The sequence below is a fragment of the Henckelia pumila genome, chromosome 4 (genome assembly GCF_033568475.1).
Source record: "Henckelia pumila isolate YLH828 chromosome 4, ASM3356847v2, whole genome shotgun sequence".
Lineage (NCBI taxonomy): Eukaryota > Viridiplantae > Streptophyta > Magnoliopsida > Lamiales > Gesneriaceae > Henckelia > Henckelia pumila.
Window position 1 is genome coordinate 192,076,650 of NC_133123.1, and position 72,089 is coordinate 192,148,738.

General features: G+C 38.7%; 3 protein-coding genes and 1 non-coding gene across 4 annotated transcripts; 3 read left to right on the forward strand and 1 right to left on the reverse strand.

The window, feature by feature from the left end:
• Positions 1-14,879: 14,879 nt before the first annotated feature.
• Positions 14,880-21,517, forward strand: LOC140862005 (probable sphingolipid transporter spinster homolog 2). The gene is made up of 16 exons (XM_073265009.1): positions 14,880-15,224; positions 15,677-15,808; positions 16,911-17,012; positions 17,316-17,420; positions 17,522-17,597; positions 17,985-18,059; positions 18,255-18,354; positions 18,431-18,487; positions 18,917-18,956; positions 19,104-19,180; positions 19,316-19,392; positions 19,583-19,696; positions 20,039-20,158; positions 20,393-20,521; positions 21,026-21,104; positions 21,342-21,517. Exons 1-16 carry the CDS (start codon positions 15,055-15,057, stop codon positions 21,455-21,457), a joined length of 1,569 nt encoding a protein of 522 aa, XP_073121110.1. The 5' UTR covers positions 14,880-15,054; the 3' UTR covers positions 21,458-21,517.
• A 1,822-nt stretch (positions 21,518-23,339) lies between these two features.
• Positions 23,340-24,340, forward strand: LOC140862494 (uncharacterized). Its single transcript, XM_073265524.1, has 2 exons — positions 23,340-23,722; positions 23,848-24,340. The coding sequence occupies exons 1-2, from the start codon at positions 23,340-23,342 to the stop codon at positions 24,338-24,340; spliced, it is 876 nt and encodes a 291-aa protein (XP_073121625.1).
• A 2,069-nt stretch (positions 24,341-26,409) lies between these two features.
• LOC140870106 (small nucleolar RNA R71) lies at positions 26,410-26,516 on the reverse strand. Its single transcript, XR_012147086.1, has one exon. It is a non-coding gene; the product is annotated as a small nucleolar RNA R71 (small nucleolar RNA).
• A 928-nt stretch (positions 26,517-27,444) lies between these two features.
• On the forward strand, positions 27,445-55,457 carry LOC140862495 (uncharacterized). The gene is made up of 4 exons (XM_073265525.1): positions 27,445-27,589; positions 27,651-27,784; positions 54,426-55,073; positions 55,206-55,457. Exons 1-4 carry the CDS (start codon positions 27,445-27,447, stop codon positions 55,455-55,457), a joined length of 1,179 nt encoding a protein of 392 aa, XP_073121626.1.
• Positions 55,458-72,089: the final 16,632 nt, after the last annotated feature.

The window sequence follows — 72,089 nt, forward strand, 5'->3', positions numbered from 1 at the left end:
TCTCCTTTTAAGGGGAAACCTGAGCGTAGTCAAAATCTGTTGGATTTGATCCATACAGATGTTTGTGGTCCATTTAGAATTGGTACTCAATTTGGCCACACCTATTTCATTACCTTTACTGATGATTATTCAAGGTATGGGTATTTATATTTAATGAAATATAAGTCTGAAGCATTTGAAAAGTTCAAAGAATTCAAGGCTGAAGTAGAAAACAAGCTAGGTAAAAGTATTAAAGCACTTCGATCGGATCGAGGTGGAGAATACTTAAGTACCGAGTTTTTGGACTATCTGAAAGAGAATGGGATTCTCTCTCAGTGGACTCCTCCTATGACACCTCAGCTAAATGGTGTATCGGAGCGTCGTAATCGAACTTTTTTGGACATGGTTCGATCCATGATGAGCTTCACTGAGCTTCCACCTTCGTTTTGGGGCTACGCGCTTGAAACGGCGGTGTTGTTGTTGAACAACGTCCACACCAAAGCAGTGGATAAAACACCATACGAGTTATGGAATGGCAAAGCTCCTAAGTATTCGTACTTGAGGATTTGGGGATGTCTTGCTTACGTGAAGCAGACAGTGGGAGATAAGTTGGATAGTCGATCCACCTTATGTTATTTTGTAGGGTATCCGAAGAATTCAATCGGATATTATTTCTATCATCCTGCTGAAACAAAGGTGTTTGTTTCAAGGAATGCCACCTTCTTGGAGAAGGAGTTCTTATTGGATAAGAAAGGCGAGATGATGGAACTCGAAGAAATTCGAGAAGAACCCGAAATACAAAATAATGATCCTACACCTCAGGAACCAATGATGGACACGCCTATACCTAGATGATCCGAGAGGACTTCTAGACCTCCTATTCGATATGGTCTTCTTCTTGAAGGGGATCAAGATGAACCCGATATTGGATGTGATCCAAGAAACTTCAAGGAAGCAATTTCTGATGCGGATTCAAATTTATGGCTTGAAGCTATGCAGTCGGAAATAGATTCGATGCATACAAACCAAGTTTGGTCTTTAGTAGATCCTCCCGATGGAATTGTTCCAATAGGGTGTAAATGGATCTACAAGAGAAAGCTTGGGCCTGATGGTAAGGTATTGACCTACAAGGCACGATTGGTGGCGAAAGGTTACACTCAAAGACAAGGAGTTGACTATGATGAAACCTTTTCACCAGTTGCAATGTTCAAGTCCATAAGAATCCTTATTTCCATAGCTGCTTGGTATGACTATGAGATATGGCAAATGGATGTGAAGACTGCATTTCTTAATGGAAACATTAAGGAAGAGATCTATATGACGCAGCCTGAGGGATACACATCCATGGGAAGCGAGCATAAGGTATGCAAGCTTCAGAGATCAATCTATGGTCTCAAACAAGCATCAAGAAGTTGGAACCAGAAATTTGATGAAACAATAAAGGATTTTGGTTTCATCAAGAACCCGGAGGAACCATGCGTGTACAAGAAAGTAGTTAAGGATGCTTTGACATTCTTAGTACTTTATGTTGATGACATCCTACTCATTGGGAATGATGTAGGGATGTTGCAGTCAACAAAGATATGGTTATCAGGTAGATTCTCGATGAAGGATTTGGGTGAGGCATCCTATATTCTAGGGATACAGATCTATAGAGATAGATCTAAGAGAATGATAGGACTCACTCAAGCATCCTACATCGACACCATATTGAAAAGGTTTTCAATGGATGGGTCCAAGAGAGGACATCTACCTATGTGTCATGGAGTTTCTCTATCCAAGTCTATGTGTCCCAAGACTGATGAAGAGATAGAGAAAATAACACATGTACCATATGCGTCAGCCATTGGTAGTATCATGTATGGGATGATATCTACCAGACCGGATGTAGCATTTGCTCTGAGTGTCACGAGCAGATATCAAGCTAATCCCGGTCAAATGCATTGGAAAGCCGTGAAGGACATTCTTAAGTACTTACGAAGGACTAAGAATATGTTCATGGTATATGGAGGAAGAGAACTGAAATTGGAAGGCTATACCGACTCTAGCTTCCAAAGTGACGTGGATGACTCGAAGTCAACCTCTGGATTTGTGTTCATACTCAATGGCGGTGCTGTCTCTTGGAAGAGTTCCAAGCAGGACACCACAGCGGATTCCACCACTGAGGCAGAATACATTGCAGCATCAGCTGCTGCTAAAGAGGCCGTTTGGATGAGGAATTTCGTCCAAGAGTTGGGTGTTATTCCTGAAGTTGTTGGTCCAGTCCCGGTGTACTGTGACAACACGGGTGCCATTGCTCAGGCAAAGGAACCAAGGTCTCATCAAAGATCCAAACACGTACTGAGGAAATACCACATCATCCGGGAGATCGTGGAAAGAGGAGACATCACTGTCGAGAGAGTGGCCTCTGCAGACAATATCGCTGATCCACTTACTAAGCCCTTGCCAAGACCATTATTTGACAAACATCGCGAAGCAATGGGTCTACGTAGTATGACTAGTTGGCTTTAGGGCAAGTGGGAGATTGAAAGAGTGGGTGCCCGGTGAGCCAACTTGTGGCTAAGGGCTTTGATGACTCTTTGTATAAACAATCTTTTGTTTAATATAATTTACACTTTTATAATGGCAATGACTTTATCTTTCTTCATATTTTTATATTGTGATATACTATTGTTGTTTTGATAAAGACCTTGAATATACTATAGTGTATGTAAGATGTGGTAGTGCATGGGGATGACTATCATGAAACACATCTTATAGTCACTGTATATTCTAAACAGTTCCTAGTCGATTGAGCCGTCCGTTAATAAGGATAAGGATCGCTCGAGATTAAGACTAGCATTTGCGATGCCGAGTACCATGTTTCATTGGTATGGAACATAGAGATGTTCAAAGCATGCAAATTGATATTCATACGATGAATGATCAAACTACCCTATCCGGACTTTCCAAGTGGTTATCACTTATTGAGTGGATAAAGTCCGCGGTTTTGGTTGTACACCATTAGTCCTTACTACTTGAAACATCATTGAGACTCTATATGCTAGTACTGTACTTTGACTCGTTTACCGACTCTATTGGGGTCATCAGGTGTCGGGATTGGGTACAGTTACAACACATATAGGAGTCGATGCTTTGTTGTCAAGGATTCACCACATACTTGTGAGTGTGGATATCCTATGCAATCTGAGGAGATATTAGTGTGACGAATCTCTGGCCAGAGTACATGATGTGTTTTAAGAAATGGTTTCTTAGTAGCACATGCGATGTCACTATTTGATCTTCAAGATGTATTGCATAGTTATCGAATCTCGAACGACTCTCGATTTACCAATGGTTGTTGATTCGATCGGGATATATGGATGAAGGGACCGTACTGTACGCTAACCAAAATCTATTGGTTCTTGCAGGCACTATCAATGATACCTAGGGAATCATGGGGCGATGTTGCTAGGCGCTCTTACCATGATTCGATGGGCAAGTTGGAAATTGTTGTTCTGAGTCACAAGGAGTTGTGAGCCCACGGCTAGCTGTATCCCAGAACCATTGAGGGTCACACAGAGTAATGGATTTTTAATCCCCGTTGAGATAGTTAAATTTAAAGAGTTAAATTTAATGAACAAAGAAGTGGGACTTCTTATTTAAGAGTAGAGGAGTAAGATTTCCTAAAATGACATAGGGATGGGCATTTTTGGAAATCACTGAATTCGGATTTAGAAAATTTATCTTGACTCTAAAGATGCAGAAATGGTTTCTGTGCACATTGGTGAAATTGGTTTATCAATCTGAGTCACGATGAATTTTATATTAGTTTCTGAACATGCGGGCTTTGCTTGTCAGGCTTGAACTTATGACTAATGGGCCCTAAGCTGTTAGTAGCCCACATTATAAATAAGTTATTGCAGTACAGAAATTACACAACAGAGGCTCACAATTTTCGAAAAACCCTAGCTGTGTTTTTAAAAAGTGGCCGCCCCCTTTCTCCCCTCTCTGCTCGAAAACCCAGCCTGTGAATTTTGAATTTGCAGTCTGGTTTAACGGATCAAATTCGTTAATTCTCTTCGTAGAAACTTCTGATAGATTTTCTAGTGCAATCTATCAGAGGGATTCGAATTCTGTTCGTGGACCTGATTGAAGAATTGTTTGTCCATCAGTTCCTGGGATATACAACAAGAGCAGAGTAATCTGTTGGTGTCCATAATCTCGTTTCGAGATTGGAGGTAAAAATTTAATTGTGATTTAATTTTTACACGCACAATTTAATCGTAAAGTTTTGATACCCATTATGGAATCGTTCCATATAAAAAAATTTTAAACTTCCGCTGCACCGGGTATCAATTCTGATTGATCTGATCACCGTTTTCCAACAATTTGCGCCACTCACGCCACGCTATACTCGTTCAGATTCACCGCAAGTTTGTAAGTTTTCAAGCTATTTTAATTGTTTTGAGGTTTTGATGATTTGTTTATTGAGGTAAAGGTATAATATGTTTGTTCAGTAAAGTTATGTGCTTTTGAAATAAGATATCATGTGCGTTGGTCATGGTGGTATGTTGGATTGTTTGAGAAAGATGTCAGAAATAGGAATCTCTCGCAGGAATAATGAAGGGTTAACCGCAATACAGGGGAGCAGTTTCTAGAGGGCATGGCCCAGCTATTTCAGCAGTTGTCAGTGTTTCCCGAGGAGTCAGAGGTAGGCTACAGAGTGTCTGCCCCATCAGGGGAAGAGCTTCTTACTAATCGGGTGTTCTGAGGGATTATTCTAGAGTTGCAGGGTAATGCACTGACGGCTGATCTGATAGTGCTACCGATGCCAGACTTTGATATTATTTTGGGGATTGACTAGTTGAGCAGATATGGAGTAGTGATCGATTTCAGGAGAAGACTGGTGACAGTTAGACTACCTCAGGGAGGCCAGTTGACGTTTCAGGTAGTGCAGGGAGACACACAGATTCGATCAGTGGCTTCTCATACGAGAGCAAGTGAATGTTTCAAGGATTGCAATTGCTGGACATGTGGAGCTAGAGGCCATATATCTACAAACTGTCCAGAAAACGAGAGAAAATGAGTTAAACTCTTTGAAGAAACACCAGATATGGATGATGCGGTCTTCTTTCAAGATCTAGTCCAAGTATATCAATTTGAGGATATCCCCTCAGATGAAAGTATATACGAAGAAGAGATATTGTTTAACCAAGATGAATCTGAAGATGAATCAGAATCAGAATCAGAATCAGAATAAAGAAGAAGTGTTTCGACACGAAACACATGAGAGTTTGGCTGGATTTTTTAGTCAAACCACGATATCTCATAATATGGTCCAAAGGATTATGAGAGAAAATCCAACATTACAAAAGTACCAAGGATTTTCGGCAGGACAAGTAGAAAGAGTCTTAGGCAACCTAGGGCTTAGAAAAAGAAGACATCATTTGATTTACAAAGTATCCAGAAGGGAAATGACAATCCCTATTGAGTTAATAAGTAATCAAATAGAGATGCAGTTAATTCCTTTTGAAGAAGTAAGAGAGGAATTGCAGAAGCTGAAAAGTGAGGTAGCAAGAACGATGTCTTGGATTCATATTGGAGCAATCCAAATAATGATCAAGACAACTTTTAAAAAAGGAATAGATTCACCCATAGATATCGTAGTATGTGATAAAAGAATGGGGAATATCCAAGATGCTGTTCTGGGTACGATCTCAGGAAATCTATGTGCAGGAAAAATTGTAGGAGTTATTTATCCAAGAATAGCCTAAAATTTAGCTGACAGAGACTTTAGTCGAGCCTTGACGTTGCATCAAAACTTCAAGGAAAAAAGATTAATGAAGGAAGGTAATAGACCATATTCTATTACTTATCAAATTTCATATGCTCTTTCTAATACTCATCATTTTGAATTATTTATTTGAAATGAGTTTATTGAAATTCCAAAAATCTTTGGGAAAGTTGCTCAAGTAATATACCAGGAAAGAATCGAGTTTCCTTTAATTCAAGAAACAGACATTCAAATACAAGATAAACCGGTTCTATACAGAGATCTTAAAATAGAACCCCAATGGTTATCTTTCCAAGGTGACCGAATGACAAGTCGAAGGTGGGAAAAATCTCCTATTCAGGAAATTCCACCAGAAGAAAAGGAGTTTTCGATAATAGGAAAACTTAGATCTCCAGAAAGATGGAAAGAAATCAAAATAGTATTCGAAATTACAAGTCACAGAAACCAATTTCCTTGTAACTTGATTTACTATTTTGAGCAGCAGGTAACAGGAACTTACCAAGAATTAATAAATATTGGAGAATTGGAAGTTCAAATCTGTGGAATTCCAGGAAAAGAATTGGATCAGCTCATTTTTGGCCTAGAGTTTCTGGAGGACCATAAACCATGGAAACGCCTTGAAAAAGGAATAGAGTTTATGGCAAAAGAAAATACTTGGAGGATTCAATAAGAATTCTACGAGATGGAAAACAAAGACAATTGGATAAGGGACAATCCCTTAATCAGATTCGAAAACTCTGTTCACAAACAGAGGAAGAAGCAATTGTTGAAATTAGTAAGTCATGAACATGATTTACTAGAACGCATTGAGAAAGTAGAAAGGAGTAACCATACTATACCTTCTGAAGCCTTAGGAAAACTAAAGGTGAATAGTCTTAATCGGATTACTGAGGTACAACATAGTCTGTTAAAAATGGCGGGGCAATTTAGTAATTCCTTTAAAAATGACAACAAGTCCTTTCTCCATATACATTCCGATTGGTAAGTTGTATGAACAATATAAGGCTGAATACTTTGCAGCTTATATTGACTCGGGAGCAGGAATTTGTACAGCAAAAAGGGGAGTCTTCCCTGAAGAATGTGAAGAAGAATTGCAAAAAATTGCTGGACGAGATTTCTCTCGAAGAATTTTAATTCTTTGCAAAGGAATAAAACAAGCAGAGATCCTTATGGGAGGAGCAGGTCAAACACCCTGGTACAATGTAAAAACACCACCAATCTATTTCCATGATACAGGAGCAGACATCTTGTTAGGAAATTAACTTCTTACAAATGTTTAAGAAGTACACACAAGACAACGAGTCAAGAAGACTTATGTTCACTATAATTTGTGATCATAAAATTATCATTCAACGACTCAAGGTTGCTTTTTATCGACAATTGTCGATAATATTTCGCAGCCAGCATGGTAATAAAGGACAACTTTTTCACCCAAAAATGAAAGATCCAAGAAGGTTTGGAGAAACCATATTGAAAATAACAACAGCTTGAAGATGTCAAAAAGAGGCTCAAAGAAAGTTACAATGAGCATCCTTTGGCATGGTGGGATAGAAATCAACTCAAAGCCAGTCTTACTCTAAAGGAAGGCAAAGATTATGAATTCGTCAGATATAAGGCTATCCCAATGAACATAACAGATCAATGAGATATGAGAATGATTATCAAGGAAAATTTGGAACTTGGTCTAATCAAAGAAGGAGTTTCACCATATAGCAGCCCAGGTTTTCTGGTCAGAAATCATGGTGAAATAAAAAGAGGGAAACCCAGATTAGTTATTAACTACCAAGGTATTAATAAAATCCTGGAGTTTGATGGGTACTTCATACCCAGTAGAGAACATCTAATTAGATGTGTACGAAATGCTAAAGTGTTCTCAAAATTTGATTGTAAGTCTGGATTTTACCAGATTCGAATGGAAGAAGGCAGTAAGAAATTCACATCCTTCTCTACACCACAAGGACATTATATCTGGGAAGTTATGCCTATGGGATTGGCTAATGCACCCCAAATATTTCAAAGAAAAATGGATAATCTTTTTAAAGATTATTTCAACTTCATGTTTGTTTATATTGATGATATTTTTATAGAATCAAAAAACATAGATGAACATGTTAAACATTTAGAGATTTTCTCTAAAATTTGTAAACAAGAAGGACTGCTTTTATTTGAAAATAAAGCAGTCATAACAACAAGGAAAATTGAATTCCTTGGGATTGAGATTGATGAAACTGAAATAATTCTACAACCCCATATTGTGGAAAAGATAAAGAATTTTCCAGATAAATTCAAAGATGTAAAACAACTCCAAAGTTTTCTAGGAGTAGTTAATTTTGCAGAGATGTTCATAAATAATCTGGCAATGTACAGAAAGGTGTTCAATCCTTTGTTAAAAAAGTATGCAAGGTTTATATGGACCGATGACCATACTAAAGGGGTGAACCAATTAAAGGAGATATGTAAGAATCTCCCAAAAATGGCTATACCTATGCATGAAGATGATCTGGTGTTATTTACGGATGCTAGTGATGAATGGTGGGCAGCAGTGCTTACTAAGATCACTCCGGATGGAGAAATACCATGCAGATACTGTAGCGGTCTTTTTTCAGAATCTGAAGCTATCAGATGGAATATCAAAGAGAAGGAATTTTATGCAGTTAAAAGGGCTTTCGAAAAATGACCATTATTTTTACTTGCTAAAAAATTCACTTTGAAGGTTGAAAACACTCAGGTAAAAGCTTTCCTAAGAAATAAGATTGAATCTAAACCTGAGAAAGCAAGGTTATTAAGATGGAAAGCTTTATGTCAAAATTATATTTTTGATATTGTTATTATTAAATCTCATGAAAATATTCTTGCAGATTTCTTAACAAGAGATGGAAGGAAGTGACGTAGATTCCATCATGAAAATGCAGAGGCATCTCAGGGAACACCTTGGGCTGCTTCAAACCGAGTTCAACCAGCTTGTCCTAAGTACCGATATGGCGGGCAGGTTACAACAAGCTGATCGGATCAAAGTATCCAATAGAATCACAGGATGTATGCAAGCTCAAACTCAACTATGGGCTGCTATTCAAGGGCCAATTATGCGTGCCATAGAAAAACCACAGGTTTCTAAAAAACAAGAAATGTTAAAACCATTGGTTTTATAAGAATAAGAAATACAGCCACCGGTTGTAAAACAATATGTTGAGGATTCTAATACTCAAGAAACAAGCGTTAATCTATCATCAGCTTTTGATGATATAGATAAAGCAACAATTGATGATGATAACTCATCAAGTCAACCCTCCGCCTCTGGGGTAAAAGAGGTAAAGATCAATCTTAGGCCCCATACTGAAAAGGGCAAATCTAAGATCGATACTAACCCAGCTGTCATTTTTCCATTTCAGGTTTATCAACAAAGATGGGAAAAATTAAGCACAAGAAGTGAAATCAACCCGATCACTTGCAGGGTTGATGTTGCAGGAATATATCCAAGGGTTTGACTAAAAAACAATGTCAATCCTAAGGATGTAAAGCTATGATATAAATTTGGGGCTCTAGCCTCAGTTTATACAACTTCACCAGGCTTCCAGGAAATATCACAACTACCAAAATGGATTCAGGAAGCAGTCCAAGAAACATGGGCAAATAATGATCATTTGTCCAGAGGAGATGTGCTCGAGTTATACTTCTTTAGTGCAGCTCCAGAACCAATAGGAAAAGGATCACACGAGCCCTTTCATTTCATCAAGCTTAGGAGACCTGACATGAATAATCAAAGATTTATCAAGCATCCTATATCTGAAGAAATACCATTGGTGTCCACTTTTGGAGAAAATGAAATTTCAACCAGAAGGGCATGGGGTATTTGGGTTTGTCTCACCGAGATGGATAAGGTCAAGTTTTCGTTCTAATTTTATCAAAATTCTGTGAACGGATCATTCCTGTTAAACACAATGACAAAAAAAACTACGACTTTTGCGGAAGAACTCTTCAAAAAGAAGAGGAACTTTTTGTGGAACAACAAGCTGACGGGGAGTAAAGAAACTCGCCGAAAATTTTGTAACATGGCTCATATCGGAAGATGGTCAGAAAATATCTGCCCAGAATGTCCAAACCAGAAGGAGCCAGAATTCGGAAAAACCTTCAAGCCCCGAACGAATCGAAAAGATTTTTTCGAGACAAACAAAGGTGGACAGGGACCACCAAAACTGCGTTTTCCCAGGGGCCCACTGCAAAAGAAAAAGATGCCCCGACAACAATAAAGAAGGCATGTGAGGAGAATAAATCCAAAAGAAAAAGTCAAGCATGTGACTCCTTCATTAGTAAAAGATGCCATCGGGCATGTGACTCTTCCACTAGCAAAAGATGCCATCAATAATGGCATAAAGAAGTCAAGACAGCTGTAAGATTCTCTGAAGTTTCTCGGTGAAACGAGTGAAACTTCTGCTATAAATACAGGATTTTGAGGAAGCTGAAGACATCGATCATTCTCTTCAGTTTTCTTACGAAATAAAAATTATTGTAATATTTCTCTTTCTGAGTTTGTGTTAAATTTCTGTTTTATGTATTTCAAGAACAAGGCTACTATGAGTAGCTAAACTAGTTATCTTATCCTCTTCAAAGGAGGTTGATTTATGTAATAATATGTTGTTTGAATAAATTTCCTAAGTCTCTTGTTCATCCATGCTTATATTTTATAATTAATTTTATATATCATACGCCTTAAGGTAGAAAATGAATTAAGGCTATGCTGGGTGTCGTTGAATTGTGCAAAAACCATCTGTTGCGACTGCGTGGTTGAGTGTGAGGAGAACTTTGTAAAACTCGGCAGGTATGACCCGACGACACTATGGTCAAAGAGGTATTTAATTTTAATTAATCTTACGGAAGCATGATGAGCTTATGTATAACTTTAATAAAATTGGGAAATAAAGGGCAGAATAGGTATTATTTAGTTTCAAGGACATGTTCGAGACACTTTTTAATTGATAAGGGATATTTTCAGGATACAAAAAACAAAAGGGATATAATTGGCTCAATAACGAAACTAGAGGGATATATTTAGGAATTATCCCCCCTCTTTTGTAATCCATTTTACTTTTGAATAAAATGGTAGGGGTCCGTCTGCCTAACCACCCGCCACAACAATGGCGATGTTCGGAAAAAAAATTATTATAACATATATCAATAAATAATTATATAAATATTTTATTATTATTTAATGAATAATAATTATTTAATCAATTATCAATATAATTATTTATTTATTTATTTATAAAAAATAATAATATTATAATTACAAGTGAAAAATGCACACGCTTTACGTGTGTAAAATAAAAGTTTTTTATGAGTACTTTTTTTAGGATATTTTAAGTGAGATAGTGCATAGGAAGGAATAATTATAGAATAATATATTTTATTTTCTCAAAGGTAGTTATTATAATAAGCTCATCTATTATATAATAGACATATTATAAAAATATTAATATAATTATTTATTATTATAATTATAAAAATATTATTATAGTTATTTATTCTTATTATAATAAAATAATGGTAATAATAATCAAAATGTAGGCTTAGATTACTTAAAATATTAATAATAATTTTATAATAATTAATACATCAATAATGATGATGATGATGATGATGATGATGATGATGATGATGAATAGAAATTATTTTGTTATTTGTAGTTAACAAATGATTTGATTATTAAAATTTCGTTTCTTTTCATTTTTTTCTAGTATCAATCATTGATGTGAAATATAATCACCATTCCATTCTCATTCTTATTTGATTTCAAATTTAATTTCATTCATACCTTATTCCTTTTTAATGTACCAAACATGTCCTTACTAATATTGTTTATGTAGTAGCCAGGTTCTATTTTTACAAGATTAATTTGCTAAATATGTTTAGATCAAGTAAAATATAATTAAGAGATTTTAATTATGTCAAACGGATCAAGAAATCGGATCCAGAATTTCCAAAAATGGTTAATGGGCTTATTTTGGTTCGGATGGTTCGGAAGGTCCGAACCCAATGTTTTGTAGAGTTCAGAGGGTCCGAAGGCTTCGGAAGGGGTGAAAGAGTTCGGAAGCTCTGGAGAGATCAGAACGTCCGAAGTATGATCGGACCTTCCGATCGTAGTTAGGTTATGCGCATTTGTGACATGTCATTGATGTTTGAATCAGTATTCTAAAAGGCGGCACCTAGGACCGCCTAGGCGGCACCTAGGCGCTAGGTGGTTGTCCACCGCTCTGATTTTTAGGCAATTAAAGCTCCTAGGTATTATTGCATTAATTGGTCGTCTAGACCGCCTAATCGCCGCCTAGACGCCTCAAAATCCGCCTAGGCGACCGCCTAGATTAACATATATATATAACTTTTTTATTTTTATTACTTTAATTTTTTTTAAAAAAAGATTATTTGATATGTTTGTCCATTAATTTGTAGCGGATGAAAACGAGAAATATGTCATATATTTCAAGTTTTAATTCGATAAAAATGAATTATTGAGATATATTAAAATGAACAAGAATAATTAGATATTTAGACAAAAAAAAAACACCACTTAGGCAGGTGAATTCGACAAAAAAGAATTATTGGATAAATATTAAGACGGATCGGACTAGAATAATAAAATATTTAGCCTAAAAATAAAAAACCGCCTAGGCCCTGCCTAGATGCCCCGCCTAAGCGTCTAGGCGCTAGGCAGTGGGTGACCGCCTGCCTACCACCCACCGCTTTTTAGAACATTGGTTTGAACACGTAGCTGCATGCCTAAGATCGAAACTTCTAAAGTAGGGATCGAAGCTTCCGATCTTGGCAGTTTGGAACTTGGCATGCATGTGGAGATCGGAACGTCCGATTGGGAGTTCGGAGCTTCCGATATCCGTCTATAAATATAGGGTATGAGAATCAGAATTCTTGCCAATTCACAAAGTCTTTCTTTCGAATCTTGAGTGGTTTTGGGAGTTTTAGTCCGATATTATCGAGGATTGGGCGATAGCGAGGCGCTACTGGAGGTGTAGCAGAGTTGTGCCTACGATTGGGAACTCTCGACATCAAATAGCTGACGATGGACGGAGGTATACTCGAGATCCTATATATAGTTTGGGAGTATCTATTAGCTTAGTTAATGCTTTTAGATATTGTTTAGTGATGTAGTAATCTCAAGATTATAGGCTTGGACTATAGAACTGGTGTATCTTGCCTGATAGAATTAAGGTACAAAAATATTATTCGAGATATCCAGACTGAGTATGTATTATGTCTTGCATTGTTTATATAACATGATTTTATCTGCATATTACCTGTCATGATATTATGCTTCATGCATTAACATATTGAGCTTATACCCTTGATGTAGTCGATAGTAGGGTGCTCACCCTACGTATAGTAGATGGTTGGACACTTGGACTCGTGTCAGGTCACCGATATCCACATTGGATATATGAACCACCTCCTGATGCGATGACACAGAGTGCTATATACCTGGGGCCCGAGTAAGTGAGCAGGATTCTTGACCTAGTATCTTGGTATCCGTACTCACACTCTCGAACTGAGCGTAGTTCGCTCGCGTCCATATTTTTGTGTTTCTTGGACACCACATTTGACGGGACAGTTGCATGTATTTCTTCCAGGGATTTGGAGATTAGGTAGTGACCAAGGCATGATTGCAATGCTAGTCACTAGGTTTTATTTAATTTAAAGTTAATTCGATTGAGTTGTATTATTTGGATTTATTTATCGGTTGTATTCTGTCGGTTCGGTAATTTGGATTGTTTCCGCGGTTACTCTGATTATGTTTATTTATAGTTTAATTAAATGCTTAAGTTTTTGATTAGTAGGTAATCACGGTGCAGGTCACCACAGTTTATATGATGATATAATTGTAAGAAAAAATTGCTTTTTTGGTCCTGTATGTTTGTCACTTTGCGATTTCCGTCTCTTATATTTTTAGATTTAGATTTCAGTTTTAGTCCGTTATCTTTGTTTTTTTTATAGCAATTTTAGTCTTTTTTCCGATGTGACGCTGATGTGCACTAGTGCAGTGTTGATGTGGAGCTGAAATGTATAGTCAGTCTCACGTAAGCATTTTCGAAGAAAAACGACTAAAATTGCCAAAAATAAGAATATGCAGGACTAAAACTGAAATATGAAAACATAGAGGACCGAAATCGCAAAGTGAAAAATATACCGGACCAAAATTGCAGTTTTTCCCAATTGTAATTTTCATTTATACTTCAAAATAATTAAAAATCATCTCCTTTACTAGCTATCTTCAATCAATTTTGTTTAACCCTAATTATTTAATAAACACAAACGAAATCTATGAGATCGTCTAACGGTTTAATTGTGTGAGATCAATATCCTATTTAGGTCATCTTTATATGAAAAAAATATTAATTTAATGTCAAAAATATTACTTTTATTGTAAATATGATTAGGTTTACTAGTTTCACAGAAAATCTCTTTTTTATTTTAACCTCCCTTCAAATTTATCTCCAACAGACAAACAATATCTTTTAATAATAGTTATCAAATTTTAAATAATTTTAAATTACTAAATATTTTTTATTTTAATATTAATTCATCCCATCCATCCTGAAAATGATCAAACAATTAATTTATGCAAAAAAAAAAAATGAATCGGGTGCATATAACGCTATTATATAATAAAGTATGCAGTTAGCTAGCATTAAGATTCGTATGTGATACAGAAGTTAACAATCTCATTTCTTTAATTATATAGGCTAAAATTTAAAGAAAGCTAATTTAATTTATTTTTGATTTCCTCCTATTTAGTCTTTTCTTCCCTTTATTTTGACTTTTAAAACTTCTAGTTTATAATAAGCATACTAATTTCATAATCCGGAGATGGATCAAACAATATATATAACATATAAATACAAAGTTTTCACAATAAATCAATAAAACTATGTTCCACAAAACTCATAATTCGAATTTAGAAAATAATTTTTATGGTAAAAAATAAATAGAGGTGAAATTTCACTAATCCAAAGTCCAAACAATCAAAACTCCAAATAAAATCCCACAAGATCAGATTTTTGTTACAAGGATCACAACAAGAAGCTCAATCAAACATCTCAAATCCCCCGTTTACCACCATTAACAAAAAGCAGTAAAAAAAAACAAGAATAGCAAAGGTTAAAAAAAAGGTAAACAGGAGGAGGAGCGAGGTGCACACATATCCATAGGGAGGAATCCTTTGGTGGCTTCCAAGAGAACCGCTGGTCAAACATTAAAGAGAACCGGTATATATTGGAAGTTTGATACTTTTTGCAATGGTTGAAAAGGAAAAGCCAGAGGACCCAAGTAAGGGCCCAAACCCGAGCACGAGTCCGAAGCTTCCATCTCCAGTTGTGCCTGCCGAGACAGAGAAGGAAGCAGGGAGCGACATGGCAAGAGCTAATACATCATCATCTGTCAACCCTTCTTGGTTTACGCCTAAAAGGTATCTTTTGGGTGGCCTGCACACCCCTTTTTCATGTTTTTTTTTTGTCTGTATATGGGGTGATATTTTGTGATTTTCCTGTGGAATTGTGGGATATGTGCTGGAATCAAGAAAGTTTGAATCTTGAGCTTTTTTTGCCTCGTGGGTCTCCAAGAAATTTGGGAGTTTGTCTTTCTAGGGATGGTCAATGTTGAAGTAATGCATTTTGGTCGATGAAGTTATGCGAAATTTCGTTTTGGGAGGGAAATTGGACTTATTTTTCCTTTGTATCGGACATTGATGGTTGAAAAATTGTGTCTAATGCACGGGTTTGATTGAATATCTCGTCTCTGTTACTGGATTTGAAAAACATTATTTGTGTGGGTACCTGAATTCTGTTCTATCTGTGAACTCCAGCATTTAGATTTCAATCAAAGTTTCCCATTGTTCATCTTTGTTTTCTGTTTTGGCAGGTTGCTTTTTATCTTTTGTATAATCAACTTAATTAATTACGTGGATCGTGGTGCTATAGCAAGTAATGGTGTTAATGGAAGCCGTAAAACTTGTTCAGAAAGTGGTGCATGCTCTGGTGGTAGTGGAATCCAGTAAGTTCTTATATCAATTTTGGTTACTAATACGAAGAGTGACAATCAATGGTTCACTCTTTGTTTTTCGTTTGCTTGCATCCTTTTTTAAGATCATTCTTATGTTGTTTGTGTTATGTGCGTTGTTATCTCCTCTTCATGCCTATTTGCCTATTCAGAAAGGCAACAAAATTGGAAAAAGGGAAATTAAATGTCTCTACGATGGGGTTTTACTTGTGGCTCCAATATTTCTTCTAGATTTAGTTTGATTGTGGTGTCATGGGAGGATTAATGAACATGCAATATAAGGTAGGAGACTTGTTTCACTACCAAAGGAAGATATGTCAGAGGAAAATTTGAATGGGTACTCCCCTCCATGACACACCTTTTCTGTAATACATTCAACAATAATTCAAGGGGGCGTAGGAGGTCAATAATTAATGATTAAGCTGGCCTCAGTTAGAATGTTCATACTGCCGGAGCTTGGCAATTTGTGATTGAATTCTAGTATCTTCTTTCCGTTTCGCTTTTCTTTCTACTTCAATTAAGTTTAATAACTATATGCATCAATGGCTATATGATGATAAATTGAATTCCGATCTTCATTCCTGTTTTCTTTCCTTTTTACTTCAATTTAGTTGAATAACTATGTGCACCAACGAATATACAAGTCTCCTACTGTAAGAGTACTTCACTGCATCGCTCCTCACTCCTCTCCCTTCTTTCCTTAAATGCCACGTAATGGAATAGAATGTGGTGAAAAATGTATTTGTTTTTCTTGTTAGTACTCAGTAGAAAAATGGTGAGAGGAAAAGGTAAGTGTTCTAGTAGTAGTCAGTGCGGTGTTTTGGGCGAAATCTGGTGTTTTTGACCACTCTATTTTGCTTCTTTTGTTTATTTACTTGGTAACGTTGTTGACTATTGTCTGACATTTTTTTACTAGTTCTTATTACAAGAATTTTTGCGATGCTGTGGCCAAAATCCAAATAAATTGTTTCCAAATAAACCATGTGATTAGTTAAAAAATTATCGATGGTTCAATAACTGAAAGGAACCCTACTGAAAAGTTCTTATGATTATGTGATATTTATGTTGTCTTATTTTCTTATACAAAATTATGCAGGGGTGAATTTAACTTGACTAATTTTGAGGATGGAGTTATATCATCTGCTTTCATGGTGGGACTCCTTGTAGCATCTCCCATATTTGCATCTTCAGCCAACAGGTTAATCATTTGTCTTTTCATTATTTTTTCTCCGTATTGTGATTGGTCAGCCTATCCATATGCATCTCGTGTCAATTTGGTGTTTCCTCTCCGCTATCATTTATCTCTCTGTCGGTTCTATGAAATGCTATTCTCCAGTTTAATGATTTCCATCTGTGCTACAAATTTTTTGTGTGTTCAAAAATTGGATGAGAAAAAAGAGCTCAACTCTTGGAAAATATCTGGAACATCCTACTTGAAGGTCTGAAAGCTTTTTTTTTTTGGGTAATTAACTTACCTTCTTGTTCCATGTGAACCTTGCAGCTTCAATCCCTTTAGGCTTATTGGAGTTGGTTTGACGGTGTGGACCTTTGCTGTTACTCTTTGTGGGTTTTCACATAATTTTTGGACTATTGCAGTTGGTCGTATGTAAGTAAAGCTTGTCCGAATGATACCAAAGTTGTATGTGCTATTTATTTCTTTGTTTATGTCATTATGATTTTTCTCTTTTATATGTTTGTTTTCTGTAGGCTAGTGGGCGTCGGCGAGGCTTCTTTTATAAGTCTCGCAGCTCCATTCATTGATGACAATGCTCCAGTCGCTCGGGTTTGTTGTCCATCTAAAATTATCATCTCACAAGATATCTATAAGATTCACACTTCTTTTGAATATGACACACTTTCAGAACCATGCTCTCGTTAGATTTATGTCAAATCATACCAAAATCTAGGTGGCTAATTGACTGATTCACTTATTAAGTGTTAAGAAGCACATTGACTTGACAAGAATAATGCCAGTGCAAGCGTTACTGTGATTTTGGGCATATGGAAAAGACAATCTCCTCAGAATGCCGCTAATTATGTCAATCTTGATTTTGTTAAATTTGAATTTTGTCCTTATAAACTCTAAGGGAATCGAGACTTAAAACAACGGCATACTTCTTTTATGTTGCAGCCTAATCTCCTTACGATCTCCTATGTCTCCTTGTGACAGAGAACAGTATGGCTGGGAGCATTTTACATGTGTATACCAACTGGTATTGCGGTTGGATATGTTTACGGTGGATGGGTATGTCTATAACTGCCTGGCAGAAACTTTTGTGCGTATCGTTTGCAAAATTATGAGTTCTTCCCAGATGAAGTGTTTACCCACATGAACTCGATTTTAGTATTTACTTTTCCATGTATTATTTCTCAATTGTAAAGACATTTTTTACTCTCAGTATAGAACCCATTCATTTTTTCTTCTGGTTATTGCTTGTAGATTGGTCAATATAGCTGGCGTTGGGCATTCTGGGTGGAGGCTATTTTGATGCTCCCTTTTGTCATTTTAGGCTTTGTAATGAAGCCTTTACAGCTAAAAGGTCAATATTGGGCTATTGCTTAATTTTTTGGTCCCATTTTTATTTAATCGCCATTTTCTAAGACATAGTTTGACAGGCTTTTCTCCTGCTGGGTCTAAAGGAGCATCGAGAGCTGTAGAAGATGGCTCTGAAGGTATGGGGTTTAATGTTTTACGAATCAAAACAACTTTAGAAGCATTTGCATCAAATTTTCCCATTTATGAATACTTGCAGAATAGTGTGCTCCTAATATTTAGGTGATAAGTTTTGCTGGATACATTTTATTGATGCATCGCTGCATCAGTACCGAATGATTAGTTGATTATGTGGTCAACTGTCAAATAAGAGTTCTGAGTGGACTTATGATGTTTTATTAGTGAGTGGAGTTGAGTAAAATTTCTCATAAACCTTTCTTGATCTATAAATTGGCTTGTCCTTTTGTTTGGATATCCTTTGAATTTCTCTTGTTTCTTAGTTTTGTAGTTTCCTGTTGCTTCAAAAGTTTCTAGAAGGTCTATATATCGCTGCATGTGGTCAAATTATTATGAATGTATTTTTGGTTAAAAAGGTGGTGAACTTTCAGGAAAAGAAGAAGTTGCAGACAAAAGTTCGAAACCATCATGGTAAGGATTTAGTTTCAAGAATTAATTTTGATTTCTCCATGGGAAATGCTTTCTTGAAGAATATGTTTTTCCTGATCAAGTTAACGTCTGAAAGGGTCTGAAGTAACATGAATGGATTCCTTCTCACTGAGTTTTATGTGATTTCAGCTCGTCAGGTGTGAGAGTATTTGGGAGAAATATGAAAGCTCTTTGTCTTGAGAAGGTTTACGTGGTGAACGTTCTGGGTAAATCTTCTTTCTGTAGATTTTGCTGTTGGAAAAGGACACATGATAGTTACCAACCAACACATTGGCTGATTAACTACAAACTGAGAGTGCCACCTTGTATTTGTAATTTTTCTTCTTGAATGGCTCTTGCAGGTTACATTGCCTATAATTTTGTCATCGGTGCCTATTCCTATTGGGGACCTAAGGCAGGCTATAACATATATCACATGGTAATATCTTCATGGCCTGTACAATATGTTGCCATATTTTAGCCATTTATTGTTTTTTCTGTCACTTTGAGATGTATCTCCTTTTCACTCAATATTGGCTTTTACCTTCTTTTTTTTTTAATTTAAAAAGACAGAAATATTGACTTTACATATTTTACATCCCTTGATAATATGTTTTATTTGTATTCAGAGCAATGCAGATTATATGTTTGGAGGTGTTACAGCTGTTTGCGGAATTCTGGGATCTTTAATTGGTGGTTTTGTCCTTGATCGTATGACTGCCACTTTATCAAATGCTTTTAAGGTGGGCCATTTGTGCATTACATTCACGTATGCAATCACTTATTACTGTATGGTCAATTTGAAATTTGCATGGGCTATGGAACAACTCTATGATTGAATATAACTTGATTTACTGCACTATGGACTTCTGCTCGCCCATTTCTGTGTCGGGTGAGAAGACAAATTTCTCTGCAGAGTGAATGAAACTTTTGTATGCATCCGAGCCTCTTGGGAGCAATCTCTGTTAAAAATCTATATTTTTGTCCTAGCTAAATAATTACCAAAAGTGGATTTGTTTTATTTATAATTCCATATATGTTTGGCTTTGATCAACAAAGTGCTCACACTTGGAATTTTGCGTCAGCTTCTATCAGTGGCGACATTATGTGGAGCAGCCTTTTGCTTTGCAGCTTTTTGCTTCAAGAGCCTTTATTTGTTTTTGGCTATGTTTGCTATAGGAGAGCTGTTGGTGTTTGCTACCCAGGTATTGTCTTTCCTGTTTATCTTCTTGATTTTAACTGTTTTTTGGTCACCTGTTCGGTATTTGTTTCGTATTTCGATTCTATGTTGTGGAATTGAAAATGGTGCTCAAGAGTAAAGGGTGCCGAACATGATTTTGTCTCTCATCATTTCTTCTATTTTGTAAAATTAACATGTTGATTTTTTTTTTCTGGAAAATGCTACCAGACTTATAAAGATTTTACTTTTGCCACTGCAGGCCCCAGTAAATTTTGTTTGTCTCCATTGTGTTAAGCCTAGCCTGCGACCATTATCCATGGCCATGTCTACGGTATCCATTCACATATTCGGTGATGTGCCATCTTCTCCCCTTGTCGGGCTTCTCCAGGTTTGTGTCTTCGTTTCTGTGATTGATAATTGATTATAATTCTCCCACCGTAGGTCTTCAGATTTTGATTTCAGTCAAGCTTGATACTGGAAATTTATCATAACATGGTTACCATACTGACTATGCACTTTGAGAATAAAATATGGTAGGAAGCAATAATTGTCGTTACTAAAAGATGGTATGCACAGAGACTCATATCTTGAAAAATTAGTGCAGTTATCATTAGCTAGCAAAATAGTAGACGCTGAGCTAAGCTCATACCTTCGATTTTCACGAGTTCTAATTGGTGCATTTATTGGGACATAAAACTTTTTCAAAGCGACGATTATCTCTGATTCTCTGGTAGCACAATGATTGAAATGTGGTGCTTTTGAGTTGCTATGCTATTTTAACTATTGAGTTGCACATATATCACCACTTCTAACTTTTAGTAGAGCAGCAAACACTTTGAAAACTTTGTCAAATTCTGGTGATTCAGTTCTAATAAAAAGATAAATTCTGCAGGATAAAATTAACAATTGGAGGCGGACTGCTCTTATTTTAACATCTATTCTGTTCGTGGCAGCTGGAATATGGTTCATAGGTAACGATTTTAATCAAACTCGTTATTTGTTTTATATCATGTTGGAGCCGGCATTTGTTTTTAACGATTTAAGTATAGAGAATGAATACTTTGGTACATGCATATATGTTTTGGGGGGCCTTGTCAAGACGATGAAACGAGGGACGATTAGGAACTGAACTGAACTGAACTAAACTAAGAACGCTTTCTGATTATGCTATATGTGAACAGTCGGGTTGGTTCTCTATAATTTTTCAGGCATATTCATTCATAGCGTGGATCGTTTCAACGAAGATAACGAGGATCCAGTTGCTGTTGTTAACAAGGCAAACTCAACTCCATTGCTTGATCAGAGGACAGTTGAAACCGCATAATTTTCATGAATTTTGCTGGTTTTTGTTTTGCACTTGTGTTGACCACTATTTTTATTTATTTTTAATTTTAAAAAACTCTGTTCCGTAAATAATTATCTTTTTTTTTTTTTTTTTTTTTTGGTTTCCGTAACCTTCAATGTGAATAGGTAAATTCTTAATTGCCAATCAGTAAACTTTTTCGCTATTGTTGTATCTAAGAAAATTAATGGAAAGCACGCATGTATATATATATATAAACCCTTCCTAAGGTGAAGGTGATCAAAATTATATATATATAGTTGCATTAAAATAAAAAGTTCAAAAATTTCTCTCATAAATTAAACAAGCAATCGAATCCGTACGTTGCGAGTAAACCAAATGAATGTATATGAGTGTAATGATGTTTTTGTAAAAAAAATTTCAGAATAGGTTTAAAGATTTATTGTACAAATTAACAAGTCATTTGTGAAACACGACTGAATCTTTTTTTTCTGAAACTTACACTGTTGAATCTAAAAATGTCAAAACTTATCTAAACAAAAAATCAATACGGCCAATTACTTGCACTATTTTTCAAAAATTTCAAGATTGCCGAAAATTCTGACCCATTAAATTTTCGAGTTTTCAACTTTGAGCATACATGTATTTGAAAACATATATGAGAGGAAAATCGATACCTTTCAATATATAAGCAAGGTGTGCATATGATATACGTGTGTCCACCTCCTCTGGATAGAAAGTCCACCTAGGCATAAGCAGGCCTAGCTCGGGCTCGATGGAGGAGGTTTACCTCAGCACCTTGGCGCCTCGGCCTTAAGGAAGCCTAGCTCGGGCTCGGAAGGGCAAGAGGGGGTGGGTTGGACTTAGGGAGAAGATTGTCTGGATCGGGTTTCGGGAGAAGGGGAGGACGGACTAGAGGATGGAGTCGGGAGAAGGAATTGGAAGAGGTGTGATGCTAGGGGAGATTTTGTTTCCTTGAGAAAAGGATAATATCTTGGAAGATAAAACAGAATCTTAGATAAGAAGGAAATACTATCTAATATTGCGTGAAAGATAATATTTCTCGTCGGAAAAACTCTCTCATCGTCTCCTATAAATACCAGGTTTGATGTATTATTATTCATTCACTTTCATATACATTCATATATTCTACTTGAGTTTCTTGGCCATTAAGCCCTATTCTGACTTAAGCATCAGAGTGGTCACGCCGAAAGTTCTTCCGGCGCCCATTCATGAGTTGTCTAGTGTGTGCAGGAGGGTGAACAGGTGGACAGTAAAGATACTTGAGGAGAATGCGTTACCAGAGAAAGTTGCCACGTCTACCACGACATTTTCTAGTGATAACATTTTGGCGTCGTCTGTGGGAAACTCTTATCTGCAGTATCTTAAGACGTAGATATGGTTTCCACAAGAAGAATAGTACAGAGGAATGAATAAGAACAGAAGTCAGATGCCTCGACTAGGCCCCCGCTCCATACTAAAAAGAGGACGGCAACAGTTAGGCTGGACAAAGTCAATGGCATGGTAATAACTGCAGTACGGGAGGCGATGGCCGAGTTCATTGCTCAGATGGGGATGAAAGAGGGGAAGAAGGGAGGTGAGGAAGAAGATACTTCTGAGATAGGGGGAAGTGAGACAGTACCAGGAAAGAGAGCAGACAAGGAGACTAGACCGGACAATGGAAAGGGACAGATGCCTAGAATGCAGAATGTCGCTCTTTCAAAGGAGATAGTGGAAGAGCCATTCCCTCAAATTTCAAAATGATGAGGATCGACGATTATGATGGAAGTATTGATCTTGAGGAGCATCTAGGGCAGTTTGACAATGCGGCCATGTTGCATTGTTACACCGACATGATCAAGTGCAAGGTCTTCCTCACTACTTTGGTCAAATCAGCCCAGCAATGGTTCACACAACTGGAACCAGGGAGTATTACCTCTTTCGAGGAATTCAGTACTATGTTTCTACATCAGTTTACCAACAGCAAGAAGCACAAGAAGACTCTCTTAGCTTCTTTGAAATCCGTAGAAAGGAGAGCGAGTCCCTGCGGGATTTTGTTAAACGTTTCAACTCCATGGAATTGGAAATCCCGAGCTGTCCATCCGAGGTCCTAATCAGCACCTTTACACAAAGACTCGAGGGTGGTGACTTGTTCCAGTCCTTAGTAAAGAGGACCCCATATACATACGATGATCTATTAGCACGGGTAGAGAAGTATATCAATGTGGAAGAGACACAGAAGCAACAGAGGGAGGACAGAAATGAGGTGGAGGGTAGAGGAGAACGGTATAATCAGTAAGGGGATCAGGGTACAGGGGCGAAGGGAGATTTGGGTCGTTTTTCTAGATACACAACTCTGAAGGTATCTAAAGATGGGCCATGGAGATTTGTGATGAGTAAAATGTCTTCAGCCGTCCTACTCGCTTAGAGCAAAGGAAGGATATACCTCGAGCGACAGATACAAGTAAATATTGCAACTTTCATAGGGAGTATGGGCATGATACTTCGGAATGTCAAAAGCTGGATAGGGAAATCGAGAAAGCTATCCAGAATAACTCAAAGGTGAAGGGACTATTGACCCAGGATGAGAGAAGGAGCTCGGGAGGTCAGGGTAGGAGGCCGAGGGGCCCTCCTTGGGTCAGGACGGGAGGAGCTCGAGATCCAGGGCCAGGCCGAGCCCCAAGTCAGACCCGTGCCCTGGATCAAGGGCGAGAACAGAGGCCTGCAGTGCCGGAACCTAACCAGCATCCAGAAACCCCGGCCCGACTGGTCATTCACATGATTTCGGGAGGATCCACGGATGGGGACTCTCACCGGGCTCGGAAGGCTTGGGCTAGAAAAAAGAGTTTGGGAGTAGGGAAGGGCTCCGAACCAGATACGCCGGTTATCAGTTTTAGACCATGAGATGAGGAAGGGGTGAGTTTTCCTCACAATGATGCATTGGTTATAAGAACCATGGTAGCCAATTGATAGGAATCATTTTCAATTGTTTTATTGCTTGGTTTCTATGTGTTTTGCATTCGTTTCATGTCATTTTGTTTGTTTTAATCTAATCTTATTGTGTTTAGTGTTTTCTCATGCATTTTGTTCACTCCTCTGGTATTTTTGGTTGTTTAGCAGGAAAACGAGATAAGTATGAAAAAATAGGGTGCGCTCGAGCCGTTGAATAATGAAGCTCGGGCGCATCATCAAAGAAAAGAAGAAAAATTCAGAGAGGGGTGCGCCCGAGCGGTAATTTATTACCGCTAGAGCGCGTGCTCGAGAAACAGAGGCAGTGAGGAAGCGGAATTCTCAGCGCCCGAGTTGCTATTTTCTACCGCTCGGGCGCTCTCGCGTGTTTTGGAAAATTTTTATTCCGGGTTTTTTAAAAGGAAAGGACTCTGGGGGCAATATAAATAGAAGATTTTCAGACGTTTTTAGGGCTCGACACGCAGAAGATAAAGGCTAAGGCGGCTCGTGAAGATCGGAGGATTCTCCTTGGCGTTTTGAGTTTTCTTATTTTCCAAACTTTGAATTTTTATGTTGAAAACATTGTTAGATTAATTTTATTATGGGTTGTAGTAGCTAAACCTAATTTTGTTGGAATTTAGGGGATCCGAACCCCGAAACACGTTTGTGTGATTGAATTTGTTAGACGAATTGAGTTTACTTTATACTATTATTTGATTTTGTCATGGTTTATTCTTCTATGTTAAGGAGTAGCTAACTTTAGCATAGATTCGTAGGTTGTGAATTGTTATCGAGAGATAAATTCATGATTAGGACGAATGACACGATCCATGGACTTAAAATATGTATAGAGATATGATATTTAGTACATGTTGATAACCATAGACTACCAGGTTGAAAGTTGTAGGAATTTAAAGAACGCAAAGCAATCAGTAATGATAAATAATTAAAGAGATTAATTGTTTCATTAACTTGAATTAGATTGGTATAAACTCGAGAGAGAGTGTCGATATATCAGGAATTCCTGTTGAATTTATATGTATAAAAGTAAATGTCAATCGTCCAGTTCAATTAGGGGGAAACTGAACCGAGATTCCAACAAAATTTTCTTATATTATATTTTTCTATTCTAAAAGTTGCTGTGGTTATTTATTTTAATTCAAATGCTTTAAGTTGAATTCATTAGTTTATAATTTTAGTATAATCATTCATCAAATCTTTGTTACTTTGGGTAGAGAAATAAAATAACTGAATTATTGTGACATAGTCCCTGAGGACGATACTCGTACTCAGTACACTTTACTATAACTTGATTCGTGCACTTGCGATAATTTTGAGCATAATTGAGAGATATTTATATTGATTTTAAGTGTTAGTATTTGCTCGATCAATTTTTTGGCGCCGTTGCCGTGGACTATTGATTACTTTAATGTGGTTTGTTTATTTTCTCTACTCCAATTTTAATCACTATTATCATCTGTGAACTGCAGGATACTCCGGCAGTGCATGCAACATTCACCTAATTCGGAACTCTTACCTTTTGATCCAGAAATCGAAAGAACTTTTTGCCGGAGAAGAAAGAAGCAATAAGAAGCAATGGCAGACGAAGAACGACGACGTTTAGAGGGAGATGCTGAGAAGAACACCACATGTCTACATATCCATGATGGATAACGCCTTGCCATCCATCGAAGATGCCAGACCAAACATCATCAGACCAACCATAGCAGCGAATCATTTTGAAATCAAGCCTGTTATCATTCAAATGGTGCAAAACACAGTCCAATTTGGTGGGACGATGATAGATGACCCATATGCCCACGTTACAAATTTTTTTAGAAATTTGTGATACTTATAAGATGCAGGGAGTTTCTGATGACGCTATTCATTTGCGTTTATTCCCTTTTTCATTAAGAGATAAGGCTAAAGCATGGCTAACGAATCTACCTGCAGGTTTCATCACCACTTGGGATGATCTCGCAAAAGCTTTCCTCACTAAATACTTCCCACCATCCAAATAAATGAAGCTAAGAGCTGATATCACAACATTTTCTCAAGGCGAACAGGAAACACTCTATGAAGCATGGGAGCGCTATAAAGATCTATTGATGAGATGCCCACACCACAAACTACCAGACTGTCTTGTGGTATAAATTTTTTATTATGGTCTTCCTCACACTAATCGCACCATGTTAGATGCAGTTTCAGGTGGTAATTTGTTACAAAAATCACCAGAGGATGGGTATGAGTTAATTGAGGAGATGACATCTAGTAGTTATCACCCTCCGTCTGAGAGAAATTCAACCAGGAGATCCGCAGGAATTCATCATGTAGATGCCTTCACTTCAGTAGCAGCTCAGCTTGAGGTGATGAATAAGAAGATTGAAGAGCTAAGTTTAGGGAATTCTGCGATGAGTATTCAAGAAGTGTGGTGCTAAAAATTTCACGAAAGATTGTCAGACTGGCAACCCTTCATATCAACAGAGGGAGGAATGGTAAACCATGTGGGAAATCAAAACCAACCTAAGAATGATCCCTTCTCAAATACATATAACCCAGGATGGAAACAACATCCGAACTTTTCGTGGGGAGGACAGAATAATAGGCCATATGGAAATCAGAACTATGGAAAACAGCAGCAGGAGGAGAAGTCAAGCATGGAACCTATGATGCAAAAGTTCATATCATCCACTGAAACCAGAATGCAAAATCAGGATGCATCGATAAAAAATTTTGAGAATCAGATAGGGCAGTTGGCTAAAGCGATGTACAGTAGAGATCCGGGTACTTTTCCAAGTGACACGGAGAAGAATCCAAAAGAGCAGGTCAAGGCAGTTGAATTGAGAAGTGGAAAGCGAGTAGAACCAGAAGTTACTATACCGGAAAAAACTGCAGATAAGTCTTCTAATTCTACACAACCATCCACATTATAAAATAATGTTGTTATTCCACCACCTTTTCCTGCAGCTCTCAAGAAAGCCAAGCTAGACTCCCAGTTTGCAAAATTTCTAGAGGTATTCAAGAAATTGAATATCAATATTTCTTTTGCCAACGCACTGATGCAAATGCCCAGCTATGATAAGTTCTTGAAGGAGATTCTCTCCAACAAGAGAAAATTGGAGGAGCATGCCATGATTAGTTTAACAAATAATTGCTCTGCACTGGTTCAGAACAAGATCCCACCAAAGCAAAAAGACCCATGGAGTTTCTCTATCCCTTGCATGATTAATGATTTGTTTTTTCATAAAGCTTTTGTGTGATTTAGGTGCTAGCATAAATCTAATGCCCTATTATGTTTTCAGGAAACTGATTTTGGGAGAGCCGAAACCCACTAGGATGTCGTTGCAATTGGCTGACAGATCTCTAAAGTATCCAAGAGGGATAATAGAAGATGTGCTGGTAAAAGTATACAAATTCATCTTCCCGATGGGATTTGTGGTACTTGACATGGAAGAAGATTTGGACATGACTCTTATTCTGGGAAGACCTTTGTGGCGCCTAAAATCTAATCTACTAAATCACATGCATTAATTTAATAAATATTAGGATTTTATTATTTTTAAGTTTAATTGATTTAAATTCCTTATTTGAATTATGTGCTAATAAAATATTTTATTATTTATTCAAATGCTTTTATTTTACTAAACATTTGACTAATGATTTTATTTGTTTAAGTTTATTTGTCTAAATGATTTTTATTGTGCAACTTAATTGTTTTAAATATTTTAAAGGTTTTATACTTATTTATTCAAATCTTTCTTTTTATTTGTCCAAATTATTTTAAAGATTTTTATCTCCACTTCTGTATTTATTTAAATTGCTTTTAAACGTTAGTCTAGATGTTTAAATTATTTTAAATCGCTTTTCATGTTATTTAAATATTTTACTCGTCGTCGTGACATCAGAATATTTTAAGTGTTTAATTCTTGGATTTTCATGCCTAAATTAGTCTTTAATATTTATGATTTTAATTATTTTAACTTTCTGTGTTAATCGGCTAAATATTATATTTTTCTCGCGCATTAGAATTTATTATTTTTTTTACTATTGCAAAAATTAGCATTTTAATTCCTGGACTAGTAAAATCAATTTAATATTTTAAATTAGGATTTTTTTTAATCTTGTATTTTTATTTTTAGTGCGATTTAATTTGTAGTCCTAATTGTTTGTTGGGTTTAGCACTTTTTAAAAGTGTGTTTCACTTTTTCATGAAATTCCTACACTCCTATTTTTCTAGGTTTTACCTATGCTAGTACTAGGACTCAAATATTTAATCCTAGCCACAAACACCCATACTCAAAACACACACAACTCACGCGCACACACACACACACACCCCCTTAGCAGCGCAGATTTGGCCTGTTCTTCAAGAAAATCGATCGGCTTCAGCTCCTTCTTCACCAAACTAGCTGTCATAGCTTCCTTCCCTTCTTCTTCTCCGACAAGGCAGCTTCCTCAGCAAGCTGAGAAAGTTGTTACCTTAGAGTTTTGAGCTCGATTCCAGCTCCATTTCCAGCCTTCGATTGGCCGCAGCAGCTCTTGCCTCTTTCGATTTTTCTTTCACTTAGCAGGGCAAGACTATGAGTTCTTTCTTCACCATTTCAGAGTATTGTGTCGTGTGAAGATTGTGTAATCGCCTTTCATTTTTTTTTTTCACAGAGTTCGTGCCCTGTTCGAAGGAAATGGATTCGGCCGCATCACACGAGCTTGTGTTCTTCGATCTTTTCTTGTTGTAGCTTAGGCAAGGATAATGGGCTTCTTTCTACACCATGTGGATTATTATAGTTTATGTGATTGCATTTAATGCTTTTAATTCAAGAATTTCCTTGCCCTACTCAAAAGTTCATTCCGCCCGCCCTGCTCTTCGATTATTTTCCAGAATTCTTCATGGCATGTTTGGTTCGATTGTTGAGTGGATTGATTATGTTGATTTGGATGGTGGGTTAGGAGCTACCATGGGTGAAATGTAGTCACATGGTAGTGCTTAGGATGGCTTGAAATTAGAGTGGGATTTGGAGTCTGAAGAAGCTTTGAATTTGGTTAGAGGTTGGGCTCGGTTTTGAGGATGGCTGAGGGCAGCCTTCGAGCTGAGTTTAAGCAGGTTTGAGGGGCTGGTTTAGTGGTGTGAGTGAGTCTAATGCTGTAGTGACCCTTACCCGGATCACCTGCTAAACAGAACATAGGCATGCAATTAATTTAATTAAACAGATATCAGAATAAAACTGCGGAAACCATAAACATTATACAATCCCAAGTAAAGGAATCTGTAATTTATCCCAATAATATACAACCAAATCGAATAGCTGTATAAACCCAAACAACAGTAATAAAACCTAGACGAAGCTCCAGCTGGCCAACCACTGACTAGCCCCTCCTGGATCCACCCTCCTCGTCCAATCGCAAACCTGCCCCATGGAATAGGGTGTCCAGAAACACAAAGTACGAGACGTGAGCATAAAACGCTCAATACGAGAGTATGAGTATACATGCATGCAAAGTGAACTCCCTATAAACTCGAGGTCAAAGATCAGATAACAGAGACAGACCGGGCCCTGGTATGTAGCACGCTGTTCCGTCGCTTCATGAGGTGGCTCCCATACCGAGATAACTGTGGATACGCCGGACCCAAATCGATGGAAGTCCATCCACTAACAGGATAGGGTACAACCCTACTAACAGACATCTCGAAAGAGATACAACAAGATGCAAATGAATGCAGCATAAATCAATGACATATAAACCATGCAGTCACATAATACATGCATACTCAGTCAGGATATCTCGAACAGTACTTTCGTACCTCAAAACAGTGCAAGCTCTACCAACTCTAGGTCCACGCCTATAGTCTGCTCTACACTGCCAAATGATACTACTATCATTAAAGTGCTCTAAAAGCCTTAACTAAGCTATTGCATACTCCTAAATATTTATAGGAAGCAAAAGCTATACCTTCGTCCGTTGTTAGCCCTTTGATGTCGATGCCTCCAGAACGTGGGCACAACTCCGCTACGACTACCGAACGCCTCGCCGACCGCCGGGTCAAGCCTAGGAAGGCTAGAACAACTCAAATAGACTAGAAAGGAAAGGGAATACTCGGAATTGGCAATTGGAAATGAAGCCTCGGCCCTCTATTTATAGACAACGATCGGAACTTCCGATCCTTGATCGGAACATCCGAACCTCGATCGGAACGTCCGATCCTGCCATCGGAGCTTCCGAAGATCCTGATCTACCACGTGTCAAAATATCACTTGTTGAATCCGGATAGGGGTGATCGGAGCTTCCGATCCGGATCGGAGCTTCCGATCTAACCACACGTCATGAATGACGTAATATCATCGGTGCCTCCGATCGCTCATCGGAGCTTCCGATCCTGTTCGGAGCTTCCGATCATGCCTTCGGAGCTTCCGATCCGTCCGATACCCAATTTATTTAATTAGCATTAATCTTTTAATTACTCAATTAGGGTACGGGCTACTACAAATGCATTGGTCATGGTCCTAGTGTTTGAAAAACTGGCGGTCAGATCAATCACGATTGATACCCGGTGCAGCGGAAGTTTAAAATTTTATCATGGAACAATTCCATGGTATGGGTATCAACCATTCAACGATTAAATTATTGTGTGTGTAAAATTCAAATAACAATTAATTAAATTTTACCTTCAATCTCGAAGCGAGATTAATGGACACCACACAGATTTCTCTGCGCTTCTTGTATCTCCCAGGAACTGATGAACTCCTTCAATCAGGTCCACGAATGGGGTTTAAATCCCTCTGATAGATTGCACTAGAAAATCTATCAGAAGTTTTCTGCGAAGAGATTAAACGAATCTGATTCGTTATTCCTGACTGCGATTCAAAATCACAGACCGAAATTTTCTCTGACAGAGTGGGAGTGTTCGGCCGAAACTTTATGAGAGAGGGGCTAGGGTTCGAAATTTTTGCTCTCAAAATAATGACCTGTTGTTTTTTAATTTCTGTACTGCAATAACTTATTTATAATGCAGGCCACTAACACCTTAGGGCCCATTAGTCATAAGCTAGGGCCCGACAAGCAAAGCCCGCACGTTCAGAAATTAATATAAAATTCATCGTGACTCCGATTGATGAACCGATTTCACCAATGTGCACAGAAACCATTTCTGCACATTTTAAAGTCAAAATAAATTTTCCTGAATCCGAATTCAGTGGTTTCCAAAAATGTCCATCCCTATGTCATTTTAGGAAATCCTACTCCCTTACTCTTATTTAAGAAGTCCAACTCCTTAGTTCATTAAATTTAACTCTTTAAATTTAACTATCTCAACGGGGATTAAAACTCCATTACACTGTGTGACCCTCAATGGTTCAGGGATACAGCTAGCCGTGGGCTCACAACTCCTTGTGACTCGGAACAACACTTTCCGACTTGCCCAACGAATCATGGTAAAGCGCCTAGCAACATCGCCCCATGATTCCCTAGGTATCACTGATAGTGCCTACAAGAACCAGTAGATTTTGGTTAGCGTACAGTACGGTCCCTTCATCCATATATCCCGATCGAATCAACAACCATTGGTATATCGAGAGTCGCTCAAGATTCGATAACTATGCAATACATCTTGAAGATCAAATTAGTGACATCGCATGTGCTACTAAGAAACCATTTCTTAAATCACATCAAGTACTCTGGCCAGAGATTTGTCACACTAATATCTCCTCAGATCGCATAGGATATCCACACTCGCAAGTATGTGGTGAATCCTTGACAACAATGCATTGACTCCTATATGTGTCGTAACTGTACCCAATCTCGACACCTGATGACCCCCATAGAGTCGGTAAACGAGTCAAAGCACAGCACTAGCATATAGAGTCTCCATGATGTTTCAAGTCGTAAGGACTAATGGTGTACAACCAAAACCGCGGACTTTATCCACTCGATAAGTGATAACCACTTGGAAAGTCCGGATAGGGTAGTTCGATTATTCATCCTATGAATATCCATTTGCATGCTTCGAACATCTCCATGTTCCCTACCAATGAAACGTGGTACTCCGCATTGCAAATGCTAGTCTCAAACTCGAGCGATCCTTATCCTTATTATCGGACGGCTCAATCGACTAGGAACGGTTTTTAGAATATACAGTGACTATAAGATGTATTTCATGATAGACATCTCCATGTTCTACCACATCTTACATACACTATAGTATATTCAAGGTCTTTATCAAAACAACAATAGTATATCACAATATAACAATATGAAGTAATATAAAGTCATTGCCATAAAAGTGTAAATAATATTAAACAAAAGATTGTTTATACAAAGAGTCATCAAAGCCCATAGCCACACAGTTGGCTCACTGGGCACCCACTCTTACAATCTCCCACTTGCCCTATAGCCAACTAGTCATACTACGTAGACCCATTGCTTCGCGATGTTTGTCAAACAATGGTCCTGGCAAGGGCTTAGTAAGCGGATCAACGATATTGTCTGCAGAGGCCACTCGTTCGACAATGATGTCTCCTCTTTCCACAATCTCCCGGATTATGTGGTATTTCCTCAGTACGTGTTTGGATCTTTGATGAGACCTTGGTTCCTTTGCTTGAGCAATGGCACCCGTGTTGTCACAGTACACCGGGACTGGAACAACAAATTCAGGAATAACGCCCAACTCTTGGACGAACTTCCTCATCCAAACGGCCTCTTTAGCAGCAGCTGATGCTGCAATGTATTCAGCCTCAGTGGTGGAATCCGCTGTGGTGTCCTGCTTGAAACTCTTCCAAGAGACAGCACCGCCATTGAGCATGAACACAAATCCAGAGGTTGACTTCGAGTCATCCACATCACTTTGGAAGCTAGAGTCGGTATAGCCTTCCAATTTGAGATCTCGTCCTCCATACACCATGAACATATTATTAGTCCTTCGCAAGTACTTAAGAATGTCCTTCACGGCTTTCCAATGCATTTGACCAGGATTAGACTGATATCTGCTCGTGACACTCAGAGCAAATGCTACATCCGGTCTGGTAGATATCATCCCATACATGATACTACCTATAGCTGACGCATATGGTACATGTGTCATATTCTCTATCTCTGCATCAGTCTTGGGACACATAGACTTGGATAGAGAAACTCCATGACATATGGGTAGATGTCCTCTTTTGGACCCATCCATTGAAAACCGTTTCAATATGGTATCGATGTAGGTTGATTGAGTGAGTCCTATCATTCTCTTAGACCTATCTCTATAGATCTGTATCCCAAGAATGTAGGATGCCTCTCCCAAATCCTTCATCGAAAATCTACCTGATAACCATATCTTTGTTGACTGCAACATCCCTACATCATTCCCAATGAGTAGGATGTCATCAACATAAAGTACTAAGAATGTCACCGCATCCTTAACTACTTTCTTGTACACGCAAGGTTCCTCCGGGTTCTTGATGAAACCAAAATCTTTTATTGTTTCATCAAATTTCTGGTTCCAACTTCTTGATGCTTGTTTTAGACCATAAATTGATCTCTGAAGCTTGCATACCTTATGCTCGCTTCCCATGGATGTGTACCCCTCAGGCTGCTTCATATAGATTTCTTCCTTAATGTCTCCATTAAGAAAAGCAGTCTTCACATCCATTTGCCATATCTCATAGTCATACCATGCAGCTATGGCAATCAGGATTCTTATGGACTTGAACATTGCAACTGGTGAAAAGGTTTCATCATAGTCAACTCCTTGCCTTTGAGTATAACCTTTCGCCACCAATCGCGCCTTGTAGGTCAATACCTTACCATCAGGCCCAAGCTTTCTCTTGTAGATCCATTTACACCCTATTGGAACAATTCCATCGGGAGGATCTACTAAAGACCAAACTTGGTTTGTATGCATCGAATCCAATTCTGACTGCATAGCTTCAAGCCATAAATTCGAATCCGCATCAGAAATTGCTTCCTTGAAGTTTTTTGGATCACATCCAATGTCGGGTTCATCTTGATCCCCTTCAAGAAGAAGACCATATCGAACTGGAGGTCTAGAAGTCCTTTCGGATCTTCTAGGTGCAGGCGTGTCCAGCAATGGTTCCTGAGGTGTAGGATCGTTATTTTGTATTTCGGGTTCTTCTCGAACTTCTTCGAGTTCCATCATCTCGCCTTTCTTATCCAATAAGAACTCCTTCTCCAAGAAGGTGGCATTCCTAGAAACAAACACCTTTGTTTCAGCAGGATAATAGAAATAATATCCGATTGAATTCTTCGGATACCCTACAAAATAACATAAGCTGGATCGACTATCCAACTTATCTCCCACTGTCCGCTTCACGTAAGCAGGACATCCCCAAATCCTCAAGTACGAATACTTAGGAGCTTTGCCATTCCATAACTCGTATGGTGTTTTGTCCACTGCTTTAGTGTGGACGTTGTTCAACAACAATACCGCCGTTTCAAGCGCATAGCCCCAAAACGAAGGTGGAAGCTCAGTGAAGCTCATCATAGATCGAACCATGTCCAACAAAGTTCGATTACGACGCTCCGATACACCATTAAGCTGTGGTGTCATAGGAGGAGTCCACTGAGAGAGAATCCCATTCTCTTTCAGATAGTCCAAAAACTCGGTACTCAAGTATTCTCCACCTCGATCCGATCGAAGTGCTTTAATACTTTTACCTAGCTTGTTTTCTACTTCAGCCCTGAATTCTTTGAACTTTTCAAATGCTTCAGACTTATATTTCATTAAATATAAATACCCATACCTTGAATAATCATCAGTAAAGGTAATGAAGTAGGTGTGGCCATGTTGAGTCCCTACTCTAAATGGACCACAAACATCTGTATGGATCAAATCCAACAGATTCTGACTACGCTCAGGTTTCCCCTTAAAAGGAGATTTAGTCATTTTTCCTTTTAGGCAGGATTCACAAGTAGGTAGAGAATTAATATCAGACATATCAAACATGCCCTCTCCCACTAGCTTGTTCATCCTCCTTGAGGAAATATGACCTAGCCTAGCATGCCAAAGGTTTGCCGGGTTTTGACTATCGATTTTCCTTTTGTTTGTTGTCGCCGGTTTATCAACATAATTCACTGGAACGTCTTTTAGTTTTAAGTTGTATAGATCGTTTTCAAGTTGTCCATTTCCAATTAAACATTCATTCTTGTAAATATTGCAAATCCCATTCACAAAATTGCAAGAATAACCATCTCTATCAAGCATAGAAATAGAAATAATGTTTTTAATTAAATCTGGCACAAATAAAACATCTCTTAACAATAATTTAAAACCGTTCTGCAAAGTCAAACAAACATCTCCAATGGCCGTAGCTTCAACTCTGGAACCATTCCCGAGTCTCAGCTGGGTCTCACCCATTCTAAGCCTGCGACTTCTTGTCATCACCTGCAAATCATTGCAAATGTGAGATCCACATCCGGTATCCAATACCCAAGAAGTTGTATTAAGTGACATGTTTATTTCAATATAGAACATACCCTTTGCAGTTCCCAACTGCTCAAGATATTCCTTGCAGTTGCGCTTCCAATGACCCGGCTTCTTGCAGTAATGGCAAACATCCTTGGATTTTCCATTGTTTGAAGCCTTTGTCTTTTGCTTCTTCTCGGGCTCGACTTTCTTGGGTGGGGTAGAACGTTTCTTGCCCTTCATACTTGGCCCCTTCTTAGCAGAAGATGAGGAGCCCACCAAGAAAGCTGGTTTATCCTTCTTAAGTGTGGATTCATATGTAACGAGCATATTGACCATCTCTTCTAGGGTGGCCTCTATCTTGTTCATATTAAAATTTATCACAAATCCATCAAATGAAGAAGGAAGAGACAGAAGAATAAATCCACATTGAGTTCATGCTCCAACACCAAATCTAGGGTCGCCAACTTCTGTATGAGCCAAATCACTCGTACCCCATGATCACGGACCGAAGTCCCTTCACGCATGCGGCACGTCATCAACTCCTTAACAGTAGCGAACCTTTCAGCCCTCGACTGAGCCCCAAAAAGTTCCTTGAGTTGCGCATGAATGTCAGCAGCATTCACCGTGTCCTCAAATCGCCTCTGGAGTTCATCAGACATCGAGGCTTGCATATAGCATTTGGTCTTGATGTCATGGTCACACCATGCATCAAGTTTGGCCAATTCCTCCGGACTTATGTCAGCTGGTGCTTCCTTCGGAGGTGCTTTCTCCAACACGTAGAGCATTTTCTCCGAAGTTAAGACAATCTTCAACTTCCGGAACCATTCCGTATAGTTGGCGCCAGTCAACTTGTTTTGTTCGAGAATCGAGAATAATGGATTTCGCGAATTCATTGTATGAAATACTGAAAAGAAAAACAGACATATATCAATGATTGTTTAACAATTTACTAAGACATAAAATAGGCGAATTTAATTTTATGAATCTCACTCCCACTATTTTAACGATTTCACCACCCTCTAGTGAAAACGGGAAACTTTTTCCTTAGTGAGAACATGGAGTCCAATTGACAAACTTATGGTCCCGAATAATATCAGCCAACCATAATTCTCAAAAGGTAGAGCCCAATTGCTTCCTAAGCAACCCCCATGTGTTTACCTCATGTCCAATAAGGGCCCAATAATATGACGCCGTTTAAAGTGACATGTCAAGATGACCCATCAATATTAAGTTGTGATGGACGGTCGCCATGTGGATCCCCCAATAATATGAGCCGATCCCATGGGAGTTCCACCCAACTTACAACATTTGTCGATCCAATGTACAGCTTTCCGACGGACGGGCCCCCCCAATAATATGAGCGGACCGTATCCGCGGGTAGCATCACATACATTGACCGTTGATGGAAGGTGGGAACATTTAAACAAATTTAAATTTCCTTTATTTATCTTGATATAAATTTTAAATCATATTTAAAATGAGGGATTTTTAATTATAAAAATATTTGTCTCATCATATTCATTTTATTGCATGCTTGCCGGATTCACGCAATTTATGTCTAAACATGCATACAATCATAATATCAAATATTATATAGGATGATCGATTCCATTTCTAATTGACCCGTGGTTGCCAATCACGGGTCTTAGTCCAATCCTAGGTAATATGCAGTATGCAATGCAATCCTATTACATGTGCTTCCAATTTACATTTCTTCAGTCTTTATTGTCTGCTGGGCCCACCATCTTCAAATCTTGATCTCCCACTAAATCTAATGCATTTACAATAAATAACAATGACAAGTAGGGGATACATTTTTAGGGGTGGGAACGGGCTATAAACCAAGCCCACTTTTATTACATATGACATTCATATCGGGCCATAAACCAGGCCCATTAATAAAACCAACAACAATAAAACAAAATGTAAATTCCTAACATACACCTACAAAATTGGTCATGACAATCGATCATCCTTATCCAATAACATTTAATTCAAAATTAATTTATTGGATAACATGCAGTGGCAATTCAAATTTAAACAAGATAAAATCATATTTTATATATAAAATCTCATTTCACATATAAAATCATATTTTATCTCTATATCAAATAAAATCATATTTTATCTATAAAATCCAATTTTACAAATAAAATCATATTTTACTCAATATATCATAAGATCATATCTTATCATCAATTGTACCAAAATAATTGATTTCAAAATTCAATTTACGGATAAAACATTAAAATTTTCCAAAAATTCAAATTTATCCAAAAAATCAATTTTAAAATTTACGGACTCGAACAATTCGATCCGAAATCTCGTGAACCAATCAAAAACAATTTTTGACCGGACCAAAAATAAAATTTTATCACATTAAAATTAATTTTAAATAAAAATTTAATTTTTCCCGCGGGCCGCCCGGGACACTCCCGGGGCGCGGACCGGGGGCAGCCCGGCTGCCCCCTTAGGGCAGCAACAATTGCTGCCCTGGCGGCGCCTGGCGCCGCCGCTGGGCGGCGCCGTGCGTCGCCCTGGGCAGCGCCGAGCGCTGCGCTGGGCAGCGCACAGCGTTGCCCTGGGCGGCGCCGTGCGCCCCCTTTGGGCGGCGACGGTCGCCGCCCTGGGCGGCGCCGTGCGCCCCCTTTGGGCGGCGCCGTGCGCCTCCCCCGGGGGCAGCGACCATCGCCGCCCCCTCCGGGCAGCGATCCAATCGCTGCCCGGGTTTTGCCCCGTAAAAAAAAAATTTTATTAAAAAATATTTATTTTGTTTTCCAAAAACCGAGATTCAAAATATTTGTACAATCGATTAATTTAATCGTTTGATCTGAGCAACCTGGCTCTGATACCACTGTTGGAAAAAACTGGCGGTCAGATCAATCACGATTGATACCCGGTGCAGCGGAAGTTTAAAATTTTATCATGGAACAATTCCATGGTGTGGGTATCAACCATTCAACGATTAAATTATTGTGTGTGTAAAATTCAAATAACAATTAATTAAATTTTACCTTCAATCTCGAAGCGAGATTAATGGACACCACACAGATTTCTCTGCGCTTCTTGTATCTCCCAGGAACTGATGAACTCCTTCAATCAGGTCCACGAATGGGGTTTAAATCCCTCTGATAGATTGCACTAGAAAATCTATCAGAAGTTTTCTGCGAAGAGATTAAACGAATCTGATTCGTTATTCCTGACTGCGATTCAAAATCACAGACCGAAATTTTCTCTGACAGAGTGGGAGTGTTCGGCCGAAACTTTATGAGAGAGGGGCTAGGGTTCGAAATTTTTGCTCTCAAAATAATGACCTGTTGTTTTTTAATTTCTGTACTGCAATAACTTATTTATAATGCAGGCCACTAACACCTTAGGGCCCATTAGTCATAAGCTAGGGCCCGACAAGCAAAGCCCGCACGTTCAGAAATTAATATAAAATTCATCGTGACTCCGATTGATGAACCGATTTCACCAATGTGCACAGAAACCATTTCTGCACATTTTAAAGTCAAAATAAATTTTCCTGAATCCGAATTCAGTGGTTTCCAAAAATGTCCATCCCTATGTCATTTTAGGAAATCTTACTCCCTTACTCTTATTTAAGAAGTCCAACTCCTTAGTTCATTAAATTTAACTCTTTAAATTTAACTATCTCAACGGGGATTAAAACTCCATTACACTGTGTGACCCTCAATGGTTCAGGGATACAGCTAGCCGTGGGCTCACAACTCCTTGTGACTCGGAACAACACTTTCCGACTTGCCCAACGAATCATGGTAAAGTGCCTAGCAACATCGCCCCATGATTCCCTAGGTATCACTGATAGTGCCTACAAGAACCAGTAGATTTTGGTTAGCGTACAGTACGGTCCCTTCATTCATATATCCCGATCGAATCAACAACCATTGGTATATCGAGAGTCGCTCAAGATTCGATAACTATGCAATACATCTTGAAGATCAAATTAGTGACATCGCATGTGCTACTAAGAAACCATTTCTTAAATCACATCAAGTACTCTGGCCAGAGATTTGTCACACTAATATCTCCTCAGATCGCATAGGATATCCACACTCGCAAGTATGTGGTGAATCCTTGACAACAATGCATTGACTCCTATATGTGTCGTAACTGTACCCAATCTCGACACCTGATGACCCCCATAGAGTCGGTAAATGAGTCAAAGCACAGCACTAGCATATAGAGTCTCCATGATGTTTCAAGTCGTAAGGACTAATGGTGTACAACCAAAACCGCGGACTTTATCCACTCGATAAGTGATAACCACTTGGAAAGTCCGGATAGGGTAGTTCGATTATTCATCCTATGAATATCCATTTGCATGCTTCGAACATCTCCATGTTCCCTACCAATGAAACGTGGTACTCCGCATCGCAAATGCTAGTCTCAAACTCGAGCGATCCTTATCCTTATTATCGGACGGCTCAATCGACTAGGAACGGTTTTTAGAATATACAGTGACTATAAGATGTATTTCATGATAGACATCTCCATGTTCTACCACATCTTACATACACTATAGTATATTCAAGGTCTTTATCAAAACAACAATAGTATATCACAATATAACAATATGAAGTAATATAAAGTCATTGCCATAAAAGTGTAAATAATATTAAACAAAAGATTGTTTATACAAAGAGTCATCAAAGCCCATAGCCACACAGTTGGCTCACTGGGCACCCACTCTTACACCTAGATTATTGGCTTGGGAGATGGGAGTCAAATAGCTAAGGTTTTGATTGAATATAAAACTAGGACATGAGCAGAATTTTAGGTGATGTTTGAGCTGTCCAAAAAATTATGGTCAAGGAAGGGTTAAAAGTGGAATTTTGTTATGGGATCGGGTCTGGAACTTTTCAAGAAAAATGAAAGGATTATGTCGGTTCAAGCGGGGATTAATTCGGTTAAGTTTTGGTCGAGTTTTAGATTTTTGACTGAATAGGTGCAGAATTTTGAAGTCATGGGCTTGCTGCCCGAAAATAAATTTTTATAAAATGATTGGATAGGAATATTACCCCGAGTTTGACTTCTTAACTAGTTCTAAGTGTGAGGGAGTCGTGGTTTCAAGCGGAATATTTTGAAGTCATGGGCTTGCGGCATAGTGCATTGCAGCCATGATCATGATCGAAAACCACAGAGTCACTGTAGTGACCCTAGATGGAATCACCTACTAACTGACAACTAATAGCATGCATTAAAATTAATACAGCAAAATACTTAATAGAGTAAAATGTGCGGAAACATAATCCATAATTTACATATCAGCTTAGTAAAATATATCCAGGCTTAATACTGTAGTGATACAACCATATCGAAAAACTTAAAAGTAAACATTATACAGCTATATCGAATCCTGCTGTATAATTAATTCATCTAGGCTCCTTCTCTCTAGTCCTGCCTTGAAAAACCAGCTCCGTCCATCCTGCGACCTGCCCCGTGGAATAGGGTGTCCAAGATAACAACTAGGACATGAGCGCTAACGCTCAGTACATAAACATGAGTAAACATATGTATATAATGCATGCAACATGATGACTGGTAAATGGTCATCTGAAAAGTCATGCTCAGTACCGGTGCCACATGAGTGCTGCCACCGCATGGATCAACCTCTGAGTGCAACCACACTCGTTAAGTACACCAGAGTAGTCAAACATAAATGTCCCCGCCGTCGCGGTACTCTCAGTGACAGACTATCGAGTATAGAGCTGAGCGGCTCTATAATCAGGTATATCAAGGTATAGGCTCAACGTGTATATGCACATGACATATGAATATGGAAAACGGTAAATCATATATCATGCCATATAGTAATTCCAAATAAATGCAACATATAAACATGTATACTCGCTGGCAATCTCAGTCAATGTGTACGTACCTCTAGGATAGTTCAAGTATAGTAGATTCTAGGTTCCAAGCCTATATTCAAAAGTTCACCGTATCACTACACAAGTTCTATAAGCCTTAACTAAGCTAATAAGTACTCCCAAAACTTAAATAGATTCCCGGACCATACCTTCGTCCGTAGATAGCCCTTTGGAGTCGCTGACTCTGGATGACTATAACAACTTCTTTGTTATTCCAAAATCTCACTATTACCGATAGGTCCCTCAAGTGTATAACTCACACTATATAACTGGAGAAGGTAACTCGAAAATTTGTAATCAGAAATAAATCTGAAGGCCCCTATTTATAGGAAAATTTTCGGACGAGTTCGGGCCCTCCGAACTGGGGTTCGGATCGTCCGATCCAACTCAATGCATGCATGCAAGCCACGTCGGGTTCGGAGCCTCTGAACTCAGGTTTGGATCGTCCGAACTTCTCTACGTCCGACACTTTTCAAAATCCATGGCTGAGTAATCCTGCTTGCATGGCATAAGGAAATTCGGGCCGTCCGATCCTAGTTCGGATCGTCCGAATGTGCCTTAACTCCGAAGTCAACAAGCTCACCTTTGGAGCCCCCGGTGTGCTGAGTTCGGGCTGTCCGAAGTCCTCTTCTAACCGTCCGAACTGACTCAAAAAAATGAAAATCCAATTCTTGATTTTGAAATCCGATTAAGCCCCGGAATTGGTTAATTACCAACCCTTAATCATTTTTAACATATTATTATCTTAAAATGGAATCCGGGTTACTACATTCTCCCCACCTTTAGATATTTCGTCTGCGAAATAAAATCTAAAGACAAATCAAGATAACAATATGAAACATCAAACCATGTTTTATTACAACAACTGTAATTACATATTTACATGGTAATCAAAAGTACAAAGCAAACAACTCAGGATATTCAGCCCGCATATAGCTCTCGGTTTCCCAAGTTGCTTCTTCAACGCCTCGACGCTGCCACTGTACCATCACAAGTGGTATAGTCTTGTTCCGAAGAATTTTCTAGTAAGGTCCAAAAATTCCACTAGCTTAATCATGATTAATTGATTTAATTATATTATTTAATGCATGTTATTTATAATATTAATTTTTATGTGAATTATGTGTTATATTATTTTTTTAAAAGTTTTAGGTTCTGTTGGAGTACGCGGTGATCAGATCAATCAGAATTGATACCCGGTGCAGCGGAAGTTTAAAATTTTTATATCGAACGATTCCATAATGAGTATCAAAACTTACGATTAAATTGTGTGTGTAAAAATTAAATAACGATTATAAATTTTTACCTCAATCTCGAATCGAGATTTTGGACACCAACAGATTGCTCTGCTCTTGTTGTATATCCCTGGAACTGATGGACGAACTGTTCTTCAATCAGGTCCACGAACGGATATTTAATCCCTCTGATAGATTGCACTAGAAAATCTATCAGAAGTTTCTACGAAGAGATTAACGAATTTGATCCGTTAAACCAGACTGTAATTCAAAATCCACAGGCTGGATTTTTCGAGCAGAGGAAGGGAGGGGGCGGCCACTTATTAAAAACGCAGCTAGGGTTTTAAAAATATTTTGTGACCTGTTGTTTCTAATTTCTGTACTGCAATAACTTATTTATAATGTAGGCCACTAACAGCTTAGGGCCCATTAGTCATAAGTTCAAGCCCGACAAGCAAAGCCCGCATGTTCAGAAATTAATATAAAATTCATCGTGACTCCGATTGATAAACCGATTTCACCAATGTGCACAGAAACCATTTCTGCACCTTTTAAAGTCAAGATAAATTTTTCTGAATCCGAATTCAGTGATTTCCAAAAATGGCCATCCCTATGTCACTTTAGGAAATCTTACTCCTCTACTCTTAAATAAGAAGTCCAACTTCTTCGTTCATTAAATTTAACTCTTTAAATTTAACTATCTCAACGGGGATTAAAAATCCATTACACTGTGTGACCCTCAATGGTTCAGGGATACAGCTAGCCGTGGGCTCACAACTCCTTGTGACTCGGAACAACAATTTCCGACTTGCCCATCGAATCATGGTAAGAGCGCCTAGCAACATCGCCCCATGATTCCCTAGGTATCACTGATAGTGCCTACAAGAACCAATAGATTTTGGTTAGCGTACAGTACGGTCCCTTCATCCATATATCCCGATCGAATCAACAACCATTGGTATATCGAGAGTCGTTCGAGATTCGATAACTATGCAATACATCTTGAAGATCAAATAGTGACATCGCATGTGCTACTAAGAAACCATTTCTTAAACCACATCATGTACTCTGGCCAGAGATTCGTCACACTAATATCTCCTCAGATCGCATAGGATATCCACACTCGCAAGTATGTGGTGAATCCTTGACAACAAAGCATCGACTCCTATATGTGTTGTAACTGTACCCAATCCCGACACCTGATGACCCCAATAGAGTCGGTAAACGAGTCAAAGCACAGTACTAGCATATAGAGTCTCAATGATGTTTCAAGTAGTAAGGACTAATGGTGTACAACCAAAACCGCGGACTATATCCACTCGATAAGTGATAACCACTTGGAAAGTCCGGATAGGGTAGTTCAATCATTCATCATATGAATATCCATTTGCATGCTTCGAACATCTCTATGTTCCTTACCAATGAAACGTGGTACTCCGCATCGCAAATGCTAGTCTCAAACTCGAGCGATCCTTATCCTTATTATCGGACGGCTCAATCGACTAGGAACAGTTTAGAATATACAGTGACTATAAGATGTGTTTCATGATAGACATCTCCATGTTCTACCACATCTTACATACACTATAGTATATTCAAGGTCTTTATCAAAACAACAATAATATATCATAATATAACAATATGAAGAAAGATAAAGTCATTGCCATTAATAAAAGTGTAAATAATATTAAACAAAAGATTGTTTATACAAAGAGTCATCAAAGCCCTTAGCCACAAGTTGGCTCACCGGGCACCCACTCTTTCAATCTTCCACTTGCCCTAAAGCCAACTAGTCATACTACGTAGACCCATTGCTTCGCGATGTTTATCAAATAATGGTCCTGGCAAGGGCTTAGTAAGTGAATCAGCGATATTGTCTGCAGAGGCCACTCTTTCGACAGTGATGTCTCCTCTTTCCACAATCTCCCGGATGATGTGGTATTTCCTCAGTACGTGTTTGGATCTTTGATGAGACCTTGGTTCCTTTGCCTGAGCAACGGCACCCGTGTTGTCACAGTACACCGGGACTGGACCAACAACTTCAGGAATGACGCCCAACTCTTGGACGAAATTCTTCATCCAAACGGCCTCTTTAGCAGCAGCTGATGCTGCAATGTATTCTGCTTCAGTGGTGGAATCCGCTGTGGTGTCCTGCTTGGAACTCTTTCAAGAGACAGCACCGCCATTGAGCATGAACACAAATCCAGAGGTTGACTTCGAGTCATCCACGTCACTTTGGAAGCTAGAGTCGGTATAGCCTTCCAATTTTAGTTCTCTTCCTCCATATACCATGAACATATTCTTAGTCCTTCGTAAGTACTTAAGAATGTCCTTCACGGCTTTCCAATGCATTTGACCGGGATTAGCTTGATATCTGCTCGTGACACTCAGAGCAAATGCTACATCCGGTCTGGTAGATATCATCCCATACATGATACTACCTATGGCTGACGCATATGGTACATGTGTCATTTTCTCTATCTCTTCATCCGTCTTGGGACACATAGACTTGGATAGAGAAACTCCATGACACATGGGTAGATGTCCTCTCTTGGACCCATCCATTGAAAACCGTTTCAATATGGTGTCGATGTAGGTTGACTGAGTGAGTCCTATCATTCTCTTAGATCTATCTCTATAGATCTGTATCCCTAGAATATAGGATGCCTCACCCAAATCCTTCATCGAGAATCTACCTGATAACCATATCTTTGTTGACTGCAACATCCCTACATCATTCCCAATGAGTAGGATGTCATCAACATAAAGTACTAAGAATGTCACAGCATCCTTAACTACTTTCTTGTACACGCATGGTTCCTCCGGATTCTTGATGAAACCAAAATCTTTTATTGTTTCATCAAATTTCTGGTTCCAACTTCTTGATGCTTGTTTTAGACCATAAATTGATCTCTGAAGCTTGCATACCTTATGCTCGCTTCCCATGGATGTGTACCCCTCAGGCTGCTTCATATAGATTTCTTCCTTAATGTCTCCATTAAGAAAAGCAGTCTTCACATCCATTTGCCATATCTCATAGTCATACCATGCAGCTATGGCAATAAGGATTCTTATGGACTTGAACATTACAACTGGTGAAAAGGTTTCATCATAGTCAACTCCTTGTCTTTGAGTATAACCTTTTGCCACCAATCGCGCCTTGTAGGTCAATACCTTACCATCAGGCCCAAGCTTTCTCTTGTAGATCCATTTACACCCTATTGGAACAATTCCATCGGGAGGATCTACTAAAGACCAAACTTGGTTTGTATGCATCGAATCTATTTCCGACTGCATAGCTTCAAGCCATAAATTTGAATCCGCATCAGAAATTGCTTCCTTGAAGTTTCTTGGATCACATCCAACATCGGGTTCATCTTGATCCCCTTCAAGAAGAAGACCATATCGAATAGGAGGTCTAGAAGTCCTCTCGGATCTTCTAGGTACAGGCGTGTCTATCAATGGTTCCTGAGGTGTAGGATCGTTATTTTGTATTTTGGGTTCTTCTCGAATTTCTTCGAGTTCCATCATCTCGCCTTTCTTATCCAATAAGAACTCCTTCTCCAAGAAGGTGGCATTCCTTGAAACAAACACCTTTGTTTCAGCAGGATAATAGAAATAATATCCGATTGAATTCTTCGGATACCCTACAAAATAACATAAGCTGGATCGACTATCCAACTTATCTCCCACTCTCCGCTTCACGTAAGCAGGACATCCCCAAATCCTCAAGTACGAATACTTAGGAGCTTTGCCATTCCATAACTCGTATGGTGTTTTGTCCACTGCTTTAGTGTGGACGTTGTTCAACAACAATACCGCCATTTCAAGCGCATAGCCCCAAAACGAAGGTGGAAGCTCAGTGAAGCTCATCATGGACCGAACCATGTCCAACAAAGTTCGATTACGACGCTCCGATACACCATTAAGCTGTGGTGTCATAGGAGGAGTCCACTGAGAGAGAATCCCATTCTCTTTTAGATAGTCCAAAAACTCGGTACTCAAGTATTCTCCACCTCGATCCGATCGAAGTGCTTTAATACTTTTACCTAGCTTGTTTTCTACTTCAGCCTTGAATTCTTTGAACTTTTCAAATGCTTCAGACTTATATTTCATTAAATATAAATACCCATACCTTGAATAATCATCAGTAAAGGTAATGAAGTAGGTGTGGCTATATTGAGTCCCAACTCTAAATGGACCACAAACATCTGTATGGATCAAATCCAACAGATTTTGACTACGCTCAGGTTTCCCCTTAAAAGGAGATTTAGTCATTTTTCCTTTTAGGCAGGATTCACAAGTAGGTAGAGAGTTAATATCAGACATATCAAACATGCCCTCTCCCACTAGCTTGTTCATCCTCCTTGAGGAAATATGACCTAGCCTAGCATGCCAAAGGTTTGCCGGGTTTTGGCTATCGATTTTCCTTTTGTTTGTTGTTGCCGGTTTATCAACATAATTTATTGGAACGTCTTTTAGTTTTAAGTTGTATAGATCGTTTTCAAGTTGTCCATTTCCAATCAAACATTCATTCTTGTAAATATTGCAAATCTCATTCACAAAATTGCAAGAATAACCATCTCTATCAAGCATAGAAACAGAAATAATGTTTTTAATCAAATCCGGAACAAATAAAACATCTCTTAAAAGTAACTTAAAACCGTTCTGCAAAAGTAAATAAACATCTCCCACAGCTTTAGCTTCAACTCTGGAACCATTCCCGAGCCTCAGCTGGGTCTCACCCATTCTAAGCCTGCGACTTCTTGTCATCACCTGCAAATCATTGCAAATGTGAGATCCACATCCGGTATCCAATACCCAAGAAGTAGTATTAAGTGAAACATTTATTTCAATATAGAACATACCCTTCGCAGTTCGCAACTGCCCTAAATATTCCTTGCAGTTACGCTTCCAATGACCGGGCTTCTTGCAGTAATGGCAAACATCCTTGGATTTTTCCATGTTTGAAGCCTTTGTCTTGTACTTCTTCTCGGGTTCGATTTTCTTGGGTGGGGCAGAACGTTTCTTACCCTTTGTACTTGGCCCCTTCTTAGCAGAAGAAGAGGAGCCCACCAAGAAAGCCGGTTTATCCTTCTTTAATGTGGATTCATATGTCACAACCATATTGACCATCTCTTCAAGGGAGGCCTCTATCTTGTTCATATTGAAATTCACCACAAATCCATCAAACGAAGAAGGAAGAGACAGAAGTAGTAAGTCCACGTTGAGTTCATGCTCCAACACCAAATCAAGGGTTACCAACTTCTGTATGAGCCAAATCACTCGTACCCCATGATCACGGACCGAAGTCCCTTCATGCATGCAACACGTCATTAGCTCCTTTACAGAAGCGAACCTTTCAGCCCTCGATTGAGCCCCAAAAAGTTCCTTGAGTTGAACGTGAATGTCAGCAGCATTCACGGTGTCCTCAAATCGCCTCTGGAGTTCATCAGACATCGAGGCTTGCATATAGCATTTGGTCTTGATATCATGGTCCCACCATGTATCAAGTTTGGCTAACTCCTCCGGACTTACGTCAGCTGGTGCTTCCTTCGGAGGATATTTTTCTAACACGTAGAGTATCTTCTCCGAAATCAACACAATCTTCAACTTACGGAACCATTCCGTATAGTTTGCGCCAGTCAACTTATTTTGTTCGAGGATCGAGAAAAGTGGATTACGCGAATTCATCTTATGAAATACTGAAAAGAAACAGAAAAATATCAGTGATTGTTTAAGTAATTTACTAAGACATAAAATAGGCGAAATTTATTTTATGAATCTCACTCCCACTATTTTAACGATTTCACTACCCTCTAGTGAAAACGGGAAACTGTTTTCCTTAGTGAGAACATGGAGTCCAATTGACAAACTTATGGTCCCGAATAATATCAGCCAACCATAATTTTCAAAAGGTAGAGCCCAATTGCTTCCAAAGCAACCTCCACGTTTTTACCTCATGTCCAATAAGGGCCCAATAATATGACGCCGTTTATTGTGACATGTCAAGATGACCCATCAATATTAAGTTATGATGGACGGTCGTCATGTGGATCCCCCAATAATATGAGCCGATTCCATGGGAGTTCCACCCAACTTACAACATGTGTCGATCCAATGTACAGCTTTCCGACGAACGGGCCCCCCCAATAATATGAGCCGGACCGTATCCGCGAGTAGCATCTCATACATTGATCGTTGATGGAAGGTAGGAACATTTAAACAAATTTAAATTTCCTTTATTTATCTTGATATCAATTTTAAATCATATTTAAAATGAGGGATTTTATTTTTGAAAATTTGTCTCATCGTTTTTAAAGTTTTGTATGCTTGTCGGATTCACACAATTATGTCTAACACATGCATACAACTATAATATCACATATTATATAGGATGATCGATTCCATTTCTAATCGACCCGTGGTTGCCAATCACGAGTCTTAGTCCAATCCTAGGTAATATGCAGTATGCAATGCAATCCTATTACATTTGCTTCCAATTTACATTTCTTCTGTCTTTATTGTATGCTGGGCCCACCTCCATCTTCAAATCTTGATCTCCCACTAAATCTAATGTATTTACAATAAATAACAATGACAAGTAGGGGATACATTTTTAAGGGGTGGGAACGGGCCATAAACCAAGCCCACTTTTATTACATATGACAATTCATATTGGGCCATAAACCAGGCCCATTAATAAATCCAACAACAATAAAAACAAATGTAAATTCCTAACATACACCTACAAAATTGGTCATGGCAATCGATCATCCTTATCCAATAACATTTAATTCAAAATTAATTTATTGGATAACATGCAATGACAATTTAAATTTAAAAGGATAAAATCATATTTCATACATAAAATCTTATTTTACATACAAAATCATATTTTATCTTTTTATCAAATAAAATCACATTTTATCTATAAAATCCAATTTTATACATAAAATCATATTTTACTCAATTTATCCATAAGATCATATCTTATCATCAATTGTACCAAAAATAATTAATTTCAAAATTCAATTTAAGGATAAAATATTAAAATTTTCCAAAAATTCAAATTTATCCAAAAATCAATTTTAAAATTTTCGGACTCGAACAATTCGATCCGATGCCTCGTGGACCAATCAAAAACAATTTTCGATCGGACCAAAAATAGAATTTTAACATATTAAAATTTAATTTAAAAAAATAAAAATAATTTTTCCCGCGGGCCGCCCGGGACATTCCCGGGCTGCCCGCGCCCTAATAGGGTCGGGCCGGGCAGCCCGGCTGCCCCTAGGGCAGCGCCGAGCGCTGCCCCCCCCGGGCAGCGATCCAATCGCTGCCCGGGTTTTTGCCCGAATTTTTTTTTTTTTATTTTTAAAATATTTATTTTGTTTCAAAAAACCGAGGCCTAAAAATTTTTGTACAATCGATTAATTTAATCGCTTGATCTGAGCAACCTGTCTTTGATACCACTGTTGGAGTACGCGGCGATCAGATCAATCAGAATTGATACCCGGTGCAGCGAAAGTTTAAAATTTTTATATGGAACGATTCCATAATGGGTATCAAAACTTACGATTAAATTGTGTGTGTAAAAATTAAATAACGATTATAAATTTTTACCTCAATCTCGAATCGAGATTTTGGACACCAACAGATTGCTCTGCTCTTGTTGTATATCCCTGGAACTGATGGACGAACTGTTCTTCAATCAGGTCCACGAACGGATATTTAATCCCTCTGATAGATTGCACTAGAAAATCTATCAGAAGTTTCTACGAAGAGATTAACGAATTTGATCCGTTAAACCAGACTGTAATTCAAAATTCACAGGCTGGATTTTTCGAGCAGAGGAAGGGAGGGGGCGGCCACTTATTAAAAACGCAGCTAGGGTTTTAAAAATATTTTGTGACCTGTTGTTTCTAATTTCTGTACTGCAATAACTTATTTATAATGTAGGCCACTAACAGCTTAGGGCCCATTAGTCATAAGTTCAAGCCCGACAAGCAAAGCCCGCATGTTCAGAAATTAATATAAAATTCATCGTGACTCCGATTGATAAACCGATTTCACCAATGTGCACAGAAACCATTTCTGCACCTTTTAAAGTCAAGATAAATTTTTCTGAATCCGAATTCAGTGATTTCCAAAAATGACCATCCCTATGTCATTTTAGGAAATCTTACTCCTCTACTCTTAAATAAGAAGTCCAACTTCTTTGTTCATTAAATTTAACTCTTTAAATTTAACTATCTCAACGGGGATTAAAAATCCATTACACTGTGTGACCCTCAATGGTTCAGGGATACAGCTAGCCGTGGGCTCACAACTCCTTGTGACTCGGAACAACAATTTCCGACTTGCCCATCGAATCATGGTAAGAGCGCCTAGCAACATCGCCCCATGATTCCCTAGGTATCACTGATAGTGCCTACAAGAACCAATAGATTTTGGTTAGCGTACAGTACGGTCCCTTCATCCATATATCCCGATCGAATCAACAACCATTGGTATATCGAGAGTCGTTCGAGATTCGATAACTATGCAATACATCTTGAAGATCAAATAGTGACATCGCATGTGCTACTAAGAAATCATTTCTTAAACCACATCATGTACTCTGGCCAGAGATTCGTCACACTAATATCTCCTCAGATCGCATAGGATATCCACACTCGCAAGTATGTGGTGAATCCTTGACAACAAAGCATCGACTCCTATATGTGTTGTAACTGTACCCAATCCCGACACCTGATGACCCCAATAGAGTCGGTAAACGAGTCAAAGCACAGTACTAGCATATAGAGTCTCAATGATGTTTCAAGTAGTAAGGACTAATGGAGTACAACCAAAACCGCGAACTATATCCACTCGATAAGTGATAACCACTTGGAAAGTCCGGATAGGGTAGTTCGATCATTCATCATATGAATATCCATTTGCATGCTTCGAACATCTCTATGTTCCTTACCAATGAAACGTGGTACTCCGCATCGCAAATGCTAGTCTCAAACTCGAGCGATCCTTATCCTTATTATCGGACGGCTCAATCGACTAGGAACAGTTTAGAATATACAGTGACTATAAGATGTGTTTCATGATAGACATCTCCATGTTCTACCACATCTTACATACACTATAGTATATTCAAGGTCTTTATCAAAACAACAATAGTATATCACAATATAACAATATGAAGAAAGATAAAGTCATTGCCATTAATAAAAGTGTAAATAATATTAAACAAAAGATTGTTTATACAAAGAGTCATCAAAGCCCTTAGCCACAAGTTGGCTCACCGGGCACCCACTCTTTCAGGTTGGGTTTAATTTTGGGTCGTAGGGACGAGCCTAGCCTTGAAACGAGTTAAAAAAAATATTTTAAAAAAAGTTAGTAGATGCAGAAGTATTTTATTGAGAGAGTAAAAATTTTAAAGAATTTTAAGTATAACTAATGGGCCGTGTTGGAGCCCATTAGTCACGGAAGAAAAGCGTTCAGAAGTTTTCTGAACTCTCATTTGAATGCTTACTCTTCTTTCTCAAAATCTCTCTCAAACACTGCGATCTCCAAGATAGGGTTCTTCAGGCTTCTCAAGGCTAGATCGTTCCGCAGTCCAGGTTAATCCCAATCAAACGATCCAGGCAAGTTTTTACTGTTTTTAAACCCATTCAAGAATATAGTTATTTTCAAGATAAAACCCTAGGTGTTTGATTGATGATCTATGAATGTTTTCTTGAAAATTTCTATGAGTATGTTGCTTGATTGTGATACGTGAAGCATTCCTGAGGTGTTCGGTTCATGTTTATTGAGTTTTGAAAGTTTTGAATGCACTAGATCAGATTTTTTGGGTAAAAGTAGTTTTGAAGGTTTTTGATTCAACATATTTGAAATGATTGATGTATTGGTACAAGTTATTTTGAGATTATGATGTTTTTGAATGATATTTTTGATGGAAAACCGTCCCAAAGTATTGTGGGTCTTGAGGAAAATGCAGAAAAGATCAGTTTTCGGAATCAAACGCCGTTTTTTCGCATGAAGTGCGAGCGGGCGGCGCGCCCGCGCTGCTCGCGCTGTTGAGATAGAGCGGCCGCGCCTCAGACTCGATTTTCCCATCCCATTTTATGAGTTTTTGAGTCCTAAAAATCATGATTTTGATACTTTAATGTATTCTAATTATCTTTAAGAATGTTCATGAAGAATTTTAAAGTTTTCAAGGTCCGAAACGGATGGAATGCCTCATGTGGATCATTCAAGTTATGTATTGCATGATTATGTGATTTTCTCATGAAAGTTAATTTTTCATGAAATGTTTTGACGGATTTTAAGCATGTAGCATCACGAGAAACTTTGAGCATGTACGAGATTTATGAAATGACATGATAAGATGAATGATATGATGCATGGAAAATATTTTGATGATTTATGCGTCTTGTGGTGATTATATGGGGTATGCACTTCGGGATGAGCTCCGGAGCGGCTATCCAAACATGGCTCACGGGATGGTTATACGGGGTATGCACTTCGGGTTGAGCTCCGAAGCGGCTATCCAAAGAATGAAAGTTTACAGGCGTAATGCCATATGCTTGTTGATCAACAGGAAACCATGAATGACTCGTTATGACGGTTACCACACTACTCATACTTCATCTCCCCAAATATTTTTATGATATGACTATATTAAAGTTATGTTTATTTCATGGGAGTTTAAGTTAATGTTTTCCTTTTAAAGTTAGAAAATCCTTTTCTGCATGCTCTTGCTAAGTCTTTCGACTCACTATACTTGAATGGTGCAGGTAATGATGATGTGGATGCTTTTATTGATGATTATGTGGGCGGACATGAAGAAGAGGCAGGGGTCGGTCCAACGGGAAATGCATGAGTGTGAATGCTTTAGAATGGAAGATGTTTTAAACCTTTTTATTTGATGAGAGGCAACAAGTTTTAATTTTTTTTAAGTTGATGGCCATGTTTTGGCAAATATTTTTAGATGCTATTTTATTTTGTGCACATTTTATACGCTATTTTAATAAATAAGATGATGCTTCCGCAAAGTTTTTATTTTTACCAAATCTTTAAGTAAGTATGTTCGAGTAACGTTTCGATTGAGAAATTGGGACGTTACAGCTTGGTATCAGAGCAGTTCGCTCTGGGTTTGTCGCACACATGCATTTTCGCCACGACCCTATGCTTCGTCTTCATGTCTGTAAGTTCTATGTTATGGATTATTAAAGATGCATGGTAGCTTTTGCGATTAATACTTATGCATGTTAATTAGGATGTTATGTTTAAATAACGTAATTAAGCATGTGGACTGTATGGACATCACGATCATGGCTAACCATAGGAATCCGAACAATGAGGACAATCAGAACAACCAGTTTTTGGCTGGGTTGGCGACTCTGTTGCAAGAGTAAAATAGAGCCCAAGGGGAGCAGATTCAACAGTTAATCCAAGCACAAGCGGGAGGACGGAACAACAATCAGCCACTACTAACTAATCCGATCTTTAAACAGTTTAAGGATCTAGGGCCGCAGGAGTTCAGAGGAGGGGCTGATCCCCTTGTAGCCGAGGAATGGGTGCAGTCAGTGGAGACCATTTTTGACTACATGCAGCTCACTGATGCAGATCGTGTGAGGTGTGCCATCTTTATGTTTCGTGATGATGCAAGGGTTTGGTGGCAGGGAGACCGTTCTGCTGTGGATATGACTACGTTGACTTGGAATGGATTCAAAGATGTGTTCTATGGGAAATATTTCACTATCAGCACCAGGACTAGACTTGCTAGAGAATTCCTGGATCTCCGCCAAGGGAGCATGTCCATTGCTGAGTATGTGAAGAAGTTTGAAAGGGGGAGGTATTTTGTGCCCATGATTTCGGGTAATGCTGGAGAGGAGTTGAAGCATTTCACGGAGGGACTGAATGCCACTATTCGTCGTGATGTCAGATTGAGTGGGGCACAAATGTACCGAGCAGCATTCGATGAGGCTATGTTGTCAGAAAAAGATGGGAATGATATTATCAAAGAATTGCAAGCGAAAAGAGCCAGTTACCAAGGGAGAGAACAACAAGGGTCTAGTCAGAAGAGGCCGTACCAAGCTCCAGCTCAGAGGAGACTGCAGCAGCAGCAGCAGCAGCAGCAGCAGTGCCAAAACCCCAATCAGGCATGACCTCAGGGACAGAATCAGCCGAACGCCAATGCTCCAAGGCCGACGAATGCACCTAACTGTCAAAAGTGTGGGAAGTCACACTCAGGTCAATGCATGCTTGGGACCAATACTTGCTTTCTTTGCAAGAAGCCAGGGCATTTCGCCAAGGATTGCCCGCAGTCAAAGGATCCTATCAGGGGAAGAGTGTTTGCTATGACTCACGATCAGGTTGACCCAGATTCTGCAATTGTCACAAGTATGATCCATATCGCTGGTTTACCTGCTTTTGTGTTGATTGATTCAGGAGCTACGCACTCTTTTATATCTGTTAATTTTATGATGAAATTGGGGGTCTTTTCGGATGAATCTATTTCGAAATTTTGTGTGTCGTTACCCTGAGAAGAACTGGAAAGTATTAGTGTGGTAAGAAATTTCAAGGTTCAGATGTAGAGTCTAGTTTTGTGTGCAGATTTTATTGTTTTGAAAATGGTGGATTTCGATGCGATTTTTGGGATGGACTGGTTGTCTCGACATGAGGCTATTATTGACTGCAAACGGAAAACTGTCTCATTGAAAGATCAGAATGGGAAACCATTTGCGTTCCGCACTACCTCTAAGAAGAGCGCACCAGGTATGATTTCTGCAGGAACAGCCTGGAAATTATTGAGTAATGGGTGTACAGGCTTTCTTGCAAGTCTAATTGGTGATCTGGAGGTACAGCGACCGAAACTTGTGGAAGTGGAGGTAGTGAAGGACTTTCCAGAAGTTTTTCCCGATGATGTTGCGGGATTGCCTCCAGTCAGGAAAGTCAAATTTGGGATAGAATTGTTGCCTGGAACTAAGCCAGCTTCTAAGGCACCGTACAGATTGGCACCGACCGAGATGAAAGAATTGAAGGATCAGTTGCAGGAATTACTGGATAAGGGGTTCATCAGACCGAGTGTATCGCCTTGGGGTGCACCGGTGTTGTTCGTCAAGAAGAAAGATGGGTCAATGAGATTGTGCATTGACTACAGAGAACTGAACCGAGTTACACTGATGAACATATATCCTTTGCCTAGAATAGACGACTTGTTCGACCAATTGCAAGGGGCAGAGGTGTTCTCAAAAATTGATCTGCGATCAGGTTACCATCAGCTGAAGGTAAAGGATGCAGATGTGCAGAAGACAGCATTCAGGACTCGCTATGGCCACTATGAGTTCTTGGTAATGCCGTTTGGGTTGACCAATGCACCAGCTGTGTTAATGGATTTGATGAACATGGTGTTTCAACCTTTCTTGGATCAGTTTGTCATAGTCTTCATAGATGACATATTGATGTATTCTCGTAGTAGGGAGGAGCATCGTCAGCACTTGTCTACGGTGTTGCAAATTTTGAAAGAAAAGCAACTGTATGCTAAGTACAATAAGTGTGAATTCTGGCTGGAGCAGATTTCATTTTTGGGTCATATAGTTTCAGCTAAGGGGATTGAGGTGGATCCGTCGAAGGTGGAAGCGGTTCGTAATTGGGCTGCCCCGAAGAATTCTACAGAAATACGAAGTTTCTTGGGTTTAGCAGGCTACTACAGGAGATTTATTCAAGACTTCTCCAAGATAGCCCTACCACTGACTTCCTTAACTCGAAAAGGTATGAAGTTTGTGTGGTCAGAACAATGTGAGAAGAGCTTTACAGAATTGAAGGAAAGACTGATTTCAGCGCCAGTGCTAGCAATTCCCGAAGGCACGGGTCGCTTTGTGGTTTATACCGATGCTTCTAAGAGTGGATTAGGAGCTGTGCTGATGTAGGATGATAAAGTAATAGCATATGCATCTCGACAGCTGAAGGTCCATGAGAGGAATTACCCGACTCATGATCTTGAGTTGGCGGCAGTAGTTTTTGCTTTGAAGCTATGGAGACACTACTTGTACGGCGACAGGTGTCAGATTTTCACTGATCACAAAAGACTAAAATATTTCTTCACTCAGAAGAAGTTGAATATGAGGCAGAGGCGATGGCTGGAATTAGTGAAGGACTACGACTGTGACATTAGCTACCATCCTGGTAAGGCTAATGTTGTAGCAGATGCCTTGAGTCGCAAGTCTGCAACATTGAACCAATTGACAGTGCAGCATGAGTTGATTGCTGAATTTGAACGTATGAGTTTGGAGGTATTTGAACCAATGGAGGTATGCACTCTAGCAGCCTTAACAGTAGTACCTAGTTTGCTTGAGAGAATCAGAGTAGGCCAAGCTTCTGATGAACAGTTGACGTTGTGGAGGAACAGAGATGAAGCCAAGGGTGGTACATTGTACACTATCAAAGATGGAATTGTTTATCACCGAGGTAGAATGTGGGTGCCAGCAGTAGACTCATTGAGAGTAGAAGTGATGACTGAAGCCCATACTATTCCATATTCCATTCATCCAGGAAGTACGAAAATGTATAAGGATCTGCAATCCTTATATTGGTGGCCAGGTATGAAGAGGATATCGTAGAATTTGTGAGTGAATGTTTGACTTGTCAACAGGTAAAAATTGAGCATCAAAGGCCAGCGGGACTCCTAAAACCCTTGCCAATACCCACATGGAAGTGGAAAGATGTCACTATGGATTTCGTAGTAGGATTGTCAGTCTCACCGCGAAGGATGAACTCGATTTGGGTGATAGTTGACAGGGTAACCAAGTCAGCTCATTTTATTCCAGTCAGGAATAACTTCTCGATGAATCAGTATGCAGAGCTGTACATTCAAGAAATTGTCAGATTTCATGGAGTTCCAGCGAGGATAGTATCTGACAGGGATCCTAAGTTCACTTCGAACTTTTGGGGAAGTTTACATAGAGGATTGGGAACAAAGCTAGCTTTCAGTACAGCTTTCCACCCTCAGACAGATGGTCAGTCAGAACGAATGATCCAAATACTCGAAGACATGTTGAGAGCTTGTATAATCGACTTTGGAGGGAATTGGGAATCGAAATTACCTTTAGTGGAGTTTACTTACAACAATAGTTATCAAGCAACTATTGGTATGGCTCCTTATGAGACATTGTATGGGAGAAGGTGTAGAACTCCCTTACAATGGGATGAAGTTGGAGAGAGAGCTGTTTTGGGACCAGATATAGTGACTCAAACGGTGGATGTAATAGCTAAGATCAGAGACAGAATGTTGACAGCTCAAAGTCGACAGAAAAGTTACGCCGACCAGCGACGTAGAGATTTGGAGTTTGAAGTAGGTGACCATGTATTTTTAAAGGTGTCACCATGGAAAGGTGTTATGAGATTTGGAAAAAAGGGTAAATTGAGTCCAAGATATATAGGACCTTTTGAGATCCTAGAAAAAGTTGGGGCTCGAGCTTACCGAGTAGCACTACCACCCAACTTGGGGGTTGTCCACAATGTCTTCCATATCTCTATGCTAAAGAAGTATGTGGCAAATCCTTCTCATGTTATCCGCCATGAGCCAGTGAAATGGATGCCAGACTTGTCCTACGAGGAGATTCCTGTTCAAATCTTGGACAGACAAGTTTGTAGGTTGAGAAATAGAGAGATTCCAATGGTGAAAGTCTTATGAAGCAACCAGTTGGTTGAAGATGCTACTTGGGAAACATAACAAGATATGCGAGCACGCTATCCTGAACTGTTTGGTAAGTCGAATTTCGAGGACGAAATTCTTTAAAGGAGGGTAGAGTTGTAAGGTTCAAAAAGACCACTAGCTTAATCACGATTAATTGATTTAATTATATGATTTAATGCATGTTATTTATAATATTAATTGTTATGTGAATTATGTGTTATATTATTTTTTTAAAAGTTTTAGGTTGGGTTTAATTTTGGGTCGTAGGGACGAGCCTAGCCTTGAAATGAGTTAAGAAAAATATTTTAAGAAAAGTTAGTAGATGCAGAATTATTTTATTGAGAAAGTAAAAATTTTAAAGAATTTTAAGTATAACTAATGGGCCGTGTTGGAGCCCATTAGTCATGGAAGAAAAGCGCTCAGAAGTTTTCTGAACTCTCATTTGAACGCTTACTCTTCTTTCTCAAAATCTCTCTCAAACACTGCGATCTCCAAGCTAGGGTTCTTCAGGCTTCTCAAGGCTAGATCGTTCCGCAGTCCAGGTTAATCCCAATCAGACGATTCAGGCAAGTTTTTACTGTTTTTAAACCCATTCAAGAATATAGTTATTTTCAAGATAAAACCCTAGGTGTTTGATTGATGATCTATGAATGTTTTCTTGAAAATTTCTATGAGTATGTTGCTTGATTGTGATACATGAAGCATTCCTGAGGTGTTCGGTTCATGTTTATTGAGTTTTGAAAGTTTTGAATGCACTAGATCAGATTTTTTGGGTAAAAGTAGTTTTGAAGGTTTTTAATTCAACATCTTTGAAATGATTGATGTATTGGTACAAGTTATTTTGAGATTATGATGTTTTTGAATGATATTTTTGATGGAAAAACGTCCCAAAGTATTGTGGGTCTTGAAGAAAGTGCAGAAAAGATCAGTTTTCGGAATCAGACGCCGCGACGGCGCGCCCGTGCTGCCGAGCAGCACGCCCGCGCCTGAGCTGCGAAATCTCTACGCACAGACGGTGCGCCCGCGCTACTAAGTAGCGCGCCCGCATTGCTTTGTCGCATGAAGTGCGAGCGGGCCGCGCGCCCGCACTGCAGAAGCAGCGCGGTCGCGCAGGGCTGGTGCGCCCGCGCTGTTGAGATAGAGCGGCCGCGCCTCAGGCTCGATTTTCCCATCCCATTTTATGAGTTTTTGAGTCCTAAAAATCATGATTTTGATACTTTAATGTATTTTAATTATTTTTAAGAATGTTCATGAAGAATTTTAAAGTTTTCAAGGTCCGAAACGGATGGAATGCCTCACGTGGATCAGTCAAGTTATGTATTGCATGATTATGTGATTTTCTCATAAAAGTTAATTTCGCATGAAATGTTTTTACGGATTTTAAGCATATAGCATCACAAGAAACTTTATGAGCATGTACGAGATTTATGAAATGACATGATAAGATGAATGATATGATGCATGGAAAATATTTTGATTATTTATGCTTCTTGTGGTGATTATATGGGGTATGCACTTCGGGATGAGCTCCGGAGTGGCTATCCAAACATGGCTCACGGGATGGTTATACGGGGTATGCACTTTGGGTTGAGCTTCGAAGCGGCTATCCAAAGAATGAAAGTTTACGGGCGTAATGCCATATGCTTGTTGATCAACAGGAAACCATGAATGGCTCGTTATGACGGTTACCACACTACTCATACTTCATCTCCCCAAATATTTTTATGATATGGCTATATTAAAGTTATGTTTATTGCATGGGAGTTTAAGTTAATGTTTTCCTTTTAAAGTTAGAAAATCATTTTCTGCATGCTCTTGCTGAGTCTTTCGACTCACTATACTTGAATGGTATAGGTAATGATAATGTGAATGCTTTTATTGATGATTATGTGGGCGGACATGAAGAAGAGGCAGGGGTCGGTCCAACGGGCAATGCATGAGTGTGAATGTTTTAGAATGGAAGATGTTTTAAACCTTTTTATTTGATGAGAGGCAACAAGTTTTAAATTTTTTTAAGTTGATGGCCATGTTTTGGCAAATATTTTTAGATGCTATTTTATTTTGTGCACATTTTATATGCTATTTTAATAAATAAGATGATGCTTCCGCAAAGTTTTTATTTTTACCAAATCTTTAAGTAAGTATGTAAAATATGCTATTTTAATAAATAAGATGATGCTTCCGCAAAGTTTTTATTTTTACCAAATCTTTAAGTAAGTATGTTCGAGTAACGTTTCGATTGAGAAATTGGGACGTTACATTTCTCCTTCTTATCTAGGATACGGAGTGGTCATTCAACAAAAGACAGATTTGGTTCTAGCTGAATATCAGTATGCTGGATAATATGAGATTCATCAGCTATGTACTGTCGAAGTAACGACACATGAAAAACATTATGTATACTTGAAAGAGATGGCGGTAACGCCAAACGATATGCAACATCTCCAATTTTCTCCAGTATCTGGAAAGGCCCAATGAAACGAGGTGATAACCTGCCTTTCACACCGAACCTCATCACCTTCCTGAAAGGTGATACTCGTAAGAATACATACTCACCAGGCTCAAACTGCAATGGCCTACGATGAATATTAGCATAACTGGCTTGTCTATCTTGAGCAGCTTTGATCCTCCGCTTGATCAAATCTACCTTGTCTACAATCTGCTGCACCAACTCAGGACCCTCGACTTGTCGTTCCCCTACTTCATCCCAGAATAACGGAGTACGACACCGTCGACCATACAATGCCTCGAAAGGTGCCATATCAATACTACGATGATAACTGTTATTGTAGGCAAATTCGATCAAAGGTAATTGATTCTGCCAAGATAAGCCAAAATCCATGACAGAAGAACGTAACATATCCTCCAAAGTATGAATCGTCCGCTCTGACTGCCCGTCAGTCTCCGGATGATATGCAGTGCTCAAACTCAGAGTGGTACCCAACGCCTGCTGAAAACTACCCCAGAAACGTGAGGTAAATCGTGGATCTCTATCACTAACTATGCTCACTGGAATCCCATGTAATCGCACTATCTCCTGGATATATAAGCGTGCCATGCGATCATAAGAATACTCCCGGTTGTAAGGAATGAAATGTGCTGATTTCGTCAAACGGTCAACAACGACCCAGATAGCATCACACTGACGTGAAGTCATAGGCAAGTGGGTGACAAAATCCATAGTCACGTGCTCCCACTTCCATTCGGGAATCTCAAGATTCTGCAGTAATCCACCTGGTCGTCGATGTTCAGCTTTGACCTGTTGACAAACCAAACATCTCGAAACAAATTGATACACACTCCGCTTCATCCCTTTCCACCAGAATCTGGTTCGAAAGTCCTTATACATTTTCATGCTTCCAGGATGAACTGATAATCGACTTCTGTGAGCTTGAGAAAGAATATCGTTCCTGAGCTCCGTAACATCAGGTACAACCACTCGATTCGATAAGCACAATAAATCATCTGCCTGAAAATGGAATCCATATGTATTACCCCCATTGGCTAGATGTGCCAAACGCTGAGTCTTAACATCAGATATCTGAGCATCTCTGATCCGAGAATACAATGCTGGCTCAGATAATATAGTATACAAACGAATTCCATTTCTTCCTTTCTTGTGCTTGAGTGTAAAACTCAATGAACAAAACTCTTGAACCAAATGAGATATTTCACTAGTTTGAAGTGCAGAAAGTCTCACCTGCCGACTCAAGGCATCAGCCGTAAGATTAGCATAACCTGGATGATATTTGATTTCACAATCATAATCCTTCAAAAGATCCATCCAGCGCCTCTGTCGCATATTCAACTCCGCCTGAGTGAATAAATACTTCAAAATCTTGTGATCCGTGAATATCTCAAATTTCTTGCCATAAAGATAATGCCTGAAATAACATGTCCATGCTATGTCAGAACACACCCTAACCCCTGACCAGAGGCATTAGTATAGACAACATAACCTCCTGATCCAGAAGGTAGAGCTAGCACAGGTGCAGTAGTAAGACGTCTACGCAGCTCGTGAAATGACTCCTCACAATCCGAGGACCATATGAAGGCAAAATCTTTCCGTGTAAGCTGTGTCAAAGGCCTGGCCAACTGTGCAAAATTCTCGATGAACCGACGGTAATAACCCGCTAGACCCAAGAAACTACGAATCTTAGCAACCGTCATCGGACGAGACCAGTTTAGCACTGCCTCTATCTTACTTGGATCAACAGATATTCCTTCACTATAAATTACATTACCGAGAAACACTACCCGATCAAGCCAGAATTCACACTTGCTTAATTTTGCATACAGCTTCTTATCTCGTAATGTCTGTAAAACAATTCTCAGATGCTGTGCATGCTCATCCTTGTCATGAGAATAGACAAGAATATCATCAATGAAGACGATGAAAAATCTATCCAGAGATTCTCGAAATACCTGATTCATCAGATTCATAAAGAGTGCCGGTGCATTCGTCAAACCGAATGACACTACCAGAAATTCGTAATGCCCGTATCTGGTCCTAAAAGCAGTCGTAGAAATATCTGAGTCTCGTACCCGTATCTAGTGGTATTCAGATCTCATATCTATCTTCGAGTAAACAGAAGTACCCTGTAATTGATCGAACAGATCATCAATCCGCGGCAAAGGATACTTATTCTTGATGGTGACACGATTCAACTGCCTGTAGTCAATACATAATCGCATCGATCCATCCTTCTTCTTGACAAATAAAACAGGTGCTCCCCACGGAGAAACACTCGGATGAATGTATCCCTTATCAAGAAGATCCTGCAAGTGCTGTTTATATTCCCTCATCTCTGACGGTGCCAGACGATAAGGTGCTCGGGATATAGGCGTAGTTCCTGGTACTAGATCAATACCAAATTCAACCTCTCGAACCGGAGGAAAACCAGGAATCTCATCAGGGAATACATCAGGAAACTTGCTGACAACCGGTAACAGATCGATACCCAGACTACTCGTGGATATATCAACTGCATAGATGAGGTAGCCCTCCCCACCTTAATCCAAGACATGACATGCCTTCAGAGCCGATACAAGTGGCATCGGAGGTCGCGCACCCTCACCATAAAAGTACCAGCTATCACCCTCATTCGGATGAAACTGTACCAGGCATTGATAACAATCCACAGTAGCATGATACAAAGTCAGCATATCTATTCCCAAAATACAATCAAAATCTGTCATCGCTAGAATGATCAGACTAGCAGATAACACTTGACCCTCAAACTCTAGAAGGCAACCCTTTACAAGACTCTTAGTCACTACCTCCTGCTCCAGCGGAGTAGATACAACTAAATCCATATCTAATGATACATAAGGTAATCTATGTCTCTTTAAAAAATGGCTAGAAATAAAGGAATGCGATGCTCCAGTATCAATTAAAACAAGTTCAGGAATACCACATAACAAAAAGGTACCTGCCAACATGCGATCGCTTCCCTCAGTAGCCTGCTCCTGAGACAGAGCAAACACCTGCCCTTGAGTCTGTGGACGGTAACCAGAAGAACTCTGTGGTGCTAACTGCTGACGTGGAAAAGTAGAAGCTGGCCTGAGATCCAACCTGTGATCCCGATCCACTAGCAGAACCCGTACGCTGAGGACAATCTCTCCGCAGATGTCCTTTCTCACCACAAATATAACAAGCACCAGTAGCCTTCCGACACGAAGCTGCAGGATGCTTTCCACCACAGTGGCTGCAAAATTCCTCCTTCTTCTTCTTTTTCCCAAAACGGAAAGTACCTCGTGAACCATGAGAACTAGACGAAGTAGTACTAGTATAAGAAGACATAGGTCCAGATTGCACAACAGATTGAGCCCTAGGCCCAAGAGATCCACTAGGCTGTCCTAGCATCATCAACAGTGCCCGCCTATTGCTGTTCTTCACTTGACGGCAACGGTTCACCAAAGTCTCATAAGATGTCGGATTATCACATACGACAACTTGTGAGTAGATATCTTGATTCAGGCCTTGCGGAAAATATCATACTTGGACGCATCACTATCATTGATATGAGGACTAAAAGGTAGCAGATCAAGAAATCGTTACTGATATTGATCAATAGTCATTGATCCTTGCCTCAGAGTCAGCAACTCCATAGATCGTGCCTGTCGAACTGCTGGAGGAAAATACAGGTTCTGGAACTGCAGACAGAAATCCCCCCAAGTCACCTGTCCTCTCTCAGTACGTGCTTGAGTAGCTTTGGCATCCCACCATAAGCGTGCTCGATCCTCTAGAATAAATTCTAGAAATTCCAGTTTCTGCTCCTCAGTGCACTCGAAAGCTCGAAACGCACTCTCGAGTTTAGACATCCAGCCTCTTGCCTGTTCAAGATTCTCACCTCCCAAAAAGGGTTTCGGTCCTACTTGCATGAACTTATTGATAGAGTAACGACGTCTACCCTCATGAGAATGATATCGATCATCATGATGGCGATGATGACGATGATGACCACCTCCCTAGCCAACACTACCGTGACTCTCGTCAGCCATATCCTGAAAAGAATTGCACATTAAAATCCCAAATGTGCAAGAATTACTCAAGACTAAACTAAATCCGAAGTACTAATTCCCAAAATCTATGCATGCTCTGATACCAAAAATGTAGTGACCCTACATGGAATCACCTACTAACTGGAAACTAATAGCATGCATTAAACTTAATACAGCAAAATACTTAACAGGGTAAAATGTGCGGAAACATAATCCATAATTTACATATCAGCTTAGTAAAATATATCCAGGCTTAATACTGTAGTGATACAACCATATCGAAAAACTTAAAAGTAAACATTATACAGCTATATCGAATCCTGCTGTATAATTAATTCCTCTAGGCTCCTGCTCCCTAGTCCTGCATTGAACTACCAGCTCCGTCCATCCTGCGACCTGCCCCATGGAATAGGGTGTCCAAGATAACAACTAGGACGTGAGCGCTAACGCCCAGTACATAAACATGAGTAAAGATATGTATATAATGCATGCAACATGATGACTGGTAAATGGTCATCTGAAAAGTCATGCTCAGTACCGGCGCCACATGAGTGCTGCCACCGCACGGATCAACCTCTGGGTGCAACCACACTCGTCAAGTATACCAGAGTAGTCAGACATAAATGTCCCTGTCGTCGCGGTACTCTAAGTGACAGACTATCGAGTATAGAGCTGAGCGGCTCTATAATTAGGTATATCAAGGTATAGGCTCAACGTGTATATGCACATGACATATGAATATGGAAAACGGTAAATCATATATCATGCCATATAGTAATGCCAAATAAATGCAACATATAAACATGTATACTCACTGATAATCTCAGTCAATGTGTACGTACCTCCAGGCTAGTTCAAGTATAGTAGATTCTAGGTTCCAAGCCTATATTCAAAAGTTCACCGTATCACAACACAAGTTCTATAAGCCTTAACTAAGCTAATAAGTACTCCCAAAACTTAAATAGATTTCCGGACCATACCTTCGTCCGTAGATAGCCCTTTGGAGTCGCTGACTCTGGATGGCTATAACAACTTCTTTGTTATTCCAGAATCTCACTATTACCGATAGGGCCCTCAAGTATATAACTCACTATATAACTGGAGAAGGTAACTCGGAAATTCTTAATCAGAAATAAATCTGAAGGCCCCTATTTATAGGAAAATTTTCGGACGAGTTCGGGCCCTCCGAACTGGGGTTCGGATCGTCCGATCCAACTCAATGCATGCATGCAAGCCACGTCGGGTTCGGAGCCTCCGAACTCAGGTTCGGATCGTCCGAACTCCTCTACATCCGACACTTGTCAAAATCCATGGCTGAGTAATCCTGCTTGCATGGCATAAGGCAGTTTGGGCCATCCGATCCTAGTTCGGATCATCCTAATGTGCCTTAACTCCGAAGTCGACAAGCTCACCTTCTGAGCCCCTGGTGTGCTGAGTTCGGGCCGTCCGAAGTCCTCTTCGGACCGTCCGAACTGGCTCAAAAAAATGAAAATCCAATTCTTGATTCTGAAATCCGATTAAGCCCCGAAATTGGTTAATTACCAACCCTTAATCATGTTTAACATATTATTATCTTAAAATTGAATCTGGGTTACTACAGTCACAATTCAAGGATCTAAGTTCAAATCATTTATATCCGTGTTTCAGTATAGTTTATTCAGTTACAGTGCTCATGCTCGACTTATCCATGCATATGTTTCATTCATGTTCACTTCATTCTTTTAGAAATCCTTTGTTTAAGTTAAGGGCACAAAGTATTTTATTACAAACTATTTTTAATCTGCGTGTGCTTGTATTTATGTAGTACTCGTTATTTTCCCCATATTCTTGTTGGGCCCCTAGGCTCACTTTATCTACTTGGTGCAAGAATAGGTTATCTTTGAAATTGAGGGGGCAGGACTATAGTGTAATATCTGAAAAATCCATAAATCTATTCATGATTTATTACAATAAATTTTAATTATTTTAAGTTATTTCATTTGATTATTTATAATTTAAACGTTATTTTTAATTAAATATTATGTGTTATGTAAATGATTTAAAAATTTATGTTTCATGTATTAAAATATGTATTTAGTTGTTGTATTAAATGATTTTATTAAAATTGATTCTGGACTGAGAATACAAGTCTAGCCTACGAACGATATCGTAGAAAATAATTCTACGAGTGTTTTGAGTATAATATTGCTATGATTTTATTTTAACCATCGGGAGGAGAAAATTTTATTAGTCGAGTTTGATGTGTTTTGGACAAACTACATTTGATGTAGTCTTCCTAATCACCACCTCTCACTTTATGACTCCTACCCCATCTCAATTATAATTCTTGTCTTTGTTTCCCCCCCTCAATCAATCACACGGTTCTCTTCCCTTTTACATTTCTTCCTTCTTCTTTTAGTTTCTCCTACAATTCTTAATTTCCTTTCATTTCCATGCTTCTTCCTCCTCCCTCGGTCATGTATATCCAAGGTGAGTTTAGCTTCCAAATTCTGGTTGTACTAAGGTTAGTCCGTTGTCAAGGTTCCGAATCTTCTCAATCTCCAACTCTCCAACTCGCCATCCTATGAGCAGCTGTCGTATATTGCTCATAATTCCTTCATCCGGTGTCCAAAATTCATTCCGTTTGAAGGGTCATCTTCCTTACATCCATATCTTCGATTTGAGCTATGAATCGCTATTTTTGGTGGTTGTTTCAGCCTAGATCGAAGCCATTTTGTAAGACATTTCTGCACAGATTTTCTATTCCCTTTTCTTCTTGTATTTTGTCTTTGATTCTTGGTGTATTCTCACCATATTATAAAAGTGTTATTTGATCTTAGGAACAGCTTAACAACCTCTTGGATTTCATCTTCCTTTGGTTACCTTTTTATCATGTCTCGATTCCGTTTGAGTAAGGTTATATCTCTACCAAGATCCAAGATAGTTCCGTTCTTCAAATAACAAGGCAAGTACAAATTTTAAAGGTTTTGAAACCACCATTCAAAATATATTTATTTTGATATGAAAAGATGTATGTTGAGATATGTATGCATGATTTTCAAGAATTTCAAGATCATGAAGTTTTGATTTTAAGGGTTTGAAGAGCATGTTATGTGATGGTATGAAATCATGAAGCATAAGTCGTTCTTGTCATGTTCTTGAATTGATTCAAGAGATACATGTTTCATCAAAGTTTTTATGTGTTCTTGAAGTTTCAAGGGATGTTTTATTTAAAGGATATAGCTGGAGGAGTAGAAAATATCATATTTTGAATTATTGAATTAGTTTGAGTGAAAGTTTTGAAATATTACTTATGTTGGATTGTTCTGGATTAGCGGCACTTGTTACTATTTTGAAGATCAAAATTAGTGTAATGATCCAAATGATATGAGGCCAATTGTATTTGAAAAACAACTTATTTATCTACAACTTTCATGTTTTGAGTTTTGTCAAAATAATTTTGGACGATTGGTCAAAATCATCCCAAAGTGTGTCAAGTATTTTGATTTCCCGGCAGGGACACATCTAGGGAGAATGAGCATAACTTTTTAATGAAAATTTCAATTAAGGTGAGGTTTTCGGAATTAGAAAGCCAAGATCAAGGGCTAAAACTTTCCTGTTTACCACGTTTCAGAATTCCGAATTCAAAATAGAGTTTAAGAATGAACAAGCAGACCCATCAGCAGGATATGCGCGCCCGCGCCCGAAAAGTAGCGCCCCCGCGCATGGCCTTCTGATTTGAAGCTTTATTTATGTTATTTTGGGGTCCTAAATTCATGATTATGATCTTTAAAGGCTTATAAAGTATATTTAAGAATTCTTATGCAAAAAGTTTCAAGTTTTAAGTCAATAACGACTTACGTGGATCGATTACGTTATGTGACGCATGTACATGTCTATGTTTCATTCATGAAACCTATGTTCAATATGAAAGTATGATTTTTATCACTTATGACGTGCATGAAGTTATCGAGTAAAGTTTAATGTTAATGAAATAAAAGTTATGACAGAAATTACAATGATATGATGATGCTTCATAAGAAAATGATATGTTATAATGATATGATGATGAAATGAAAGATGATGAAGTATGAATGAATAATTTTATGATGAAGCATGAAGATATGATGTGTTGATGCATTAAAATATTTTGATGTTTTATGTGTCTTTGTGGTGGCAATACGGGACTGGTACTCCGGTTTGGGCTCCGGAGGGACCTTTCCAAATATGGCTCAATGTACGGGTTAGGTCCTCCGGGATGAGCTCCGGAGGGGCCTCCGAAAATGAAAGAATGTTACGAGGCGTAATGCCATATGATTGTTGATCAACAAGAAAAGATGAATGTGCCCATTATGACGGTTGCCACAATTTCACATAATTCATCACCCCAAAATGATAAGTTTTTATGTTATGTTAATGGTTAATGTTCACGGTTTGATGTTGTCCAAGTTGCATGATTTTATTTATTAGATGTTAAGTGCAAATGTTTATTTAAGAAGGAAATGGCAAAGTTTTGAGAATATGCATGAAGCCTATTTACAAGATTTAAAGTTAAGTATGTTAATGTATATGTTCAAGTTCCTTGGATCTTTTAAGAGTTTTGAAGTTCATGTTCAAGATTTTAAGTTTAAAGTTCTATGATGTTTACGTTAAAATTCTTCAAGTTCAAGGTTATCATGTTATGTATGCTCAAGTCATTTTAAGTTTAAATTATTTTGAAGCTATAATGAAATCGATATGTATATTTTAATCTTGCTGAGTCCTTTAGACTCACTATACTTGAATGGTGCAAATGGTTTAGCAGTTTTGATTTAAAAAGCTTTGGCAGCATGGCTGAAGAGTCCAAGAGGCGAAGACATTGCATGGCACAATAGTTCAAAAGCTCTGATGTATTTAAAAAGAAAATATTTACCTATGTTTATTTATGTTATGTTGTTACAATATTTTATTTACGATGTTCAAAAGTAATGGTTTAATTATTTTCATTGTCAGTCTTCTAAAGATGAGTTTTGAGGATCTCAAATGTTTCATCTTTCAAATGTATTTTATATACATAGTAAATTAATTGAACTCACTTTCCCCTATCCTCTTAAAATGTTAGTAGCAGGTTTTGACGTGCCGTAATTTAGATGGACTTAAGTGTAGGATTGCATCCGTGTTTCATATAATGAATTTGTTGATTTACTAGAGCGATGCACTCCCATCATAGTTTAAAAAGTTTTGAAAAATTTTCTCACTCTTTTTCCGCAACTCTTTTAAATAAATGTTTTAAAATACGGGACGTCACATATAGAGTGGGCTGCGATGCGGGCACGGCACATCCCTCAGACCATGCCAGTCTTCCGCAAAAGTTTATTTTAGCACTTTAAAGTCTTTCATTTTGTTGATTGGATAAATGTTATTGTAAGGATTTATAGAGTTATTTGTGGGCATGTAAATATGTAGTTGTTTAATCTTTTGATGTTCGAAATGTCGAATATTTTCTCCAGTTCTCGTTCCTTTCTTGGTCTAATTTATTTAGTGTTGTTTGCATTTTAAATTTTTTTTTCTGTGACAGGTGGTTTGTCATATAAATATATAGGTTCTGCCAAATTTTTTTTTGAAAAATCCGTATTTTATTTAGTTTAATTTAAAGTAGAGTTAGGGTCGTTTCAACCTTCCCTGGCAATAGGAAAAACACTCATAGATGTCCAAAAGGGAGAACTACTTTTGAGAGTGGGAAAGGAGAAAATTTCTTTTGATGTGTTTAATGCGCTTAAATTTTCACAATATAATGAAGAATATTTTCAAATAGATGCAGTGGACTCACTTTTGTATAATTATGTGCAGAAGACATTCCAGAAATCTTTAGAAGCTGCGATTGTATTTCGTTTTCATGAGGATGAAATCAATGTAGGAAGAGAAGAGATGACTGCATACTAGAACGATAATCAGTCGTGGAGAAAAGGTGGCAAGCTTAAACCCTAATATCTCGGTGACCGGAAGGATTTAGTACTCCAGAAATCAAGTCTTGAAGAACCACCGACTGTTGAATTGAAGCCACTTCCAACTCATCTATAATATGTATTTCTTGGTGAGAATGAAAATTTACCTGTAATAATTTCGTCTTCTTTGACTGATGAAATGGAGACCAAACTACTGGATGTTCTCAAAAGCCACAAGAGTGTGTTCGCCTGGAAGGTAGCAGTTATCAAAGGAATCAATCCATCCATCTGCATGCATAAAATCTTAATGGAAGAGAATATCAACCCGTTGGTCCAGCCACAGAGGAGATTGAATCCCAAAATGCAAGAGGTAGTGAAGGCTGAAACGATAAAACTTTTGGATGCAGGTATTATTTACCCAATTTTTGATAGTGTATGGGTGAGTCCTGTTCAATGTGTACCAAAAAAAGGGTGAATAACTGTCATTAAGAACGAGCAAAATGAGCTAATACCTACTAGGACAGTTACAGCTTGGCGTGTGTGTATAGTTATAGGAAATTGAATGACGCAACCCTTAAAGATCATTTTCCCCTACCCTTCATTGATCAAATTCTAGAAAGACTTCCTGGGTATGAATTCTATTGTTTTCTAGATGGGTATCCAGGGTATAATCAAATTGCGATTGTACCTGAAGATCAGGATAAAACAACATTTACTTACCCATATGGTACGTTTGCTTACAGACGTATGCCTTTTGTGAAAGAGTGGGTGCCTGGTTAGCCAACTTGTGGCTAAGGGCTTTTATGACTCTATGTATAAACAATCTTTGTTTAATATAATTTACATTCATTAATGGCATTTTCTTTGTCTTTCTTCATATTGTTATATTGTGATATACTATTGTTGTTTTGATAAAGACCTTGAATATACTATAGTGTAAGTAAGATGAGATAGTGAATAAAGAGAGATCACTATTATGAAACACATCTTATAGTCACTGTATATTCTAAACAGTTCCTAGTCAATTGAGCCGTCCGCTAATAAGGATAAGGATCGCTCGAGATTGAGACTAG

Excerpts from the sequence above, each read along its gene's own strand:
- LOC140862005 (XM_073265009.1), top strand. The coding sequence starts at position 15,055 with ATGGTTGAAAAGGAAAAGCCAGAGGACCCAAGTAAGGGCCCAAACCCG. Across the intron at positions 17,598-17,984 it reads ACAATGCTCCAGTCGCTCGG|AGAACAGTATGGCTGGGAGC; the intron begins GTTTGTTGTCCA and ends TCCTTGTGACAG. Across the intron at positions 20,522-21,025 it reads CCCTTGTCGGGCTTCTCCAG|GATAAAATTAACAATTGGAG; the intron begins GTTTGTGTCTTC and ends TAAATTCTGCAG.
- LOC140862494 (XM_073265524.1), top strand. The coding sequence starts at position 23,340 with ATGGTTCACACAACTGGAACCAGGGAGTATTACCTCTTTCGAGGAATT. Across the intron at positions 23,723-23,847 it reads GTGGAGGGTAGAGGAGAACG|CCGTCCTACTCGCTTAGAGC; the intron begins GTATAATCAGTA and ends AAATGTCTTCAG.
- LOC140862495 (XM_073265525.1), top strand. The coding sequence starts at position 27,445 with ATGCAAATGCCCAGCTATGATAAGTTCTTGAAGGAGATTCTCTCCAAC. Across the intron at positions 27,785-54,425 it reads GGATAATAGAAGATGTGCTG|TTTAAGGATCTAGGGCCGCA; the intron begins GTAAAAGTATAC and ends ATCTTTAAACAG. Across the intron at positions 55,074-55,205 it reads AGTGCCAAAACCCCAATCAG|AAGCCAGGGCATTTCGCCAA; the intron begins GCATGACCTCAG and ends TTTCTTTGCAAG.